Source organism: Ictidomys tridecemlineatus, chromosome 2 (assembly GCF_052094955.1).
Source record: "Ictidomys tridecemlineatus isolate mIctTri1 chromosome 2, mIctTri1.hap1, whole genome shotgun sequence".
Taxonomy (NCBI): domain Eukaryota; kingdom Metazoa; phylum Chordata; class Mammalia; order Rodentia; family Sciuridae; genus Ictidomys; species Ictidomys tridecemlineatus.
Window position 1 is genome coordinate 109,447,194 of NC_135478.1, and position 72,089 is coordinate 109,519,282.

General features: G+C 39.4%; 4 pseudogenes across 1 annotated transcript; 1 reads left to right on the plus strand and 3 right to left on the minus strand.

Moving 5' to 3' along the window:
• Positions 1–27,796: 27,796 nt before the first annotated feature.
• Positions 27,797–28,658, minus strand: LOC144368419 (CCR4-NOT transcription complex subunit 7 pseudogene; annotated as a pseudogene).
• Positions 28,659–28,821: 163 nt separating this feature from the next.
• On the plus strand, positions 28,822–34,833 carry LOC144368420 (heterogeneous nuclear ribonucleoprotein A1-like 2; annotated as a pseudogene).
• Positions 34,834–40,767: 5,934 nt separating this feature from the next.
• LOC144369976 (CCR4-NOT transcription complex subunit 7 pseudogene) lies at positions 40,768–41,373 on the minus strand (annotated as a pseudogene).
• Positions 41,374–58,801: 17,428 nt separating this feature from the next.
• On the minus strand, positions 58,802–59,317 carry LOC144368424 (immunoglobulin lambda variable 9-49 pseudogene; annotated as a pseudogene). The gene is made up of 2 exons (XR_013428181.1): positions 59,241–59,317; positions 58,802–59,118 (listed from the first exon to the last, which is right to left on the minus strand). The product of XR_013428181.1 is annotated as an immunoglobulin lambda variable 9-49 pseudogene (transcript).
• Positions 59,318–72,089: the final 12,772 nt, after the last annotated feature.

Consider the following 72,089-nt stretch of genomic DNA (forward strand, 5'->3'; position numbering starts at 1 on the left):
AGACATTAATTCAAAACTTGAAGGAGTGCTTACTTCCATAGCAGAATGTCTAGCATCCCTACAAAAATAGGTCACTTCGTTGACACAAGTCACCCTTCAGAATTGCAGGGCCCTAGATTTTCTCACTGCCGAAAAGGGTGGAACCTGTTTTTTCATTAAGGAAGAATGTTGTTATTATATCAATAAATTGGGTCTTGTAGAAAACAATATTATTAGGCTCATTGACTTGGCAGATACCTTAAGAACTCCAACAAGTCAAAGCCTTTTCTCTTTCTTAATACCACTGCTCTTCTGGCATGGGTATGGCCTATCCTTGGACAACTACGTGTGGTCTTCTTAATGTGTCTGTTTTTACCATGTATTCTAAAGTTTATTCAAACCCAAGTAGGTAAAATCTCTAACCAAACTTTTAACCAGCTTCTACTTAGAAATTATCAGCTTCTGGCCACAGATGAATCAACTTCCTTCTCCAGAAAACATCCTTCACAATGCTGAGAAACACCCTTCAAGGATTCCTGGGATACCTTCTTGATATCCATATCTGATGATGCCTGGCTTGTACCCCCAATAGAAACTTATACCAATTGGATTAAGGTGATAATGGACCTTTGGCTATGGGGAACATCATCCGACCATATACCGATCTTTGCAGTTCTCCTATGGGGATTCCTAACTTCCCTCCTTCAGATCCTTTCCCTGGTGATGCCCCCACTCTGCAAGAAGTAGCCAGAATGAATTGGTGTCCCTTTTCATATAATAACAAAGAGGGGGGATGTTGAGAGTTCCCCTACGGATTCCCCAGGCTTTTGATATAGTAGTGGGCCCCTAGTGTAACATGGCGGCTGGAAGATTGACAATAGGCAGATAACAAGTTGTTTTGAAAACTTTCCAATTGGTCCATGCGTCTTCCGTGCTCGTGGACAGCTTGTGCCCCACATGAATCTCATACAGGGTGGACGTGTGTGCACCATAGATGATGATCTGACCTTTACTATGATTGGCCCTGGGGGCTTCCTGTTTTAAGATAACTGACTTTGATTTTCTATATAAGCTAGCAGTAACTTGCAATAAATCACCTCATTTTTGCCACTTCTACCTGTGTGTGTATTTTAATCTCCAACGACGAACCTTTGCTCTTCAGGGTGCAGTAAGTGGGGCAGTTTTAATCAAATTGAACTTCACAAACTATTACTTATTAAATATATATTTTTTTTAAATTTTAAGAAGATGCAAGCAGTTCTGAGCATACTTCAGAGATAAAAGAAACAGTGCCCAGAGATCTCCGTACTTTTAGGAACCCAAGAAAATATATTAATTTATTCAATATCAGAAGTAACATGAATGTGATGCAGGTATGATTACAGATAGGTTACATCTATTTGGATGGATCATTAAATAGAATTTTAATACCTATGCGTTATAGGAGAAGGACTGCACAAGCAAAAGTACTCAGGGACTGCAAAGTTCAAGATGTGTCCTTTGTAGGATCACATATAGGTCAGCACAGTGTGTGAAGGTCTCTAAAGTAGTCTTCAGAGGCAATGAAGCCATTAAGACAGGAAGTAACATATACCGTATGATTCTGTTTAAAATCATAGGAAATAAAAGCAGATCCATAGTTATTTAAGGTGCGTGAGTGGTTACCTAGGATTCTACAATTGGCCTGGGTGGAAGGAGGATTCCAAGGAGAAATGAGGAGGATTTGGGGTTCAGTCATGGGTTCAGGGACCTTATTTGGTGATGTTTTAAATGTGTGTAAATATCTCAAAACATAGGAAATGGGGCACTTAAAATATTGTGGGTTTTTTTGTATGTCTATTATCTTTCAATGAGAATTACCTGAAAGGTTGGGTGAAAAATTTGAGTTTCCCAGTGAGAATTAATGACAGAAGGAAACAGTTCTGAATCTCCTGGATACAGGAAAACTGTGGATGGTGGAGATGCAGGAATCTTCTCAGAGTGATGTCTGAGATAGTCATGACTGGACCAATCACCTTAGCCACTGAAAGTCATTGCTAAGGAATTCTGTGATCCAAGCTGGTTGAGATCAGAACTTGTTTCCTTGGAGACCCTTTAATAATGGCTGCTGTGAGTGACTATCATGAAAGAACAAGAGGAGGCACCTCATCCTAGGAATTGTCCATGGATGTGCCCAGGCCCATGGTGGCAAAATCCTCATAGAAAGCCTGAGTGGGAGCTGATATGTGTTCACCTTCTGGCTGATGAGAAATATTCTTGTCTTACTTTTCTGCAGATTTGGAGCTCTGTGGGAGCATTGGGACTGCTGTCATAGGACTGACAGAGATATCAGCTGTCATGTGGGAGCCCAGTAATGGGCAGAGAGGCCGAGTTGTCAGACTTGAAGCCAAACAAATGGTCAGGAATTTATGAAGGTGAAATGTATTCACCATAGATTAGAAGTTTGGGGCTGTTCATGGGAGCTGTTGGACCAGGGCAAATCATAGCCACCAATGTTAGTGCTGCTTCTAGTGCAGGAGATGGTGACCCTCTATCCTGGTGCCAAGAATGAGCACTGGACCCTGGAAGTGGGAGAGACCAAAAAGGTTGATTCTGGGTCTACAAATAAGAGGAGAAATCCTAGCCCCATGCTTTTTCCAGGTCCTTACCCTGCCCTGTATGTTGTCATCCCTTCAACAAGTGAGGAGGGTGAGAAGAGGTGACCAGGCTGTGGTAGAGGTCATCTCTGGAGTCCTGTCTTCTGTGCCTCACATCTGAGCAGAACTTTCCCCAAATATCTTGCTTGCTGACTCCATACTGTGAGAAGAGGAATGGTCTATGCTTGCACCCAAGTTTCCACACGAGACCCTACCTTTCTGATCTTCAAATAGTGCTCAACTCCAAATGAGCCTGATATGTTATAATTATTGAGATCAACCATTCCAAATAGGGGTCTAAGGAAAAATATAATTTATATTTCAGAGTGCTAGCTATGGGGAATGTTTACAATTGAGAGAGGAATTAAAAATTTGCACCAAAATGAACACTCAGTATATAGGAAAACAGAAATCAAAATTTTAGATAAAAATATGTGTGAGTGTATTTGTGTGTATATAGGTCTATATACACACATATACCTTTGTATATATCTTCACATGTGTATTTATTATATATATATTTGTATTTGTACATCTACATATATACATATACTAATATATAAGGATATACATACTAAGGTATGTCTATATATATTTTTACATGTTGTGTAGTTTTATATGTAAGTGGGATTGATGCATCACATAGCAGTTCTACTTTTAGTTATTTACGTTCTATCTATACTGTTTTCCAAAATAGCTGTACTAATTGAAATGAATACCAATACTGTACAAGCATAATTTTTCCACATCTCAACAATATACATTTCTACCATTACACAAATTCCAATCCATACCAGACATGAATCACATTCATAAGCTAAGTCACCTAAAAGTTACTAACTTAAAGTTATTGTTTTAATATTGATATTTTGTTTACATAAACAATGTTTTTTTTCAATTTTTTTGTTTTATTGTATTATAGCCAATTATAATAGTGGGGTTCACTTTGACATATTCTAAATGCACATAAACATAATTGGCTCCATTCCAATCCCTCGTACTTTCTCTTTCCTCCTCTTCTTCATTCCCCTGATTCTTTCCCTCTAGTGTATTCCTCCCTCAATTTATTTATTGTTTCTTAATTGGTGCATTATAGTTATACATAAAAGTGGAATTAATTACAATATATTCATACATGCACATAAAATGATTTGGTTAATTTTATTCTTTAGTTCCTCTCCTTCTCTAGTACAGCACATAGAGGAGACCAGAGAGAAGCCACTTTGGTGGTTCTTGGGATATTCTCCTTGACCTAGGTAAGAACTTTATCACACTGTTCTTCCTGTCTCTGAAGGACCATGTTATGTATGCTGCCCAACCTGGGATACACTGTCAATTATTCCCACAGTAATTCAATAACAAAATGAATGAGAATATAGCACAGAGAACCCAAGGATTTTATTAGGGAGGATGACATATAACTTATTACCTCTTTCTTCATTAAAAATATTAAACAACTTCAAGATACCTGTCAAATATACTATTTTTGAGCCAATTCCTCCCCATCAGTCAAGGGGAATTTTAGCAAAAGAACATGGATTCTATGTGCTACTGTGCAGAAGAATAGTTGAATATTTGGTAAAAATAAGATTGCCCTATATTTTTCATATATAATACTGTTTCTATTGGTTGGTTCTCATTATTTTTCTAGTGTTACAAACAAGTTGGATTTGTGTGCTGTTTTAAGTATTTGAAGTACTTTCTTGCATTTTTGATAGGTCACTTATGATGCCACATGACTCAGACATGTATTTAGATACCTTAGAAACCTAGACACATGACTGGAGGAGGCCTCATAATTTGATGAAGGACACTGAGAATGGGGAAAAATGGAATGACCCATCATTTGTGTATAAATGCCAGCAGGAAGAGGCAGTGAAAGTGTGACCATAAGTATCCTTTAATTTGTCCCCAAAGATAAATATGTGTCCTCCCAAGGGTTTGGATCAAGCATTAGTTGTTTCTGATCCTTATTGATCACTAGTCTGCTAAATACATGATGTATTTTGCAGTACTTAAAGGATCAGATATATCAGCCTAACCTGGACTTTAAGTTTGCTCTTTCTGTGTTCCTGGAGTCATCAATTCAGGATCATAATCACCCAGGTTCAAAGATTAAAATTTCTCCAAAGCATCTGTAGGTTAATAGGTGAGAATAATTCTTCACAGGTTACATTAAGACTTTAACTTCTTGTTGTTTTGAGGTCTTCTGTTAGGCTCCCCCAGCCCCTATGGTACAGGCCCAGGAATTTGATGCTGTGTTTTTAGAATATTAGGAATAATATTAGAAAAAAGTGTCTTTATAATATTAGGAAAATGTGTCTTCCTCACTTGTTTCCCACCCTGAATTTTAATTTGTTACCCTGGAAGTACATTAGGGTATTGTGACTCTCACTTTGATATACTTAATGTGCATTAATCTATTTTTATAATTGTTCTGTGTACATAGATTGATATATGAAAGGATCCCCCACTTGTGGAGGTCTTTTGCTATACTTGGATTAGTGGTTTCCATGGATTATTCTTCTGCATACTGTAAGTCCTGATTCTGTTTATTTCATAAATGCTCTACAGAATGACACTGAAGAAAAACAGAATTTTCTGAAAATATGTATATAGTATTTATGTTTTCTGTATTAATATAGACTAAGAGCATATGCTACATCCCCTAAATGACTGAGTTTTGTCAAATGTCATCCCAAACAGAGAAACATGTTTGAAAAACATTAATGCTCTTAAATTATTCAGATTTTCTCCACTGTGACCAAAATACCTGATAAGAACAATATAGAGGAAGAAAAGTTGATTTTGAGCTCAAGGTTTTACAAGTTTCTTTTCCTGGTTGGCCAATTTCATTGTTGGGTTTGAGGTGAGGAAAAAAAGTGAAGTGAGATACAAGGGATAGATTATAAACTCTGTTAGGATGGCCTTAGGCCTGAATCCAAGCAACTGCATTTTAAAAACTCCAGGTTGAAACCTGCAGTTTCACCAGGCACACCCACAGAGCCTTCCAGTGTATGGTCAAACAAGTTACTTCTCCACACCCTGATAAACAGAGTGAAGCTCCTGGCAGGCTGTCCTCTCCTGATAAGAAGGAAAGGAAAGGCAAGAAGATCAGGGTGGAGACCACCAGACCAGATGTTTCTGACCCCAGGGTAAATGATGTCACTGAGAAGTCTGGTGGCAGCTGATAAGGATGAAAGGGGGGGTCAACCCCCCAAAAATATTTAGTATAAATAATAGAGCAAATGAACAGGGATTTAGCCAGTCGAAACAAGGATGCACTCTAGTTAGAGAGCCTGATGAGAACCTGACATCCCATCATTTGTCATCATTTCCTGATCCTCTGCATGATCTTCGTGAACCGCTCTCAAACTCTGCTGCCTCGACTGAACCCTGGTGAGACCTGCAACTTCTCCCTAAGACTCTCTCCTAAACCGATCACCCATTCCACATCAGGAAAAGCCTGCCTTGGTTCCAGACCTGGTCACAGCAATCTAAGTGAGTGTGCATTTGCTGGACATAAAGCCTAAGGCTTAAGACTTGTGAACTTAGCTTGCAGAGGAAATGTCTGTCATTAGCCTATCATGATTAAATGTATTCTGCAGTGCTTAGAATTAATCTAGAATTGCTTACTGTGAATTGATTATGTCTATTGCAGTGCCTAGCGTTAAGAATTGTCATCTTGTTGATGAAGAACATATAGAGTGAAAAAAATTTGATTGAATAAAGCATTGAAAGAGGCAGAAGCACGTGGACATTCTTTATTTCTCCTGACTTCGTATGTCGCAATTTTGCTCCCTCGAAACAAACCCTAATTATGTGCTTACAGTGATGTGCTTCTTCCAGTCACATCTTACCTGACCTGCATGCAGTTACCACTGAAAAATCCATTTAAATTATTAATCTATCACATGATTAATTTGCCAACTAGCTCTCATATCTAACCATTTCACCTCTGAACATTATCTCACATGAGCTTTTGGGACTCGCCTCATATTGAAACATAGAGATGAAACCGGAGAACATGAGCATGTGATGGTTTGGAGAACTATCTCCTTCACAGGGAAGTTTTATTCTTTACCTGAAAGTTTAGAATATTTTGGGGAGTGTAACACTAGAAGAAATGTAGAAACTCATACCTACTAAGGATTCAGGGGACAGGCAATGCTAGGCAAACCTTAGACAGGAGGAGGGGATATACGAAGATCAGACCTAAGGCACCTGGATCACTGGGTTTCACATATTGAATTCTTTCTTTTCAACACCACCCCCAGGTTATCAAGATCCATCTTATGTGGGCAGCACCTTTTGCTTCTGGAAACAAATGGATTGTTAAGAAAATGAGGTTTTTGTTTTGTTTTGTAGCAGAGATTAAACTCAGGAGCACTCAACATCTGAGCCACATCCCCAGCCCTATTTTGTATTTTATGTAGAGACAGGGTGTCACTGAGTTGCTTAGTGCTTCACCATTGCTGAGGCTGGCTTTGAACTCGAAATCCTCCAGCCTAGCCTCCCAAACCACTGGGATTACAGGTGTGTGCCATGGTTCCTGGCATAAGAAAATGAGTTACATTTGTTAATCAAAATTCTGCTTTAGTATCAGAAGTACTCCAGAAAGCTTCATCAGAATTTGGTCAGAGCAGGCCTGGGAGGAATGGGTCAGACATGAAAAACAAGAAATGATTTTATTTCTTATCTCCCCATGAGCAAGAGCTGTTTGTGATGTGAAGGTTATAGCCAGGTGTGTGTCAGTGATAATCAACCCTGTGCTCAGGGTGGACACCACACGTGGAAAAGGAGGCCTGATTGGCAAACCCAGAGATAGAGAATCAGACTGGGACACCTGTAAGTTGATCTTTGCATGCTAGGTCAGAATGTTCTTTTAGTCCTTAACAATTCATGTAGTTTTCCAGTTGCTATGGTAACCCCCACTCACTCTCCTGCCCCTTGTCCAGAAGTTCACTTTAATATCTGGGTTTTATCAAGTGTTTTAGGTGAGGAGGTCATTGAAGCAATAATTAGGAGTTTTCTGCTCAGTTATATCATTCTGGTCAACCCCTATCAATTGACTTGTTAGAAAACTCAGAGTGAAAGAGGGATGGAGGGCACAGTCGTTGCAAGGTTAAGAAGGCCAACAATAAAAACTTTTAAGGTCCTGAATGATGTCAGCTGTAAGAAAGTCACATACATGGGACCTACTTCATTCAACATTCCTGGAGAGGCGTAAACATTTTCTCAGCAATGGTGCAGCCTTCTCTTCATTATTCACATTGCACAAGGAGGTTTGCTGTCCTCAGCCCCCAACCTCTTATTTGCCTAACTCCTCTTTGACATCACATTCTAAGGTACCAGAATCCAAAAATGATCTCAGCTCATCATAAAATCAGCTCAGCTGTGTGCTTGGTATTCCTTCCAGATCTGTGTCTTCAGACAGTTTTTCATATTTAGTGCTTCATCCTCAGGTCAGAGTAAGCAGGGTGCTGCCCTAAGCAGAGATGACTTGAGAGGAAAAGAGGCTCTGACTCCTCAAACAGCAGAGTCTATGCTGTAGAGAACTGTCCACCTTCTGTGGTGGCCCGGGGATCTGATGAAATCAAGACAAGGCCAATTTGTTTCAGGAAAAAAAGTGGTGAGCTCCATAGACTTTCATTGTTAGCAACTGAGTTTCTGGGCATCTTTCTGATTACAAGAGAGATTTTTTATTGTTTCTCTTTTAATTATCTGAGAGTTAAGGAACATTGAATGGGAAATTAGAAGGAGTGATGCTGTTAATGTGAAGCTGCCTGCAAATGTATTTAGTGAAGGTGCAAGCTATGTTACAATTGAAGAAGAGCCATAGTCCAGAACACTGAGCCGGCTGGGTTTTTGTCCAATATCCCCCTCAACTTGCGTCACAGTGTGAATACCACTGTGTCATATCTGACAGTAATCGTGATGCTCATCTCCTGCCTGCAGGCCAGAGATTAGGAGAAGCTCTGCACTTGATGATATATCTTTCCATCCAGCCAAGTGGCTGGGCACTCCAGAGCCCTTGTCCTTATCTGAGTCTGTATGGTTCTACAGAAGAAACCTATATGATGGCGTCTACCAGCTCCAATCCCTCAAGCAAGAGTGCCCTGAGAGTCTATTTTAGTCATCTTTTAAATGACTATGGCTAAAAGACCTCACCAGAAAAATATAGAGAAGGAATGTTTATTTTGGCTCACAGTTTCAGAGGTCTTGGTTTATATATGTTCAACTCCATAGATTTGAACCAAAAGTGAGGCAGAACATCATGGTGGAAAGCTGATGAACCCAGTCTAATTTCATCTTAAGTTTGGGAGCCATCTCATCACAAAGCTATGAAAAGTTCATTTCTCTTTTACTGTAAAGTAGTAAGAGTTCTATTTACCTGACCACATTTTGATATTTACACTTTTTTTGGAATTTCCTATTGTGCTTTGAACTTACTCATGCGTAATTCTCCCTGAAAGATAAAAATCCTCCCTGAAACTTCAGTGCCACCTTATAAATTCTGATGTTGGAATGTGAATTTACTCCCTGCCTTGAAATATTAAACCACATAGCTCATTAATCTGCTATCTGCTCTTGTATTATGTTTGCCAGAACCCTGTTAGCTGTAAGGTTCCTCTTGGAGAACTTGCCTTTGTAATTTTTTGTAATAATATGTCCTCTTTCCTTAGGCCAGGGCTGTCCTCTGTCTCTGCATTTGGGTGAGGCAGTTGCTGGTCAGCACTCTTGTGTACAAAATACAAGCTTGCTTTAATTTGATTTAAAATTGGGGCAGTGGTCTTTTCTTTGTGTCATGATTTCAACAAAGCCATGGTAGAGGAAAAAGCAGCTCAGTACATGGCATTAGGAAGCAAAGACAGCTTTACTTACCAGGGACAAAATATAAACCCCAAAATCATACCCCTCACACAGGAAATTTCTTCTTCTGGCCACTCTATACCTGCCTAAAATTACCACCCAGTTAATCCATATAAGCAAATTAATGCACTGATTAATTGAGATGCCAATAACCCAATCATTTTACCTCTGAGAATTCTTTCATTGTCTTAAACATGAGCTTTTGAGGCACACCTCATAATAGAGTCCCACTAGGCTTGAGGGAGGTCTAAAAGGACTGAGGCAGATGGGGCATATGCTCTACCAAGAACATGTACTATTAAGCAAAAGCATATTATTACCAGACATTTTTTCCCCCAGTGTTTTGTGTCTCAAAGTAAGAGTTGTTCCTGAGAGTAAATGAATTAAATCACTCAGTATGTGTGCCATTCTAACAGATGAGTGAACAGAAATGATCATTTGACACGTATCTTGTCCATTCAGATTCTAGTAACAATTCAATTTCGTTATCATTTGAAATTGGATTAGCAAAGACTGCAAGTTCATTAGCCATATTTTTCACAAGTAATTAATCAGTACTGAAGGAAATATATGATATCTTTTTTTTCTTTTTTGGTACCAGAAATTGAAGTAAGGGGCACTCAACCACTGAACCACATCCGCAGGCCTACTTTGTATTTTATTTAGAAACAGGGTCTCACTGAGTTTCTTAGTTCCTCACTGTTGCTGAGGCTGCTTTTAAATTTGTTTTAATTAGTTACACATGACATTATAGTGATCTTGACATAATCATACATTTGAATCAGATGGGTTATAATTTCTCATTTTTCTGATTGTACAGGTTGCCGAATCACATTAGTCATACGGTCACGTATATACAACAGCAATAATAATGTCTATTTTATTCTGCTGTCCTTCTATTCCCCCCTTCCCCTCCCCTCCCCTCCCGTCACTTCTCTGTACTCTAGATCCTCCTGTCTCAGCCTCCCAGGATGCTGGGATTTACAGGCATGCTCCACTGCACCTGGCTAATATGTGATATCTTAGAATCATAATTTTTCAGGCAATACCACTTTGTCTTTTACATTTTTTATCTTATTTTAAATTTAAACTTTATAGTTATGCATGGATGTTGGGTTAATTTTGACAAATTCATATATGCATGAAATTGAATTTTAGTTCACTATCCCCCTCCTTCCTCTCTCCTCCCTGGTTCTCCTTCCTCTACTCTACCAGTCTTCCTTTTGCTCATCTATTTATTTATATTTTATTGGTTCTTTTTACTTATACATATAGGTGAAATTTCCTGTGGAATTTTAATTTTGCACATAATATGGTTTTTTAAGTATTCATTCCACATTGTCTGCCCTTTCCAACCCCTCCACTCTGCCTCTGGGTCTCCTTCACCCTCACTGCTGTTCTTTCCTATATATAAATTCTTACCCCCAACTTTTCTTTATTTAACTCTAGCTTTTACAGTGAATAATCTATGATATGTTTCAAAATCATCTCACATTTAATTGAGTTTAGAACTGCAACAAGTCCACTTCACCTTTTGAATATAGCTCTGAGGCTTATTTCTTAAATAAGCAAGTTTTCATATTCCTCTTCTTTCTCTCCTCCTTCCTAACCTGTAGTTGGAGAACAAAATTATCTTGGGTTATCCATGGTCCATAGTAAGGAGATGTCTTCCAGAACATCTAGGAAGTGAATATCTCCCAAATACACAAGTGAATCCTAACACACTGTTGAACGCACAACATAAAGAAAATGCCACTGACTTCAATTTTAATTAAAGCAAGCTTATATTGAGTACACAAGAGAGTTAGCTGGCCAGTGGCTGTCTCACCAAAGCTGGGCTGGAGAACAGCCCAGCTCTCAGAAAAGAAAAGGTTTATATAGCACAGAAAGTTACAAAGGAGCAAGTCTTGGCAACTTACAACTAACAGGGTTCTGACTAACATATTACAAGGTCAGATAGCAGATAAAAGTTCTACATGTTGTGATGTTTCAAGGTCGTGGGTAAATTTAGATCCCCAAATCAGAATTTTTGTGGCACCACTAAGGTTTCAGAGAGGGTTGTTTTCTGGTTAGGAGGAGCCACAATTTATGAGGTGCCACTAAGATTTTAGAGGGAGTTGTTATCTGCTAGTGGAGAGCCAGGTATGGGTGAGTTCAGAGAACAGGCAGGGATGTCAAACAAGTTTAGAAATATCAGTATTTTATAGTAAAACCAAAATAAGCTTTTCATGACTTTGTGCCAAGATGGCTCCCAAACTTCAGATGGAATTAGGCTGGGATTCATCAACATGATCCATCCACCCTGGAACCCCCTATCAAAGCACATCTGGAATGTGGCTTTTGAATTGCTCCTTTAAAAGTACTCTGACTTCCCTGATGGGCATAATCACTCCTCTGGGACAGGAGTCTCCTGTGTTACTTCTTTGGTAGCAAAGAGATAAAACAACTTTTCCTTGATCTCAAAACTGTGTCCTCATTATTAAACTGTCAAATTAATGTTGGCATTGGGAACAAGGACTGAGTTTCACTTATAGTACCACAGTATCAATGTTCACCACAGTGATGTATTTTACATTATAATTGAATTTTCTATGAGAGTAAACTGTTTTTCCCCTGTATATGGCATAATTTAATGTTAAAACTAATTAAATACAAAGCAATGTCATGTTTTTCTAGCATGTATTGTTAGGACAAATAGTACACACATTATGAAGGCAAAGAGAGATGGGAAGATGAGAGATGGGAAGCAAAGCCTTTCTCTATTCAGTATTTTGTAGTGGAGTCATTTGATGGAAATCAGAAGTGGCTCATTTTCAGGGCACAAAATGGAAGTGGGCTAGAGCAAGAGTCTGGTTGTCTAGGCCAAGTTTAGTGTGGGACAGGAATAAAATCACTGGAGTTCATTTTATTGGCATCCTGCTGCTGATTCATTAGAGTGGGACAGGAATATGAATAGGGAAATTCATGGGGCTCATTGTATTGGGTCAGTTGACCCATCAGGGTGGGATTTCTGGTGCCAGTCAGGTTGGAGTTATTTTTCTTTGCTGTGGCTGAGGCCTAGGATTTTAAATGACAAAAGCTTAGAAAAAATGTCCTGGGACTTATTTTTCATGTTCTTCCTGCATAAATGTGTAATTAGAGATTTATGTGCATGTGAACTTTATAATTTGTATTCTTTTAGTCCATATGCAAAACCACACTGGAAGAATCATGAGAGTTGAAGAATAACCTTCTCATAACTTTAGACCCTATTTGGCTATCTAAACTAAAAGATGATAAAACCCAGTTATTTTCACCATCACAGTTTCAGTTGCTTTTTGTTTTTACAACCCATATCCACACTCAAACTAAATGAAAATTCTCGGAATTACAATTTCAGAAGTCTTAGTCAAGTTCTGGCTCTGTTCTTCTCTGAGCTTACAGGAGCTCTTAGGTGGAAGACACTGGTATGCTCACTTGTCCAACAGATATGATACTGAGTTGTATGGTGCCATTGGGACATTACTCTATTTCACATTCAAGTATAATTTAGCAGCATGAATTTCTTTCAGATTATTTTAATAGTGTAACATGTTGCCTTGATAATTTCTTTGGTTGTTTTGTTTTAGATTTAACACTTAATGCTTTGGAGAATAACTGGGAACATTTTTTCTGATCATTTTTCTTTTGTAATAATAGCAGTATAGATATTTCCCACCCCTTGTTTTCTTTTTACTTCTGGGAATTAACCCATGGGTACTTTTCGTCTCAGTTATATTACCACTTCCATACTTTATTTTCTTTTTATTCATTACTTTGAGAAAGGATTTTTCTAGTTTGCCCAGGCAGGCCTCAAAATTGTGATCCTCCTGCTGGACCCCAGTGATATGCAAAAGGGCCAACCCCAAGGCCAGAGTTTCTTTGAGTGAATGGTCCTGAGAACCTATGTAAACACCATATGGCACTCCAAGTGTTACCTGCTGGTTACAGGTAGTAAATCTTACCATGTCCCAGAATCATAGACACCCAGCTGTCCACAGATTCTCAGGTCAGTCTCTATCTACATATACATGGTCTGATTCTTAAATGCTTTTGTTATGTTGCCTTTTGGTGTTTTCCTGAATATCTCAATCCCAGAATGAACCTTAAACTAAGGAAGCTGTTAGTTCTCTTACAAGAGGTTGTACAAGCATTCTTTCATTTCATTGGTACGTTATTTAACACATTCATATATTGTTCTCCTATAATCAATGTTCATTAAACAAATATTTTCTAACTACTGTTACCTGAATGTAATTTTGTTTCAATTTCCCATATTTTCTATGTTGTAATAAATTTTTTTTTTGTTAAAGTGAAGCAGGCATGATAAATCCATGTTAAGTTCTGAAGTTGTGGGGCTCCCTGTGTGCCATATTATATTACAGTCCAACCTGGCACAGACATCCTCAGACACTCATAAATCAGCCTTCAACATCCATTCTCAATGCAGATATGCCTCTCTTTGAGTCAATTATAACTAAAACAAGTGAGGAGAATGTAGATTTTCCATGTGCTCACAGGTGAAATAGTGAAAATTTTCTTGGTAGAGGGAATTTTGGAAGAATTCCAAATCTGTTATTAGGTCACTTCAGTGATAGGTATTAGGTTGATTCTCAAAATTAAAGAGATGGGGATAGAAAATATAAAAAATGATTTACAATTCTCACAGAGACTTAAAATTTGTAAAGCCTTCCAGAATTTTGGATATTTTGGTCAATTTCTACACATCTGAGGACTTTACTCATGTTTTTATTGATATATGGTCGATCAGGTATTCTGAGTTTATCATCTCAGTGTTCCAAACTTGTTTCTGGAGTTGCCATATTTAAAAATCTATGAGAAAGTAGAATCTTGACATTCAACATCAGAGCTGTTATGATGACATTAATGTCTATGCCTTTTAAATCCTTCTAATGAAGATTATTTTATATCAGTTGTCATCTTCATTGTGGTGGTGATTGTTTCTCACCCCCCCAAATCCATGCACTGAATATCTTAGGAAACCTTCAAAAACAACAAAATTGTTTAAAATATTTTTTATTCCTATTCCAAATTTTCATAATCTTATTTCTAATTAGGTAGAGTGTGAATTCTATAATGTTGTTAGACAACCAAAAAATTTTAGATCAGAGTTATCTTCTAAAGTTGATCCTTTAAATCATCCTTAGTGTGGCACAGTGATAGTGCATAGACTCCTGGGGTTTGAATCTAGAAAGGAGAAGGTCATGGTACCTTCATGGAAAAAGTGCACCAGTATAGGGAAGGGATCTGTCATAGTATTTTCCTATTATTGCTGATCTCTGCACTGTATAGGAGTCTCAACAGATGAACTGCTTCCCAGGGAACACTAAGCAAGAATAAAAATGCATCATGGTCTCTTCTTATAAATTTTTAATCAGCATTACAGATTCTTTTGGACACCAGAAACTTTTTGGAAACCATGAGGCAGACTTGCTAGTAGAATAAAAAGAGTTTCTTTTACACTTCTCCATTTACCTGAGTCTCTGGTTTACACAAATGTTACCTGCTGCAGTCTGGCTGGGCAAAATAACTGGAAGGTGATAAGCAACTTGAAGGTTGAAACGGGAACTGCTTTATTGTGGAACAGCAGAGGTATATATACCTAACTGATTACACACAGTTTGACTTAATTAGCATCATCCAGATACAGCAATCAGCCAATAAGGAATCCCCACCATCTTAATGGCTCAGTGGCGTTGCCTCACAAACCACTCCTCCTGCAAACTGCTAGGCGCTATCTTGACTTGATCGAGGCCCCCAACATCTCCCCCCTTTTATTTTATTAAACAACAAGTATGTAGTTTAGGGACCGTGCCTGTTTTAGGTTGTCCAATACTACACATGGTCCTTACCCGTCATTGGATGGTCTGACCTCAAATTGTCAGCCTCCTGGCTTAGGTTAGTACCATTGTAATTGGATCTTACCTGTCTTTGACTACTGGCCCAATATATTTAGCCATACTTGTGGATCTGTGTAATCTATACAAACACCATAAACAACCTGCCACAAGCAGAAGGAGGAAAATACAAAATGCCATGATACCAAGCCATTGACGGCTCCAAGTGAGAAGTCTTTAGAAAAATTGTACCACCAATGACACCATCAGCAAAGATACCTTGGTACTATTAAGAGTTACAATTTGTTGTCTCAATAGATTAGTTAAATTTTGAGAGTTTACATTCCATGTGCCATTAAGCATGGCTTCTAATTGTTTGGAAAAATCAGCTGCTCGAGAATTATTATCATAATGCATAGAAGTGATACACAGTCCAGGTAAGTTCTGTAAGCAGCTTATTTTTCTTTTCTTATCACCTGAACAGTTTTCCGACCATAATGATAATAACTGTAAGCTGATGCAGCTGTGGTGAAATTTGTAAAATACCAAAGCATCTGAAGGTTAAATGCTATCACCATAATTGAAAACTGGAGTTCAGCTGTTATGGATTTGAGATATTGCTAACCCTGTATTTATAAAGCTCAGAAGGCTTGAGAATGGCGGGTTGCCCTCCCCTCACCCCCCCTTTTTTTGTATAGAGCAGGGCCAATCCTGAAGTGGACCCTGGGGGGAATTTCCTTTGGAGGCTCTTTTCCACCCTCTCAAGGTAGGTGGCAAGTTTCTTAGTAGCCCTCTGAGTCCCCGCTGGCTCCTTGCTGGCAAATTTTTATGCTCCCATTTAAAGCTTCAAATTTTTCATTTCATCATTTTGCCAATTTGAAGGAAGCTGTTTTTCTCAGGTGGCACTGGAAGGCCATTCTCTCTCCCTATCACCTTCCCCTGGCAACCTCAGATGGCCCCGGGGAGTGTCCCGGACTCAAACTGCCACGGGCCACTGTCTCCTGACAGTGGCATCCTCCTCCGGGGCGAGGGGTAGGGAAGAGCCAGTGGCAGCAGCGACCAGGTTATGCATGCGGCGGCTGCCTCATGCACCCTCCCATGAAGCAGCCTTTTGTTGTAACTCCTTCCCTGATAGTCCTTCCTCTTCTGAACTTTAATGTATGCCCTAACTGTTCTTGGTTTTACTGGGGTGCCTCCTTCCTTTAGCAATTTACTTAGCACCCTTTCAGTTTGATTTTTACTAACTTCTGAACCCATATTTCCATAACAAAGGCAACACAACACACTAAGATAAAATGAAACAAAAACACACTGTATCAATTTTTTCCATTTTCTTGAAATGGCCATCGATCCTCTTGTCCTATCTGTTCCCCAGCGGTGAGCAGCTTTCCTCCTGTCCTATCTATTTCTAGGGACAGGCAGCTTTCCTCCCACCCTACCTATTTCAAAAAAGCACCCAAAGAAAATATATTTATGGCATGAGTTTGGAAAGCAGTACAGGTCATCTAGGGATCAGGATACTGGGTTGGGGATATAGCTCAGTTAGTAGAGTGCTTGTCTCACATGCCCAAAGCATTGGGTTCCATCATCAGCACCACAAAAATAAATAAATAATTAAATAAACAAACAAATAAATAAATAAAATAAAAGAATGATCTGTGCAATATAGGAGGAAGTGAAGGAAGAGAGGACTGGGGTCCAAGCTGTGGTATAGATGCCCAAGAGTTCTGCTGAAGCAGACATGTCCCAATTCCCTTAATCACCTTCACATCCCAGAGGAAAAAAGAAGATCCATTCATTCAAATTTGTGTCCCTTACATAGGCCAAAAAACCCTCCCTGGATGGCTGCCCATTCTGGGAAGACTGTGCCTGGGCTGAGACTATCTAGTTGCCTAAGAGGCAGTCCTTGCCTGTGCAATAGTGAGCTATGAGCAGAGACCAGAGGGCAGGTATTAAAGTTCTCAATTTAGGGCCCACAACCTGTCAGTGTCGCCCAGATTCAGGTCCATCATATCTGTGTCCAGGTGACAGGAGGTCCTGACAGCCTCCCACAAATCCTTCAGCACTGCTTGACCTCTAATTACAGATAGAATGAGGACCATCCCCAGGGCAATCTTCCTATCTCATCTAAGTTTTTAATTTTCTACTTTCTCCTCAAACCATGGAAAAAGTAAACACATTTCAACCCATTTTCTATAGCATTCTCAGGGAAAGAAGTGTCTTATACACAAGCTCTACATGAAATGAAAAATACATAAGCTGAGAATAAAAAACTCAGATCTGCTCTAAATCCACTTCCCTTGTGAAATCAGAGTTCTCCCTGATTCCTCCCAAAATTGGTGAATATGGGCCTAATGGATTAATCTTTGGGACTTTTAAATTGTATAGTGTGTGATTCACTGGATTCATTAGAAACAAGGGAAACAGGAGATATAATATAAAGTTACTACTGGGTTTGAAAAAGAAAGCATGGTGTCTGTGACTTTTCAGTAGGTTTCAAGAAAGATCAGAGGATGGATTTTCAAGGAAAAATATCAAAAACAGTGCATGACTTTTCTGATTGAAAGATTTTTTATATTGCTATAGTATCATTCCCTCCTGTACATATCACCATCTTATGAATATCCCCACTTTTAACAGTGATCAAAAATAGATGCAAATGGATACATCTCTTGTAATATAATGCACTGCTTGTTCATGAAAATTTGCTGTGGGTGTACACAGCTGCTTAGAGTCATGGCAGAGGGCCCATGGGGGTGGATTTCTTGCTGTGATTGTGCTGATTTCACACCAAAGGTGTGAAAATATCTCAAAATCTGTCAAAAGTTTTACTTATGTGTGTTTTATTATCAGCCAAATGTTCCATGTTAAAAAATGTGTATGGTGGGGGGATAGTAGAGGATAGGAAAAGTAGCAGAATACAACAGGTACTAATATGGCATTATGTAAAAATGTGGATGTGTAACCAATGTGATTCTGCAATCTGTATATGGGGTAAAAATGGGAGTTCATAACCCACTTGAATCTAATGTATGAAATATGATATGTCAAGAGCTTTGTGATGTTTTGAACAACCAATAAAAATAAAATAAAATAAAATAAATGTGTATGAAACTAAGCTAAAACATGAATCAAAGATATATACAATAGGCCCAAAGATGTATACAATAGAAGATGACACAGCTTTAGAATTCCAGGAAACAGGGAACAATGGATGATGGAGTCACAGAATTTCCCATCAGAGGTCAAGTCTGAGATGTCCAGGGTTGCAAGAAGTTCAGGGCAAGAGACCATAGCATCCTACTCAGATGTTCAAGCTAAAGAGGATCAGGATTTTCTTTTTATGAAGAGTCCTTTTCCTAGGAACAGGCTGCTGGGGATGATTCTGAAGTTAGAGAAGAAGATGCTTCTTAACTCAAAATGGTGCCAGTAGATTCAGCTGGGCCCACAATAGTAGTGGCAGAAGGCACTGGCCAGGCCTGAGCAGAGGTATTGAGCATTTGCCCTTCTGAGAGATGGTAAAGGGATTCTTGTCTAACTGTCCTATGAGCCTGGAGCACTGAGATTGCTGTCATAGGACTGATAATATAGCCTCCTCCACAAGCTGGAGCCCAGTAATGTCAGCAAGACTGAGTTTCCTAACTAGGAGACAGAGCAGCAATCAGAAACCCCTGAATGTGGATTGCTATGATCACAGATGAGGAGTTTGGGGACTGTTTCTGAAAGCTACAGATACCAGTGCCCATAATCTTCTTTCTGAAACCTTGGCCATTTTATAACATTAGTTGTGTGCTGCTTGGTCTAGAGAGTTCAAATATTCTGGCTTCACATTTAGAGATAAAATTAAAGTAAGGGATAATTAAAATAAACTCTTTGTGTCTAACCAGAGATCCTGAATGACTATTTACTAAGAGAGTTTAAACTTAAAAATTTTGATAAGGAAATTTAGTACTTTTGAGGTAAATGATTTAAACACCACAAACTGCATCAGATAGTAAACTACATATTCAGAAATTGACCTTCTAGCTTCAAACTCCAAATTTTTGCTATTATCTAGATAAAATTTATTGAATTATGGATTTCTATAAGACCTCAATTCTTAGTGTAGGAATAAAATATTATGAGGATATTAAATTGAAAATATGACTTTATTTCTGAGCACAAATGAACACAAGCATGTTTGTTAATTCCCACCCTTCTCTAAGCAGGGACAAAGGAGACCATGTGTTAGAGAATGCTACCTTAAAATGAATTCTGAAATGTCTCTTCTTGCCATCCTTCCCATCTTCATTCCATCCTGGTGAAACATCCTAGACTTTAGGCCATGTCAGCCATTCAGAGCAAGGATCATGTTTCGTCATGTGTAGCCAAATGTGCTTTAATTAGAGAGAGAGTGTGTGTTCATGAAGAGTTAACATTATGGAAGGAGAAGTCTGGCTTTGTCCTGGCCCATGGTGGGTGACCTCCTCATCTTGGGCATTTCCTCAGGGACTCTGCATGAGTGTTTTCTCAGGAGCTGATTCATGGTCTGTTCGCAGATAGTTTAAGAAAGGAGAATGACTATACTAGAAAGATCAAGTAGATGACTACAAATTTGGAGCTTTGAGTGCATTCTATCAGAACAATCTCCTCATCTTCATGGAGTTGAGGGGGCTGGATATTGATTGAGTTTACTTCAACAAAATTATGTTGATGTGTTTAAGGAAAAAAAAGACCAATAACTAGTCTGGATTCTCATTTCCTGAGTGATCATCTGTGCTGGATAATCCTTCAAAACTATCAGCAGAGCAAGGCATCCTGAGTATAAGAATGCTTCAAATGTATAAACTCCTTGAAATGGACTTCTCTGTCTCTTTAACTGATTTGACATGATTTGAATTCTTTATACTAAAATTGTAATCTTCTAAAGAGTAGAGCTTTCATTTTATTCTCTATCTAGGATCATGAATTTGCAAACCTGAGGTGTTCATAGGAACTTCTCAAGGCGAGGTGAATTGATACTAAGTGTATTTTATCTGGAACCCCTGAATATGACTGGTGTCTCAAGCAAAGTTGATATTAACATGTGAGATCTGCCCTAGATCCAGGTAATTATCAGCATAAACATGCTGCAGAGTGATTTTCCTGCACACGAATAAATTCACTGTATGCATAGCAAAGGGGCAACTCCCAAAGGTGCCTCATTTACATACAGGCTCAAATCCTCATCCTGGGTGCTTTATCAGTTCTCTCTGTTTCTAGAACTGTCTCTCTCTCTCTGACAGTCAGAAACAACTCCCTGAGATCTCTGTGTATATGTCAGTGTACAAATGTGGCAAAATGTGTGAAGCCCAGGAGAACAATGTGCATGTCAGTGTCAAGATCTGGAATTTTAAAGAAAATATTCAAATCCCATTATTGTGTGGAATACTCCTAATTGCTGAATACGGGAAAAAGTAGCACAAGTTGGTGACAAAAGGGTGTACACATTTGTAGACAGCTTTACAGTATCTAAAATAAAATTCCATCAGCAGATTCATGACTGGGAACAAACACCTATGTCCAAATACACTCAATGTTTCAAACACTGCTAAGAGTATATTTGTATATAAAATATATTTAATGTGAATTAAATTCATAAAATATCTGGGGAAGTAGAAATTATTAATCAGGGTTAGGAGGGTCCTTATGACCTGAGCGTCAGTTCACTGGGAAGTGAAGTGTAACAAGGCCCATCAGCCTGGTGGTTTTTGTCTTGCTTCCCCTCTGCCTGTGTCACTGTGAGTTACACATAGCTGCTCCCACTTCCATGGTTTGTCCCACAGTAGTAGACATTGTCATCCTCTTCCTGGATGTTATGGTTGGTCAGGTACTAATCCAGGCCAGAGCCTGAGACTGAGAAGTGATCAGAAATTCCCATGCCCCTTGGATCCCACAATGCCACTACTGCCCACTGGCATCACAAAACGGGGGGCTCTTCCCTGGGTTTTGCTGGTGCCAGTCCACCTCATAATTATTGTAGTCACTGCTCAGGGTGCAGGTGAGTTTGGTGTTTTGTCCCAGAGAGGCAGATGCAGAGGGTGGCTGAGTCAGCACAAGTTGGGAGAGGGACCCTGTAAACACAGATACATCACAGTGGAAGTCAGAGCCAGGCTGCATGTGTTTGGGGATTTGAGCCCATGAGGATAGACTCAGGATAGGGGTCTGCCATGGGGCTCAGAAGTCTGTCCCTACCTGGGCAGTGAGTGAGCATGATAAAGAGGAGAAGAGTCCCAACCATGTTGGACAGTTTCTTGAGTTCCCGTGTTGGTGTGGGCTGCCCTCAGCCTTTCTTATCCTTCCCCACTGGCCTCAAGATGGAGCAGCTCATGCAAATATGTCTCCACCCACTGACCCTCACTTGCTCCACTTCTTCTGGGCCTATAATCATGCAAATCAAAGTGTGGAGGGTGCTGATGCCTAATGGGCAGAACCTGGAAAGAAGCAAGTGCTGGGGCTTTGCAGAAGAACACAGTTGCTGAGTCCACCTTAGTGACGCAGGGTTCAGTTCCTCTGCCCACCCCTGTTCAGAGGTGGAGTTCTCTGGGGACATCTCAATTTGTGAACATACTTCAACGGTTCCCAAAAAGTGTTCCATGATGTCTCCTGAAAATTACTTGTAGAAGTTTAGACTTCTCTTGGGTATGGACTCAACCTTTTTATGTTTTTATGTTTTCATTTGAGTCCTAGAAATACTGATGAAGATATTTCTGTGTCAGGTACTTTGCTCAGATCAATATCACTACTGCATGAGGTATTTATTTTTTCTGCCAAAAATTCACTAGGAATCAATAATCAAATAATAGAAGTGTCAGGAAAAAGAAGCATGGAGCTGAACATTCTCGCTGCTTGGGATCATTTGGGAAAATCAACTCAGATGGTCATAATTAATCTTTCTTTCATATCTTCTCATTATGTCCATCTTTCCAGGATGTGAGTTGGCTGAATTGAGAAAGTCACTTTCCCAAATACAGACCCAACACCCTAAGTTAGAGTTCACATAAACCTGATCAAATGAATGACTTTCGTCATAAATTCTGGTCCATTGGGCTAAGTGGAAATTTCGTGATATCTATGAAATGACTACAAGTTAGGAGACATGAACCAACACAAATTACTTATCTTTCATTTGCAAAGGTCAGTAGAGTGACAAGGATCTCACTGAGCTAACTTCAGGATGGTGTCATGTCTGTGCTATCTTCTGGAGGTTCCAGGGGAAAAATCATCTTTTTTCAGTTTTTAAATTCTAGGGTCACCAGCATTCCTTGGCTGGTTGTCATTATCTCCATCTTCAAAGAAAAAAATCCTGAATGGATGGATACCTTCTTATAACACACCACATAATTGCTTCATCTTTCTCTTCCACTCTTAAGGACCCTCACGATCCCACTGTCTCCAGGTAAATTCCAGGATTATCTTCTGACCCTGATGTGAACTGATTAGTAACATTAATTCCATGACTATTTTACTATCACTTTATCATTCATCCTAGCATATTCATAGAATTCAGGGTTTAGTGTGTACACAACTTTGTGGTCGATTATCAGCTAGCCACACTGCTCTTATCAGGAACTTGTAACCATTTATGCATATTCATTGAAAATATAATAAGGCATCACCCCAAAGTCACAAGCATGTAAAGTTGGGGTTTGTTGTGCTATTATATTGCACATATATGATCTTTATAGAACATTGTGTAATTTCTAATTATATATTATTTATACTATGATTTAATTATTATGTACATTGGAAAGCTACTAAGATTGTCCTGAGAAGAAACATCATGAATTTGACATTCTGGTTTGTATCTTTTTAGCACCATGTATAACACAGTGTGTTATACATTTTCTGTGTGGACTAATAGCACTGAGTAAATCTTAGAACTATCATGCCATGCACTACATAATAATCAGCATATCCTCAGTTTCAGAGATGTGAGAACACATGTGTACTTGTTCAGGCATCTGTGTTCCAGACAAGTGCCTGGGGACCCTACAACCCTGAAACTTTCCATGAAGCTGAGTATCATAGTACCATTGTATGTAGGATTTGATGACACTAAAACTGCTATTCCAGGAATAGGTGAGTCTGGCAGGTGATTCAGGAGATGCAGAGATGGAGTGCAGTTGACTGAATACAACCTTGAAAGGGAACCTGTAAATACAGATAGGAGTAGGGGATGAGGTAAGAGGAGGAGAAAAATTTCTCATTATTCTGAACCTGAGTGGTTGATTTCAACTAAGAATTGAGACTTGAAAAAGACTGATGTTAACCAGAGCAGTAATGAGGAGGTGCAGATGGACTCTAGTTCATAGTGGACACAGTCCTTGATTGTCACATTGGGGCTGGGCTGTTGTAGGTGACATTTAATTTTTCACATTCTGCTAGAGAAGGGCTGTTCATGCAACTCTGTCTCCATCGTGGTTGCCCCAGCTCTCTCTGAGCCCTGGTGCTGGAGTGCAGCACACAGTGCAGAGTGAGAAAGAATGAAATTTCTTTCCTCCTGGAGGAATCCTGGCAGGAAGCACCTGATGAGATGAGAGAAAAGCTTCTGCTCCAGGGGCTCAGTTACGAAAGACAGAACACAGCTGCTGAGTTCCCATCAGAGCACAGAGGGTCCACCAGCAAAATTAAGGCTCCTTTGTGTGAACGGTCCTAACTGAACAGTTGTGTGGGGCAACAAGTCATACAACACCCTCTGGTTGTGACAGAACACATAAGAACACTACTGAAATATAGAAGATACTTAAAAACTGTTTGAAAATTCATACTCCAATAAAATAGAAAATCTTGAAGACATTGACAAATTTCTTGAGACATATAATCTGTCCAAAGTAAATCAGGAGGACATACACAATTTAAATAGATTGATTTTAAGCAATGAATTAGAAGATGCCATTAAGAGGCTACCAAACAATAAAAAGAATCACATGGATTCTCACCTGAGTTCTTCAAGGACTCCAAAGAAGATTTAACACCAGTAATCCTCAAACAATTTCATTAAGTAGAAAAGGAGAGAACCCTTCCAAACTCATTCTGTGAGGCTACTATCACCCTGATACCAACATGAGACAAAGACACAACCAGGAAAGACCAATATAACTGATGAAAATAGATGAAAAGTTCTTAATAAAATTCTGGCAAATCACATACTAAAACAAATTAAAAAGATAGTGTACCATGACAAATTGGTGTTCACCTTAGAGATGCAATTTTGGTTCAAATTATAGAAATCAGTAAATAAATTCAATAACCTTAAGACAAGAATCATATGATCATCTCAGTAGAAAAGCACTTGAGAAAATACAGCACCTTTTCATGTGCAAAACACGAGAAAAGTAGGGATAGTAGAGACATATTTCAACATGATAAAACCTATTTAGCTAAAACAAGAACATCGTCATTCTAAATGGGATACACTGAAAGAATCCTCCATAAAAAGTAGAACAAGGCAAGGATTTGAAAGTCATGGATTTTACATTTAGAAGACCCAAAAAATTTCACCAGAAAAAAATCTAGAATTGACAAATACATTTAGCAAGTAGCAGGGTATAAATATCAACACCCATAACTCAAATGCTTTCCTACACATCAGTGATGAATTTACTGAAAGAGAAATTTTAAAACTACCCCATCCATAATAGCCTTAAAAATATACTTGGGGATCAATCTAAAGAAATAGATGAAATATCTCTATAATAAAAACACTAAAGAAATCGAAGACAACCTTAGAAGATGGAAAAATCTCCCATCAGCATAATTATATATTGTCAAAATGGCCATACTATCAAAAAAAGTTATACAGATTTTGTGCAATTCCTATGAAAATCCCAATGACATTCTTCAAAGAACTACAAAGAGCAATTACAAAATTCATTTGGAACAATAGGAGACCCAGAATATCCAAAGCAATCCTAAGCAAGAAAAGTGAAGCAGAAGTCAACACAATACCAGACCTTAAAGTTTATTACAGAGCCATAGTAACAACAATGGCATGGGTCTGGAAATGTAGCTCAGTTTGTGGAGTTCTTGCCTTGAATGCAGATGGCCCTAGATTCAATCCCCAGCACTACCAAAACCAAACCAAAACAACAACAACAACAACAAAACCCAGCATGGTATTGGCACCAAAACAGATATGTAGACCCATGGTACAGAATAGAGGACACACAATGAAACCCACATAAATACAGTTATCTCATACTAGACAGAATACCAAAAATATTCATTGGAAAAAAGATATCCTCCTCAACAAATGGTGCTGGGCAAAGTGGATATCCTTATGTAACTAAGTGAAATTAAACCCCTATCTCTCACCCTGCAAAAAACTCAACTCAAATTGGATTACAGACTTAAGTATTAGAACAGAGACCCTGCACTTAATAGAAGAAAAAGTAGTCTCAAATCATCATCATGTCACTAATACCTGTCTTTCTTAACAATATTTCTAAAGCACAAGAAATAAAGTCAAGAATCAATAAATAGGATGGATTCAAACTACAAAGATTTTTTTTTTTTTGCAGCAAAAGAAACAATGAATGATGTGAAGAGAGAGCCAAAAGAGCCAAAAGGAGGGTAGAAAGTCTTTACCACATGCAGAACCAATGGAGCATTAATCTCCATTATATGTAAAGAATTAAAAAAATTTAACACCAAACAAACAAACAAACAAACAAACAAATAAATAAATAAACCAAATAACTCAGTCCATAAATGGAATTAGCAAACACCTTTACTGAAAAAGAAATACAATCAATCAACAAATATATGAAAAAATGTTCAACATATCTAGCAATTAGAGAAATGCAAGTCAAAAGTACTCAGGGATTTCATCTCACTCCATTCAGAAGAGTAATTATCAAAAATTCAAGTGCTGGTGGGGAAGTAGGAAAAAAGATACACTGATTCATTGATGTTGGGATTGTAAAATGGTGCAGCCACTTTGGAAAACACTCTGAGATTCCTTAGAAAACCTAGAAGATATCCCCATTTAATCAACCTCTCCCACTCCTCAGTTTATATAAAAACAAATTAAAATCAGTATACTATAGTAGTGAAGTCACCTCAATGTTTATAACACCTCAATTCTCAGTAGCTAAACTGTGGAACCAATCTAGATGCCCTTTGATAGATAAATGGATAAAGAAACTGTAGTATATATACACAATGGAATATTACTCAATCTTAAAGAAGGATGAAATCATGACATTTACAGGTAAATGATGGAACTAGAGAATATCATGCTAAGCAAATTAAGCCAATTCCAAAAAACCAAAGGCCAAATATTTTCTCTAATAAATGGATGCTGATTCATAATGGGGGAGATGAGAGGAAAGATTGGAGGAACTTTGAATTGGGCAAAGGAAAGGGAGGATAAGGGAGGGGTAATAGGGACTGGGAAGATGTTGGACTTTATGGACATTATTTCCCTTGGTACAGGTATAATTGCAAGAATAGTGTAACTGTACATCATGTACAACCACAGAAATAAAAAATCATGTACCATTTGTGTAAAAAATTAAATTAAATTTAAAAAATCAATGAAAAGGATGAATTCAAGCTAAAAAGCTTCAACAAAGGAAACAGTAACACAAAGAGACAGCCTACAGAATTGGAGAAAATCTTTACCACAGGCACCTCAGATGCAGCATTAATCTGCAGGATATATAAAGAACTCAAAAACTCCACATCAAAAAATAACTAAATAAAAGACAAAAACCCCAAACCCCCAAACCCAACAACAACAACCTAAGTTACCCAATCAATAAATAGGCTAAGGATCTATAAAGATATTGTAGTAATTTCTTATGTGTTTTTTTTTTTTTAGTTTTGTGATTCAATAGGTTTTACAAGCATGTGCTATATTCTGTAGGTCAAAAAGAAATGCATACTATATAAATTTGGCAGATGGTCATTTTGTTAGCTAAGATCAAGATAAAACACAATTTCTGAATACAAAGGACTGGGGCCACTAAAGTACAAAATTGATGGTCCACAATCTTAAATAGCTAAAACTCCTGCAGAATAGAAGGGAGAGACATGAAACTGGGAAATAAATTACAGTCAGTGCTAGTTAATTTAGGAAAGGGGGAAAAATCCCAAACTCAAGTAGGTCTCAAATTGTCCAATTATTATTATTATTTTCAAAGTATTCCATGTAACATAGCTTTAGCCATTTTGTCACACATGCTTGCATGTATATTAGAAAAAATTCAAATTTAATCTGGATATACTTCTGTTATTAAGGCCTGAGAAAGGAATGATCATACTAAGTAATCAAAGTCCAAAAACAAGGTGGGCCAAAATTCAGGCAGTGAGGTGAGAATGTGTGTATTGTTCAAGGGATTCAAGCAGAGATAAAACATATATACAAGCATATGTGTAGCTCAAGTAAAATAAAAAGACTATTTCTTGTCATGACTGCTTGTTGGCTTCCTCTTCCTATGCATTCCCTATGCCACTCTGTACTAGGATGAACTAGAATCATGGCCACAGAATTGACCATAATATTTGACATCATTGACATAATCTTCAAAGAACATTTCTCTCTTTTTTAATAAAGCCATTGCTGAAAACAACAAATTTGATCTTGCCTGATGCTATGTCCTATTTTTTTTTTCATCTCTAGCTGTTCAGAAACTCGTTGTAATCCACTGTTAAGATTTTTTCAGCTCTTCTTGAGGTATTAACATCATAAACGGCAGGAGAAGAATAATCGAAAGACTCTCAAAGAAGCCAAGTTCTTCTTTGGGCAAATTATAGTTGGTTGGGATTTTGATTAAATTGCCAAAGTCCTAACCACTGAGAAATGATTATCATTTGACCCCTTCATAGAGGACCACTCTGAAAGTCACAAGAAGTTCTGAAAAGTACTGGGTCTGTATTCTTTCCTCCTTGTGTTTTTTCAACTGGATACCAGATGATGTTAGCAGCTGTACAGATTTTTCTGTATACATGTCCTCCATCAAATTAAATGTATAATGAAACTCAGAGTGAAGTTCTTGAAAAGCATTCTACTTGTTCATTCATAAATTCAGTCCTAGCTCAATTATCAAGTTTACATGACACTGAAATAGTTGGTATTGATGTTTGGCATTATATCTGAAAGCTTCAATGGGTCTTGTACGCACACCTGAAATCTTGGTTTCCACAGCAACATAATTACATTTTTGAATAATGGTGAATCTTCTCATCTCTTCATCCAGTTACAAGCCTAAACTTCTCAAATTCTTTGGTTCTGATCTACAGTTGCTGCTAGCACAGTGAAGGCACCAGGGAATCAATTTAAACCTTATTTGTTTGTTTCTCTAAGCTCAGGCTCCTCCTTCTCAGAGGAAACACCCAATGGCTCCAGCAGATTCCCCATAGACACTCTGTTCAGTAACTGCGAAAAGGGAGCCAGAGCTTGGCCTCACCATGCTGCACCATAGCTTTTCACCATGATTGTGCTTGTAGATGAGAGAATATTGCTGAAAAATATGATTGGCAAGATGGAAAAGTAATGGAAAACTCATGTTTGCTGCTGTATAGTTCCATGTAATGTATTATCTTTTTCTAAAAGAACTTTAAGTTTTTGTGTCAGATATAATGAATCTAGACATATACATAGGAAAGCAGTGATAGGTGTCCAGGGAAATTCAGGAAGGCCTTCTTTCTTGAAGTTCAGAATCATCTTCTTTATGAAATTCAGAACCCAGATAATAGAGGTCATTACATAGTGGAAACAAACCTACATTTAACATCAAATCTGAAGATAGCTGACTACAAATATGAGTAGAAAGAATATGGACTGACCACCTTGATAGGACAGAGAGACCTTCCAGGACTGAGCCATTTTGGGGTCAGACTAATTTCTGGGGTAGGCTCAGATGCATCCCCTTCTCCTCTTTCTTGCCACTGCAAGATAAAGAAGATGTCCTTTGTGCCACCAGTGAATGGAAGAATAATGTATCATCATACTAAGGCCAAGTGGATCCTGAGATTTCTTCCAAATGAGAAAGGGTGCATGTGTTTGGGGATCTGAGCCCTTGAAGATAGACTCAGGACAGGGGTCTGCCATGGGGCACAGAAGTATGTCCCTACCTGGGCAGTGAGTGAGCATAATAAGGAGAAGAAGAGTTCCAACCATGTTGGACAGTTTCCTGAGTCCAGAGCTGGTGTGGGCTGCCTCCAGCCTTTCTTATCCCTCCCCATTGGCCTCAAGGTGGAGCAGCTCATGCAAATGTCCCTCCACCCACTGACCCTCACTGGCTGTTCTTTTTCTGGGCCTGGAATAATCCAAGACAAAGTGTGGAGGGTGGCGATACTTTTATTTGCCTGATGGGCAGAACCTGGGATGAAGCAGGTTCTGGCACACTGCAGAAGAGCACAGTTATAAGCCCACCTTAGTGACACAAGGTTCACTCCTCTGCCCACCCCTGTTATGATGAAGTTTAGAATTCTCTTGGGTAGTGACTCTGCCTTTTTACCTTTTCATTTGAATCTTAGAAATACTGGTGCAGATATTTCTGTGTCAAGTACTGTGCTCAGATCAATCTCACTAACAAAGTAATATTGATGTGGTAATTTGGGTGTTTGTTTTTTCCACCAAAAATTTACCAGGCATCAATCATTGTATATGAAAAGTGCCATGAAAAAGAACACAGAGCTGGGCATTCTCAGTGTTTGAGATCATTTAGGAAACCCAACTCAGAGGATCATAATAAATGTTTCTTTCATGTCCTCTCATTATGTCCATATTTCCAGGATGTAGGTTGGCTGAGTTGGTTAAGTCACTTGACCTAAGATCAACCCAGCACCCCAAGTTAGAGTTTACATAAATATGATCAAATGAATGACTTTTCTCCAAATTGTGGTCCATTGAGCTATGGGAGAAAATTGGGGATATATATCCATAATTGAAATGACTATAAGATAGGAGGCATGAACCAACAAAAAATATTTACTTTACATTTGCAGAGGTAAGTAGAGTGACAGGGATCTCACTGGGCTAACTTCAGTGTGGTGCCAGGGTTGTGCTACTTTCTGGAGGCTCCAGGGGAAAATCTGTCTTATTTAATTTTCCAAATTCTAGGGTCACCCACATTTCTTGGCTAGTAGTCACTGCCTCCATCTTCAAAGCCAGAAATCCTGAATGGATACCTTCTCATAACATACCACACTAGTTGCTTCATCTTTCTCTTCCACTCCTAAGGACTCTCATGACCTCAAGGTAAATTCCAGGATTATCTTATGACCCTAATGTGAGATTATTAGTAACATTAATTCCATGGCTGATTCATTATTACTTTATCATACATCCTTGCATATTCATAGAATTCAGAGTTTAGTGTGTGGACAACTTTGTGGTCCATTATCAGCAAACCACACTGTTCTTGCCATGGGAACTTGGAACCATTTATATATACTCATTGAAAATATAACAAGGAATCACTTTAAAGTCATAAGCATATCAAGTTGGGGTTGGTTGTACTTTTACATTGCACACATATGATCTTCATAGAACCTTGGGTAATTTACAATTATATATGTCTTATACTATGATTTCATTATTATATATATCAGAAACCCACTTAAAATAGTCCACTGAACATACATCATGCATTTGATATTCTAGTTTGTGACTTTTAGCACCATGTATAACACAGAATAGGGTTATCTCTCTTTTCTTTGTGGGCTAATAACACTGAGTGAATCTTAGAGCTGTCATGCCATGCACTGCATAATAATCAGCTTATCCTCAGGTTGCAGCTCAGAGATGTGCAGAACACTTGTACTTTTTCAGGCATCTGTGTTCCAGGCAAGTGCCTGGGGACCCCAGAACCCTGATACATTTCATGAGGTTGAGTAGCATGGTACCATTTTATGTAGCATCTGCTGACACTAAAGCTGCTAATACTGGAGTAGGTGAGTGTAGCAGGTGATTCAGGAGTTGCAGAGATGGAGTAGAGTTGACTCAATACAACCTTGAAAGGGAAACTGCAAACAGATAGGAGTAGGGGATAAGGTAAGGGGGAGGAGAAAAATTTCTCATTATTCTGTGACTGAATGGTTGATTTCAACTAAGAATTGAGACTTGGTAAAGACTGACGTCAACCAGAGCAGTAATGAGGAGGTGCAGGAGGACTCCAGTTTAGAGTGGACACAGTTCTTGAGTGTCGCATTGGGGCTGGGCTGCTGGCCTTTAATTGTTTACCCTCTGCTATAGGAGGGCTATTCATGCAATTCTTTCTCCATCACAGTTGCCCACAGTTGCACTCTGAGCCCTGGTGCTGGAGGGCAGCACACAATGCAGAGTGAGAAAGAATGAAGTTGCTTTCCTCCTTGCAGGACCCTGGCAGAAAGCACCTGATGAGGTGAAAGAAAAGCCTCTGCTCCAGGTACTCAGCCAAGCCAGACAGTACACAGCTGCTGGATCCTTATCAGGGAACACAGCATCCACCAACAAGATTAAGTCTCCTTTGAGTGAATAGTCCTAACTGAACAGTAGTGTGGGGCAACAAGGCAGTCCCACAGCACCCTCTGGTGGTGACAGAGTACATCAGGACACCACTGAAATACAGAAGATAATAAGAAACTATTTTTAAAATTTATACTCCAATAAAATAGAAAATCTCAAAGACATCGAAAAATTTCTTGAGAGGTAATATCTACCCAAAGTGAATCAGGAGGATATACACAATTTAAATAGATCAATTTTAAGCAATGAATTAGAAGGTGCCATTAAGAGCCTACCAACCAATAAAACCCCAGAACACATGGATTCTACCTGAGTTCCTCAAGGCCTCCAAAGAAGATTTAACCCCCAGAACACATGGATTCTACCTGAGTTCCTCAAGGCCCCCAAAGAAGATTTAACAGCAGTACTCCTCAAATAATTCCATTAAATAGAAAAGAAGGGAACCCTTCTAAACTCATTCTATGAGGCTATTATCACCCTGATACCAACATGAGACAAAGACACAACAAGGAAATACCAATATCACTGATGAATATAAATCAAAAGTTGTTAATAAAATTTTGGCAAATCACATACTAAAACAAATTAAAGAGATAGTGTACATTGATCAAGTGGAGTTCACCACAAGGATGCAATTTTGGTTCAACCTACAGAAATCAGTAAATAATTTCAATAGACTTAAAGACAAGAATCATATGAACATCTCAATAGATGCAGAAAAAGCAGGACAAAGTACAGCACCTCTTCAAGTTCAAAACATGACAAAAACTAGCAATAGTAGAAACATACTTCAACATGGTAAAACCAATTTATATTATTCCAAGGACAACATCATTCTAAATGGGAAATACTGAAAGAATCCCAGCTAAAACTAGAACAAGTCAATGATGCCTTTTATCATCACTTCTATTCAACATATTCCTGGAAACTGTAGCCAGAGCATTTAGGCAGATGAAAGAAATTAAAGGGATACAAATAGAAAAAGAACAACTCAACCTATCACTATTTGCCAAAGTCATGATTCTATATTTAGAAGATCCACAAAATTCTACCAGTTAACAAATAAATTCAGCAAAGTAGCAGGATATAAAATCAACATTCATAAATCAAACTTATTCCTGTACATCAGTGATGAATCCACTGAAATAGAAATTAGGAAAACTACCCATTCATAATAGCTTAAAAAATCAAATACTTGGGGATCAATCTAAAGAAAGAGGTGAAAGACTTCTATAATGAAAACACTAAATAATTCGACCTTAGAAGCTGGAGAAATCTCCCATAGGCATAATTAAATATTTTCAAACTGGCCATACTATAAGAATGTTCTGTGAACCTACATCATGCATTTGATATTCTAGTTTGTGACTTTTCAGCACCATCTCTAATACAGAGTAGGGTTATCTCTCTTTTCTGTGTGGGCTAATAGCACTGAGTGAATCTTAGAGCTGTCATGCCATGCACTACACAATGACTAGTTTATCCTCAGTTTCAGAAATGTGCAGAACATATGTGTACTTGTTCAGGCATTTGCGTTCTAGGTAAATGCCTGAAGACCCAAGAACCCTGATATTTTTCATGAGGCTGAGTTGCATAGTACCATTGAATGTAGGATCTACTGGACTAAAGCTGCTAATCCTGGAGTAGATGAGTCTGGGAGATGGTTCAGGAGATGCAGAGATAGAGTGCAGTTGACTCTGGATACATTTGTTAGCTTACTCCTTTCTGCCCATGGATGCCACAGAGAAAGCATCATTAAAGTCTGTCTTCCTGCTGCTGTCTGTCTAAATCAGAGTCCCCTAAAGAGTCTGAACAGCTGCGGAAGCTATTCATTGGAGGGCTGAGCTTTGAAACAACTGCTGAGAGTCTGAGAAGCCATTTTGAGCAATGGGAAACACTCACAGACTCTGTGGTAATCCAAGCACTCCAGAGACTTTGAGTTTGTCACTTATGCCACTGTGGAGGAAGTGGATGCAGCCATGAATGCAAGACCACACAAAGTGGATGGAAGAGTTGTGGAACCCAAAAGAGCTCTCTCACGAGAAGATTATCAAAGAACAGGGGCCCACTTAACTGTGAAAAAGATCTTTGTTGGTGGCATTAAAGAAGACAATGAAGAACATCACCTAAGAGATTATTTTGAACAGTATGGGAAAATTGAAGTTATTGAAATCATGACTGACCAAGGCAGTGGAAAGAAAAGGGGCTTTGCTTTTGTAACTTTTGATGACCATGACTCTGTGGATAAGATTGTCATTCAGAAATACCATACTGTGAATGGCCACAACTGTGAAGTGAGGAAAGCCCTGTCAAAGCAAGAGATGGCCTGTGCCTCATCTAGCCAAAGAGGTCGAAGTGGTTCTGGAAACTTGGGTGGTGGTCGTGAAGGTGGTTTTGGTGGAAATGACAATTTTGCTCATGGAGGGAACTTCAGTGGTCGTGGTGACTTTGGTGGTAGTCGTGGTGGTGGTGGATATGGTGACAGCAGGGATGGCTACAATTTGGTAATGATGGAAGCAATTTTGGAGGTGGTCGAAGCTACAATGATTTTGGCAGTTACAACAATCAGTCATCAAATTTGGGACCCATGAAGGGTGGAAACTTTGGAGGCAGAAGCTCTGGACCTTTACGGTGGTGGAGGCCAATATTTTGCCAAACCACGAAACCAAGGTGGCTATGGCGGTTCCAGCAGAAGCAGTAGCTATGGCAGTAGCAGAAGGTTTTAATACTGCCAGGAAACAAAGCTTAGCAAGAGAGGAGAGCCAGAGAACTGACAGGGAAGCTACAGGTTACAACATATTTGTAAACTCAGCCAAGCACAGTGGTGGCAGGGCCTAGCTGCTACAAAGAAGACATGGTTTATACAATACTCATGTGTATGGGCAAAAAAACTTGAGGACTGTATTTGTGACTAATTGTATAACAGGTTATTTTAGTTTCTGTTCTGTGGAAAGTGTAAAGCATTCCAACAAAGGGTTTAATGTAGACTTTTTTTTTTGCACCCATGCTGTTGATTGCTAAATGTAATAGTCTGAACATGATGCTGAATAAATGTGTCTTTAAAAAAAAGGGTGCAGTTGACTCAATACAACCTTGAAAGGAAATATCCAAACACACTTAGGAATAGGGGATGAGGTAAGGGGAGGAGAAAAATTTCTCTTTATTCTGAGACTGAGTGGTTGATTTCAACTAAGAATTGAGACTTGCTAAAGACTTATATCAACCAGAGCAGTAATGAGGAGCTGCAGGAAGACTTCTGTTCATGGTGGACACAGTCTTTGATTGTCAAATTGGGGCTGGGCTGCTGTAGGTATCCTTTAATTGTTCACCCTATGCTAGAGAACTGTTCATGTAGCTGTGTCTCCATAATGGTTGCCCCAGCCTCTTCTGAGCCCTGATGTTGGAGTGTAGCACACAGTGCAGAGTAAGAAAGAATGAACTTGCTTTCCTCCTGGGTTAACCCTGGCAGGAAGCATTTGATGAGATGAGACAAAATCCTCTGCTCCAGGGACTCAGTCAAACCAGACAGAACACAACTGCTGAGTCCCCATCAGTGAACAGAGGGCCTATAAGCAAAATTAAGACTCCTTTGAGTCAATGGTCTTAACTGAACAGTTGTGTCAGGCAACAAGGAAGTCCTACAAGACTCTCTAGTGGTGACAGAACACTACTAAAATACAGAAGATAATTAGAAACTATTTTGAAAATTCGTGCTCCAATAAAATAGAAAATCTCAAAGATATTCACAAATTTCTAGAGACATATAATCTATCCAAACTGTACCAGAAGGTCAGACACACTTATTTATTTATTTATTTATTTATTTATTTATTTATTTATTTAAACATCAGAAATTTATTAGTTGCTCAAAACATTACATTGATCTTGACATATCATATATTGTTGAGGGCCACAGCCGAGTCGGGATGACACATGGCATTTTTTGCCAGAAGTAGTGGTTGAGAGGTGATGCTAGTGAGCCATTAAGATGATTACTTTTGAGTTCTGGCGGAGTTCCTGTTGAGTTCTTCTTGAGCTCTTGCGGGGATTCCCAGAGAGTTCCCATTGGTTGGGGAGGTGCCAGAGGGGGGATATTTCTGGTTCTTGGAGGAGGCGCCGTGTGTTCAGGGGAGTTCCCAGGAGTGTGTGTGGAGTGTGCTGGTGGAGTTCAGAAATAAAGTTTGTTCTTACTTCAGTGGCTCATGATTGTGCCCATCCAGACTGCGGCAATATATCATACATTTACTTCAAATGAGGTATGAATTCTTATTATTCCCACATGTACAGATTGCAGGATCACATTGATTATACAGCCACGTTTATACATACTGCCATACTAGTGTCTGTTGTATTCTGCTGCCCTTCCTATGCCTTTCCTATCCCCACTCCCTTCCTCTCCTCTCCCCTCCTCTCCCCTCCCCTCCCTCTACTCCATCTACCATAACTCATTTCCCTCTCTCTTATTTTTTTTTCCTCCCCTTCACCTCACATCCTCTTATATGTATTTTCGTATAACAATGCGGGTCTCCTTCCATCTTCCATGCAATTCCCCCTCTCTCGCCCATTCCCTCCCACCTCTTGTTCCTGTTTGATGGTAATCTTCTTCTCATGCTCTTCCTCCCTGCTCTGTTTTGAGTCACCCCCCTTAAATCAAAGAAGACATTCAGCATTTGTTTTTAAGGGATTGGCTGACTTCACTTAGCATAACCTGCTCTAATGCCATCCATTTCCCTGCAAATGCCATGATTTTGTTATTTTTTAGTGCTGAGTAATATTCCATTGTGTATATATGCCACATTTTTTTTATCCATTCATCTATTGCAGGGCATCTAGGTTGGTTCCACCGTCTAGCTATTGTGTATTGTGCTGCTATGAACATTGATGACCCGGTATCCCTGTAGTATGCACTTTTTAGGTCTTTTGGGAATAGTCTGAGAAGGGAATAGCTGGGTCGAATGGTGATTTCATTACCAGCTTTCCAAAGAATCTCCATACTGATTTCCAAATTGGCCACACCAATTTGCAGTCCCACCAGCAATGTACAAGTGTACCCTTTTCCCCACATCCTCGCCAGCACTTGTAGTTTGACTTCATAATGGCTGCCTTTCTTACTGGGGTGAGATGGTACCTTAGAGTGGTTTTAATTTGCATTTCTCTGATTGCTAGAGATGGTGAGCATTTTTTCATGTATTTGTTGATTGATTGTATATCTTTCTCTGGACAGACACAATTTAAATAGATCAATTTTAAGTAATGAATTAGAAGATGCCATTAAGAGCCTACCAAAAATAAAAAGCCCAGAACACATGGATTATCACCTGAGTTCTTCAAGGACTCCAAAGAAGATTTAGCACAAGTACTCCTCAAACAATTCTATTAAGTAGAAAAGGAGAGAACCCTTCCAAACTAATTCTGTGAGGCTAGGCTCACCTGAAACCAACAGGAGACAAAGATACAACAAGAAATACCAATATCACTGATGAACATAGATCAAAAGTTCTCCACAAAATTCTGGCAAATCACATACTCAAACAAATTAAAAAGATAGTGTACCATGATCAATTGGGGTTCACCATAGGGATGCAATTTTGGTTCAACCTACAGAAATGAGTAAATAAATTCAATAACCTTAAGACAAGAATCATATGATCATCTCAATAGATGTAGAAAAAGCATTTGAAAAATACAATACATTTTTTTGAAACTGATAACATTATATTTTTATTGAATATGAATTAAACATTAAAACATCTTTAAAATACAGATATCTTGAATTTGGTCAGCATGTTTTAATGTGGACCATGTGATTTTTTTACAGCACCTTTTTATGTGCAAAACATGAGAATAGGTAGAGATAGTAAAAACATACTTCAACATGGTAAAACCTATTTATGCTAAATCAAGAAAAACATCATTTTAAATGGGAAATACTGAAAGAATCCCTTCTAAACTCTTGAACAAGATAAGGATGCCCTGTACCATCACTTCTATTCAGCATATTCATGGAAACTGTAGCCAGAGCAATTAGACAATTGAAAGAAATTAAAGGGATACAAATAGGAAATAGGACTACTCAAGTTATCACTATTTGACATGGTCATGGATTTTATATTTAGAAGATCCAAAAAAATTCCACCGAGATAAATTCTAGAATTAACTAATGTATTCAGCAAAGTAGCAGAGTATAAAAATCAAATGTATTCCTACACATCAGTGATGAATACACTGAAAGAGAAATTAAGTTTTCTTAATTTCTCTTTCTTAATACGCTATTAATTGTAGCATTAAAAAATACTTGGGGAATCAATCTAAGAAAGAGGTAAAATACCTCTATAATGAAAACACTAAATAAAGGTTCTCTTCAATAAATTGAAGAGAACCTTAGAATCTGGAAAAATCTCCCATATGCATGATTATATATTGTCAAAATGGCCATACTATCAAATGGTTATATAGATTTTGTGATATTCCTATGAAAATCCATTGACATTCTTCAAAGAACTACAAAGAGCTATTGTGAAATTCATTTGGAACAAGAGGAGACTCAGAATAGCCAAAGAAATCCTTAGCAAGAAGAGTAAAGCAGAAAGCAAAACAATACCAGACCTTAAACTATACTGCAGAGCCCTTGTAACATAAATGGCATGGGGACTGGGGATGTAGCCCAGTTGGTAGCATGCTTGCCTTGCATGCACAAGGGCCTGGGTTTAATCCTCAGCATTACTAAAAACAAAACAAAACAAAAAAAACCCCAAAAAACAATACAAAACAAAACAACAACAACAACAACAACAAAACCCAGCATGGTATTGGCACCAAAACACACCTGTGGACCCATGGTACAGAATAGAAGACACAGAATCAAACCCACATAAATACAGTTATCTCATACTAGACAAAACACCAAAAGTATGCATTGGAGAAAAGATATCCTCTACAATAAATGGTGTTAGGAAAAGTAGAAATCCTTATGTAGCAAAGTGATATTAAACTTCTATTAAACTCCTATCTCTCACCCTGCAAAATACTCAACTCAAATTGGATTACAGACTTAGGCACTAGAACAGAGACCGTGCACCTAATAGAAGAAAAAGTAGGCCCAAATCTTCATCATGTCAGCTAATACCCGACTTCCTTAACAATATTTCTAAAACACAATAAATAAAGTCAAGAATCAATAAATGGCAATTGATTCAAAATAATTTTTTGTAGCAAAAGAAACAATGAATGACGTGAAGAGAGAGCCAAAAGAGTCAAAAGGATGAGAGAAAATCTTTACCACATGCAGAACAGATGGAGCATTAATCTCCATGATATATAATGAACTCAAAAAATTTAACACCAAAAACAACACCACCAACAACAAATAACTCAGTTGATAAATGGAATTAGCAGACACCTTCACTGAAGAAGAAATACAATCTATCAACAAATATATGAAAAATGTTCAATATATCTAGCAATTAGAGCAATACAAATCAAAATTTCTCTGAGATTTCATCTCACTCCAGTCAGAAGAGCAATTATCAAAAATTCAACTGCTGGTGAGTAAGTGCTGGGGAAAAAGATATATTGATTCATTGCTGGTGGGATTGTAAAATCATGCAGCCACTTTGAAAAGCAGTATGAGATTCTTTAGAAAACCTAGAATAAAACCACCAATTAATCCACCTATCCCACTCCTCAGGTGATACACAAATGACTTAACATCAGTATACAATAGGAATGAAGTCACCTCAATGTTTATAGTAGCTCAATTCTCAGTAGCTGAACAGTGGAACCAACCCAGATTCTCTTGGATTGATGAGTGAATAAAGAAACTGTGGTATATATACACAATGGAATATTACTCAACCTTAAAGAAGAAAGAAATCATGGCATTTACAGGTAAATGAATGGAACTAGAGAATATCTTGCTAAGCAAAGTAAGCCAATTCCAAAAAACCAAAGGCCAAATATTTTCTCAGATAAATGGATGTTGGACTTATATGAACATTATTACCCTAGTACAGATCTAATTGTAAAAATGGTGAGAGTCTACATCATGTATAACCACAGAACTAAAAAGTCATGTTCCATTTGTGTAAAAAATAAAATTAAATTTAAAAAAATTAATGAAATGGACGAATTCAAACTAAAAAGCTTCAGCAAAGGAAACAATAACAATAACATGAAGAGAGAACCTACAGAATAGGACAGAACAGCATTAATCTACAGGATATATATAGAACTCAAAAACTCCACATCAAAAAAAGACAAAAACAAAAAACTCCAAATCCAACAACAACACAACCCAAATTACCCAACCAATAAATGGGCCTAGGATCTATAAAGACATTGCAGTAATTCTTATATGTTTTTTGTTAGTTTTGTGATTCAACAGGTTTCACAATGCATGTATGTGCTTCTGTAGGTCATAAAGGCAGGTGATCTTTTTGTTAGGTAAGAGCGAGAAAAAACACAATTTCTGAAAAAACAAAGACTGGTGTCACTAATGTGAAAAATTGGTGGTCCATAATCTTAAACAGTAAAAACTCCTGCAGAATGGAAGGGAGAGACATGAAACTGGGAAATAAATTACAGTCAATGCTAGTTAATTTAGGAAAGGGGGGAAAATTCCAATTTCAAGTACTTTGTCCAATTGTTATTATTTTCAAAGTATTCCATATGATGCAGCTTTAGCCATTTTGTCACACATGCTTACTAACATATATTAGAATTAGTTCAATTTAATCTGGATATACTTCTGTTATTAAGGTCTGAGAAAGGAATCATCATATTAAATAATTAAAGTCCAAATACAAGGTGGGCCAAAATACAGGCAGTGGGGCAGGAATATGTGTATTGTTCAAGGGATTCAAGCAGAGATAAAACCTATATACAAGCACGTGTGTAGCTCAAATAAAATACAAAGGACTATTTCTTGTCATGACTGCTTGTTGGCTTCCTCCTCCTATGCATTCCCTGTGCCACTTTGTACATGGAATGAACTAGGATCACGGCCACACAAATGACCATAATATCTGTCTCACTGATATGATCTTCAAAGAACATTTCTCTCTTTTTGAAAAAGACCATTGCTGAAAACAACAAATTTGATCCTGCCTGATGTTATGTCCTACCTGTTTTAGCTCTAGCTGTTCAGAACTCTTGTAATCCACTGTTAAGATTTTTCTCAGCTCTCCTTGAAGTATTCACATCATAAATAACAGGAGAAGTACAATTGAAAGAATCTCAAAGAAGTCATGTTCTTCTTTGGGCAAATTATAGTTGGTCAGGATTTTTATTAAATTACCAAAGTCCTAACCACTGAGAAATGATTATCAATTGACGCCTTCATAGAGAACCACTCTGGAAGTCACAAGAAGTTCTGCAAAGTACTGAGTCTTTCCTCCTTATGTTTTTTGAACTGGATACTAGATGATGTTAGCAGCTGTGCAGATTTTGGTGCATACATGTCCTCCATCAAATTAAATGTAAAATGAAACTGTCAGAGTGAAGTTCCAGGAAAACATTCTCCTTGTTCATTCATAAATTCAGCCCTAGCTCAATTATCAAGTTTACATGATGCTGTAATAGTTGGTTTACTTTGGAATTATATCTGAAAACTTCTGTCGGTCTTGCACCCACACCTGAAAACTTTATTTCCACAGCAACATAATTATATTTTTGAATAATGATGAATCTTCTCATTTCTTTACCCAGTTACAAGCCTAAACTTCTCAAATTCTTTGGCTCTGATCTACTGTTGCTGCTGGCACAGTTAAGGTATCAGGGAATCTAGATACTGATTATCAAAATGTTATATTTCATTGAACATTTGTTTCAGAAAAAATTTAAACCTTATTTGTTTATTTGTTTCTCTGAGCTCAGGCTCCTCCTCCTTACCACAGAGGCAGCACCCAATACCTCCAGCAGGTGCCCCATAGACACTCTGTTCAGTAACTGCGAAAAGGGAGCCAGAGCTTGGCCTCACCATGCTGCACCACAGCTTTTCACCATGATTATGCTTCTGGATGAGAGAATATTGGTGTAAAATATGATTGGCAAGATGGAAAAGTAATGGAAAAACTCATGTCTGCTGCTGTATAGTTCCATGTAACATATTATCTTTTTCCAAAAGAACAAGTTTTTGTGTCAGATATAATGGATCTAGACATGTACAAAGGAAAGCAGTGATGTGTGTCCAGGGAAATTCAGGAGGGCCTCCTTTCTATGACTTCAGAATCATCTTCTTCATGGAATTCAAAACCCAGATGGTAGAGGTCATTACATAGTGGGAAAAAATCTACATTTAAAAACAAATCTGAAGATAGCTGACTACAAATTTGAGTAGGAAGAATGTGGATTGACCAGCCTGATAGGACAGAAAGACCATCCAGGACTCAGCCATTTTGGGGTCTCACTGATCTCTGGGGTGGGCACAGATGCAGCCCCTTCTCCTCTCTCTTGCCACTTCAGGATGGAGAAGATTGTCACGACCCCCTTGCCAGCAAGGAAGACACGACTCAGGAATCTTCTTTCAGTAGTTTATTCAGGCCCTTGACATTTTTCTAATAATCCTCGGAATAATCCTCGGATGCCCCTCCCAGCCTTAATAAAGCACCGCGAACCCCAATGCGAAGCTGCCACGTGGACCCTTCTCACAGGGTGCTAGAAAACAACACGCCAACTCTCTCTGATAAGGAGTTGTCCTTCACAGACCACAGCGGAGCCAGCGCCATCATGTAATGGCGACCACAGTCCGCAGGAACGGCTCACCACAGCTCCCCCTTTTTGTTTTACTAAGACAATACAGGCGAGAGTAGAGGTCCTATCCCACTGTGCAGAAGTGGCTGCATAGTATGGTCCAGCCCTAGGGGGCGCCTTCCCCAGATCTGACACCATATCAGCCGACGCCTTTTTTTGTGGGGCGGGGCGTAGACACGTCAAACCCGCATGCAATAGGACATGCTCCCCTTGAGGTCCCTCTTCTCAATGGATCACTCAAGTGCAGTGCCTTGCCTCGCATCCTGTATCGTGACGATGGTGAGTAAGAGGGAATAGCTGAGGTTGAACTGTGGCTGTCTAGAAGTACAACTACAAACAAGTTGGCAGCACCCTGAAAGAAAGGCACGGACTTTAAGGTGATAGAGAAGCACTAGCGTGGAAACCCATCTGCGTGCAATGGCAGCAAGACCGGCAGAGTGCAAAGGCTTTCCAACACTAGAAGGATGACAAAAGAAGGACATGTCGAACTTAGTGCAATGTTATAAGAACTTGGGGTGCAACGACCATGTCAAAGGGTGTGGAAACCCATCTGCGTGCAATGGCAGCAAGGCCTGCAGAGTGCAAGGGCTTTTCAACACTAAGAGAATAACGAGGAAAGACATGTCAAAAGTTTATTGCTTAAGATGCGCAAGCCAGACCTGTGGCGAGTTACCATTTTCTAAAGCTGTAAGAGCTTGTATGATCATAGCCTTATCTTGAGCACTACGAGCTTTAAGGAGACAGAGAAACCACAAACAGAGGAACATACCAAAACAACACAGTGCACCAAAAATGCCTACTCCCACCTTCTCCTTAAAAAAGAAAAAGGCAGAAGATATCCAATTGGTGAATTGACCTAGAGTCACGGGATCGACACGGGTACTATTCAAGACAGCTATCTGGGTTAGTTGAGACTGGATCATGTCTTCCGCTTCCATGGACCAATTCCCAGCCAAATATCCACCAATGATGTGGGAAGCATTCCTGGAATCATTAAATCTGACAGAGGTTATACATAAATGTGCACGTTGGTCAATGCAGCCTAAAAGTACTAGGTCAGCCAATTCCTCTACCTGAGCTTGAAGAAAATCTATTCTTTGGTTGGCAGCTAAAATCCCTGACAAAATATGTTGATTAATCGCATTTTGCGATTCAAGTATAGTGGACGTTTGTTGAACAACTTGATTAATGGTGGCAGCAGTTTGTACTTGACTGGCCATGGCTACTCCAGCCGTAACTGCTGCAGCAGCAGATGCCGCCACGGCTGTCACTATAGCTGCTGTGATTCCAAAATCTCTGCGGACTCTAAGTAGCTCTACAATAGGAAATTTATCTGGATCCGCAGTGACTGGGATTGGGACAAAAGTTGGAATTTTCATAATCACTGCTACAGTCCAAGAACCATTCCAACACTCAGATAAGAAACAGGTAATATTAGAACAATCCAGCATCCCCGATGAGGTGTCATTAGCTAAAAGGAACAGGAACGGGGATTGGATACAGACCATAGCAGGAGGCAATGTGGCATAATGTAACAGAGAGTTGAACGAAACAGATGTAAGCCTATTACCTCGTTCACTCTCCTTAGTAGTGCCAGAAACATTAGCCAGCCAACTTTTGGCTCCTAGTAATTGAGCCAATTCAGAAATATCGGCTGAAGCCCCCTTCTCATTGGAAATGAGCCATTGAAACCAGGACCAACCTGTTCCTGTAGAGGAGTTGGCATTGTTGTTAAAGTTATAAACATATCTCTTAAGAGGGGGGGGGGGAAGGAGAAACCTTTAGCAACTTGATGTTTCTCCCAAGAATGATCCTGACAAGGCATAAATGTTGGGGAAAAACCAAAATTAGGGGTACAGTAAGGAGAGGCCTTGAAATGAGTGGCATTGCAAGTACTATTAGAAGAAGGAGGCATTGGGATTAGTACCTCGGAGATAATAGCTAAAGTAGTTATGTTTAAAACAGAGCTAGTTGCGGGGGTCCCTGAGCCTGATTGCTTCCCTGAAACTACTTGGCTCAATACAGCACTGAGAATGCTCCCTGAGACTCGACTGGACCGCAATGGGTCCTCCCAGTTAGTCAAATTTTTGGTCTTAAGGCTAATACAATTAGTGTTCCCAAGGCTGAAACAAAAAACTCCTGTGAGATTAACTTGAGACTGATTAAAAATATTTTCCATGTCCCCTCTAGGAGAGGTACAAGGAGTAGACATCTCACATGAGGTAGAAAAAAGAGTGGGGAGGACACTAGAATTACTATGAACTGGCATTGGCATTGGCCATGCCCGTGCCACTGCCCACCACTGCATTAGTGTCATCTGTACCGTTGGCACCAGCATCAGAGCCAGAGCACTCATCAGAATGAAGCTCCTCATCATGGGACTGTTGTGGCACCTCCTGCTGCTGGTTAGTAGATCTCGAGACTCTTCTTGTCAGGCGTTCAGGGATCCACAGCGGCTCCGTGCGATCCTGGGGAAAAACACATACAGATCCTCGTGCCCATGTCAGCACGGGGTCAGGGCCATTCCATTGGCCCGTAAGAACATCCTTCCACTTAACATAGCCAATCACAGAGGGCTGAGGGGACACATGTCTATCGGCCGCAGAGCGGCCATGAATATCCAAATTCAAAAAATTAATGGTAAAAAGAGCTAAGGACAGGCGTTCTTTAGGAGTGTGGTCAACTCCTATTCCCCCGTTTTGTTTTTCTAAGGTTTCTTTTAAGGTGCGGTGGGCACGTTCAACAATGCCTTGCCCTTGAGGATTGTAAGGCAACCCATGAGCAAGTTGTACTCCCATAGTAGAACAAAAAGATGTAAACTGTCTGCCAGTATAAGCAGGTCCATTATCAGTCTTAAGGGATGCAGGTGCACCCCATGCTGCTCATGCCTCTAAGCAATGAGTAATGACATTAGGTGCCTTTTCTCCCGACAAAGCAGAAGTATGAACAATTCCAGAGTATGTGTCAATAGAAACATGTACATATTTGAGGTTACCAAAGTCAGGCACGTGAGTTATGTCCATTTGCCAGACAACCAATGGCTTCAATCCTCGTGGGTTTACACCATAAGTAGGAGGATGAAGAAATGTGACACAATGGGGACATTGTAATACTATCTGACGAGCATCTGCTCTTGAGATGGAAAAACGTCTGCGTAGTGTCATAGCATTGACATGAAAGTTGTGATGAAACAATTTAGCTTCTTCTAAGGAGGAGGCCAAACATACCAACTGGCTTCTAGTTGCCGAGTCAGCACAGGCATTACCCTGTAATAACGGGCCAGGATGAGAGGTGTGAGCCCGAATGTGCATTAAATAGAAAGGGGCAGTGTGGCTACGGATAAGCTGTTGAAGCTGATTAAAGTAAGCAGATACATTATGGGTGTCACTAATAGCTCCTACAGCCTCCAGAATTTTGAGCGCCTGCACCACATAGATGGAGTCCGAAATGAGATTGAAAGGAAAAGAACACTGTTTAAAAACTTCAATGACAATTTGTAGTTCTACCCATTGTGGATTTCCAGGAGCAAATTGATGCTGGACAGGGGGAGAGTCATTAATCACATAAGCTCCCATTCCAGACTTAGAGCCATCAGTAAAAATGTTAACAGCCCCCGGAATTGGAGTGGGTGAAGTTACTTTAGGGAAAATGATGGGATGTTCTTCAACAAAACGGAGTAATGGATGAGAAGGGTAATGATTATCAATATCCCCTTGAAACGAGCAACATAGAATGGCCCAGTTGTCTAGAGTAGCACACAAAACATTAATTTGAACTTTAGAATAGGGTATGATAAGAGAAGAAGGTGCTTGTCCGAAAAAATTGAATGCTCTGTTGAATCCCTCTAAGTGCTAACGCTGCAACAGCATCAGGATAGTATTCTAAAGATTTTCCTGGGGATACACGTGGGTGGATCCATAGTAAAGGCCCATCTTGCCACAGTACTCCAGTAGGCTGCCGCATAGTGGCAAGCACACATAACTGGAAAGGTTTATCACTCTGGAGCCTGCATAGAGTAGCATGTTGTATAGCTTCTTCTACTTTTATAAGGGCCGCTCTGGCCTCTTTAGTGAGGGTACGAGGGGAAGTAAGATCTGGATCACCCTTAAGAATAGCATACAAAGGCTGTAGCACGATATTAGGAATATGTAAATAACCTCTTATCCAATTAATATCTCCCAACAGTTTTTGAAAATCTTTTAGAGTTTGGAGATCCTGAGTTCTTATAGTAACTTTTTGTGGTTTTAATATGTCATATCCAATCGTCGCTCCCAAATACTTAATAGAATCCCCTGTTTGAACCTTTTCAGGTGCAATATGTAATCCATATTGAGCTAACAACTTCACCAGGTCTTTATAGGCCTCATTAACTGACTGTTGTAATTTGGCTGCCAATAATACATCATCCATATAATGAATAATCTTGATGGAAGGATATTTTTGTCTGAGAGGTGCGAGTGCCTTCCCTACATACATCTGACAAATCGTGGGACTGTTAGACATTCCCTGTGGTAAAACAACTCACTCAAATCTTTGATCTGGTTCCTCATGATTACACGAGGGAAGGGTGAAGGCAAAACGCTGTGAGTCTTTAGGATGCAAAGGAATAGAAAAGGAACAGTCCTTAATGTCAAGAGCAATGATATGCCAGCCCTGAGGAACAGAGGAAAGCAGCGGCAGCCCTCTTTGAATGGGCCCCATAAGTTGCATTTGACATTAACTGCTCGTAAATCATGCAGTAGGCGCCACTTCCCTGATTTTGTCTTAATGACAAATATGGGAGTATTCCATGGAGAAGTAGAATGTTGAATGTGGCCCAAGTCAAGTTGTTCTTTAACTAGGTCATGGGCTGCTGCCAGTTTAGCCGAGGGAAGGGGCCACTGAGGCACCCAAACAGGCTCCTCGGTGAGCCACGTTATGGGTATTTGAGCCCCAGCGGCCCCTATGAAAAACCCAGACCGAATCTGTCAAGTTTTTGACGACCTTGAACAGGGTGTTTACGCCCCTGTAGATGTTTTCCTAGTCCTAGACCTGGCCTGTACCCCATATTTTGCATAATCTGTTGAGACATTAGGGAATAGTCATTACTAAGGGTGAACCCCATGTCTTTCATCAGATCACGGCCCCATAAAGAAATAGGTAAATCAAGCACATAAGGTTGAAAGGCACCACTGTGTCCCTCTGGGTCTTTCCAGGATAGATGTCTGAAGCTAATTTGAGGAGCTTGGGCATATCCAAGTCCTCTTAAGGATTGATCAGAAGTCTGTACTGGCCATCCCTTAGACCAGTCTTTAAGGGCTATAATGCTACGATCTGCTCCTGTATCCAGCAGTCCTACAATAGATTTACCCTCTATGATTAATTCCAAAGTGGGGCGGTTGCTCATACCCAGTGACAAATAGACACAATTCCCTCCAGTGCTACCAATCTCACTTCCCATCCGTGACTGTGAGTCAGCTGGGAAGTGGTTATGTAAACTAGGCAAAATTAGTAATTGAGCAATCCGATCCCCTGGGGAGATAGACACAATGCCTCTTGGAGCTTCCACCATGACTTTTACTGTCCCCACAGTATCAGGGCTTATGACTCCGGGAAAAACACGAAGACCTTGTAAAATAGAGGAAGCACGTCCAATCAACAAGCCCACAGTGCCAGGTGGTAAAGGCCCTTTGAACTCAGTTTCTACCAATTGGACTCCCATCTTAGGTGTTAATACGAGTCTGGAGGTGGAACAGAGGTCCAATCCCGCTGCACCTGTAGTGGCTCTCCGCGTCTCATGGGATGGCGTAGAGATGGCCATGTCTCGGGTTCAGGTGTGACATTCTCCATTGCCCCATATATTTGTGGGCCCTGGGGTCGAGGGCCCCTTCGGCTGTTTTTTGACCCAGTTAAAATAGGCTGACCATGGATGTCCCTCACTGATCTACACTCTTTTGCCCAATGCTTCCCCTTTTTACATCTTGGACACAACCCCGGTAAATGAGGGCCATTGGAAAAGCCACCATGGGGAGGTCCATTGAAATTGTCTTTTTTGGGACATTCATGCTTGAGATGACCAGGCTGACCACAACGAAAGCATGTTCCGGCACCAGAACCACCCCTTTTTGTAATCCGAAGGACAGCAGCTGCAAGACCTGCATTAGTTAAAGGTCCTCCAAGCTCTCTACACACCTTCATCCATGCTTCTATGTCTTTATTTTTATAAGGAGTAATCGCTGCTTTACATTCTTTGGTGCATTGCTCAAAAACCAATTGCTTGATAAGGGGCATGGCTCTATCAGGATCTCCAAAAATCTTTCCAGCGGCATCCACCATCCTTGCTACAAAATCTGAAAAGGGTTCTGTAGGGCCTTGTATAATTTTAGTCAGGTTACCAGACACCTCTCCTCTATTTGGAAGTGATTTCCATGCCCGAATGCAAATATTATTAATCTGGTCATATGCTTCAAGAGGAATTCCTGTCGGTTGATTAGCAAATCTCCCTTGTCCCAAAAGCATGTCTTTGTCCCAATGGGGGTGTCCCGCTGCATGATTTTGGGCGGCCTGCTCTGCTGCGCCCTCTAGCACAAATGCTCTCCAGTCCAAATATTTGCCTGGGGAGACACAAGCCCGAACGAGGCTAGCCCAATCAGAGGGAGTCATGCAGTATCTAGACAGATTCTCCACCTGAGTTAGTGTAAAAGCGGCATCGACCCCATAAGTGCGCACAGACTCCGCCAGGGTCTTTACCATTTTGAAATCCAAAGGCTCATGAAATCTTTCCCTATTATCATCCTGAAAAACTGGATAAGCAAGACCCATCTCAGCGTTAACAGCCCTCCATGTTTGGGCGTGGAAACTTCGTCCCGAACCACCCCCGCCATACGGAGGCGGATCGGGAGGTCATCCTTTCTTGAGCCCTTGCATATCTCTGTTCCCTTTAGCTAGACTCCCTAGCTGCCGAGACAGCGTCCCCAGCTCCTCCTCCTCATTGTCTTCTACCTCTGACCCACTTTCGCATGGGGGTGTGCGCAGCACACTGAGATCTGGATACAGTCGTCTCTTCCCGTTCTCCACGCCCCGCACACTCCCCTCCTCCTGAGACACTTCGCTCTCTGTCGTTTCTGACTTTTCCTCATGCAATTGTTCTAAAACTTCCTGCCCTTTAGCAAGCGCTTCTTGGCATCTGCCATCTGTAAGGCAACTACGGACCATCTTCCAGAGGGGTATCACCCCACCCTCTAGTATGCCCTGCTCATGAGCAAAATCAAGATCTTTGCCTAATTTATCCCAGCTGGGTGTAGTGAGACTTCCCAAAAATGCGAACCACGGTGCAGCAGTATCCACCCTCTGTAAAAATTTCTCTAAAGTACTATGTTTCACCTCCAGTCCCTTGGAACGTAAAAGGCCATCTAGGGCCAGAAGAAGTGGACTTGAAGTCATGGCACCCATGACGCAACACAAGAAAACACAGAAAACGAAAGTGAAAATACACAAAAAACAAAACAAAAATACACAGAAAACAAAAACGAAAATACAGAGTGCAATTGCTATGAGATGTAACGCCCTCTCTTTATTTACAGAGGAGCAATTACCTTTTAATGCTCCCTCTTTATTTACAGAGGAGCTTCCGCTTTTTAACAGCGGGTCCCACTTTACCTGGCACTTACCGGCGCGCCTCCCTGGCTGCTGAAAGTTCTGGTTCCTGGTTTTTTCTCCCGGGTTTCGGCACCACTTGTCACGACCCCCTTGCCCGCAAGGAAGACGCGACTCAGGAATCTTCTTTCAGCAGTTTATTCAGGCCCTTGATATTTTTCTAATAATCCTCGGAATAATCCTCGGATGCCCCTCCCAGCCTTAATAAAGCACCGCGAACCCCAATGCGAAGCTGCCACGTGGACCCTTCTCACAGGGTGCTAGAAAACAACACGCCAACTTTCTCTGATAAGGAGTTGACAATACGCCAACTCTCTGATATGGAGTTGTCCTTCACAGACCACAGCGGAGCCAGCGCCATCATGTAATGGCGACCGCAGTCCGCAGGAACGGCTCACCACAGAAGATGTCCTTTGTGCCACCTGTGAATGGAAGAATAAAGTATAATCACACTAAGAAGAAGTGGATCCTGAGATTTCTTTCAAAGGAGCCACATCTGAAAAAAGGCTGCATTCTGGTTTTATGGGGATGTGGGCCTGGATAGGACAGAGAACCCAGAATCCAAAGTGTCCAGAGTAGTTTAAACCTAGAAGAAAGTGTGTGTGTGTGTGTGTGTGTGTGTGTGTGTGTGTGTGTGTGTGCGTGCGTGTGATAGAAACACAGAGAATGAATAAATATGTCTGTGTTCCCTCAGGAAGTCAATTTCACACTCTGAGCAAGAATATGTGTTCCAGTGACCCTGGTCCTTCTCAAAACTCTGCACACTCTGAGATTTGGCTGTCCTTGCAAAGAAGTCCCTGGTGATGATGCTCTGTAAAATCCTCCAGGCTTCTAGAACCTGCAGCTAAAGATGATTCAGTGTTTAGAAGCCTGTTTCCTTTGGAGCAGGGTTTATTTTAAGGGTAGACTAGATCTTTGGACCCAGATAGCCATATGCTATAAATTCCACTTAGAAAACACACCTTGTGGAATGAGGGATAACTTTCCTCATCCTCAAGTGCAGGTGTGGGATGCAGGTACAAAACCTAGAGGTGCAGGATCCTCAGGGCTTAGAAGCTCAGGACAGGTGTTCAACATAGATTCTTTATATTCCTATACCCTGCCTGAAATTTAAAAACCATGACCTACTATAGCCCTGGAGTCCTCAGATGTATCTTGGGAGTAAGAGAGAGATTTTTTACTTTTATTCTGCAAGATCTCAGAGACCTCAGGAAAAAGAATTTCAGTGGCTGGGATTCTGTTCTGGGAGGTCTTAGCAAACATAGATTTGGGGGCTGGAGAAGAATAATGGCATAGATAAGAGATGCTTCCCTGTTGATAGGATTAAGACTCAATTTACTCCTTTGAGTTAATTGTTCTTACCAAGCAGCTGTATAGGCCTTGTATAGGCCATTAGTGCACACAGAGGGAGAAAATAGGAAAATTACAAAAAAGGGACAAGGATTAAAAGAAAAAAAAATGAATAGCTTCTACATGTATACCATCAATAGCTGAATTAAAATACCATTTGTAGGAAAGAATTTAATTATATTGCCATATTAAAGAAAATATTGAGGTTAGAGGTAAGAGAAATTCAGGGATGTGACAACAATTAGAATAAGATTTTAAGGTTTCCATAGTGGTCTGAATCTTAGTGACCCTGTGCCCTAGAGATTGACATTGGAGGATGGAAACTGCACCAGAAACATTTTATGTGTCTCTAATACCTAGTGGTGAAATTGACGTAGACCTGACACTGCTAGAGAGAGGCCTGATGGAGGAAAGGGCAGAGGAGAGACAGGAGAAGGTCTGAGGAGGTCAGTGAGATATAATGAGGTGTGTCCACTGGACTGGTGAGTTGGTTCAGAGAGTGGAAAATGTGTGACTAGGGTAAGGGTCACTGCATTAGGCTTTGATAGAATACTAGTAGGACAAGGTTCTCACTTTATGTATTATGCTGATGAGACTACTTTATGAATGAACATATAGGTACTAATTTGTGTTTTTAGTTGCTGACTATATATCTATTATTGTTTCTTCATTGCAGAGCCTATAGTGATATGCCTTTAGGATCTGTTTGCTCATTCATTTTGTCCTTCCTGAGATGTCCTGTTGTGTGTTAGGTTACAGGTATAACCTATATATTTCTATCTGATGTTCTTGGATGTTTCCTACTACAGAGGAGTCTATGCTACAGGCACCTCCACAGAAGCTTCTCACTGAAGAGAGAAAGGGTAAAAGTCTGGGGACCCATGGGTTTTGAATCATTTACTCATTATCTGAAACACTATGAGAAAGGATAGCTCCTTCTGCTGTCATGAGCTATGGCACGGTAACAATCAGCCCCATTCTCTGGCTACAGCCCCCAAATGAGCAAATTCCATGCCTTGGGTATTGTATTTTTGAATTCAGAGAAGCAGCTGGAAAAATCAGATCCCTAATTCTTAACTGAGTCTGAATAGTAGCTGGGAAGATACTGGGGAGAGTTCCCAGGTTTCTGCTGGTACCAGGCATTCCAGTAGTCTTCAACAATGAAGTCAAGGCTCAGGGAGCAGGTGAGTCTGACAGATGCTCTTGGAGTCCAGTGGGTAAGAGGGGCTGCTAAGTCAGCACAGGCTGGGAGAGAGAGCCTGCCAACAAAGATAAAATTGGTGTTAGACCAGAGCCCAGATTTAAGTTATTTGGAGTCTGAACTAGACAGATGGAACTAACAGAGAAGCTGATTGAGGACTAAGAAGCATGCCCCCATCTGAGCAGTGAAAAAGCAGCAACAGGAAAAGAGGAGTCCAGGCCATGGTGGAATAGACCCCTGAGTTCTATATTGGAACCTGTGAGCCCCAAATCTTCTTCTTTTTTCCCCACTCTCTGGAGAGGAAAAGTTGTTCATGCAAATGTGTTTCCATCATGACTTCTACAGCCTTACCATGTGCCACAGTGCTAGAGCTCAGCTCACATTGTAGACTCAGGAAGATGCCCCTTGGAGGAATCCTGGGAGGAATCATCAGCTAAAAACATGCCAAGGTTCGTATTCAGGGACTCTGCCAGAATTTCCAACTGTGAGGGCTCCTTTGAGTAAATTGTCCTTACCAAGCAGCTGTATAGAGACAACTAAGCACTTCCAAGGTGTACCCTGAAGGTCACAGGACTCAAAGCTTCCCTTGGCCCAGAGACTTCAGAGCCTAGCTGGTCTCTGCAGCTCACCAGGTCTGTACACACAAGTGTGGTCTAAGTCTTGGATAATTTGTTACCAATTAATTGAGTGTAAATACTGTAGTTTGTCATTTCAAGAAGTTATCCATCATGAGGATGTATAATCATACAATTAAGTGACAAAATAAAGTGTTAGCAACTTATTGAAGATGTTGTAAAAATTATATTTACTTATTGATAAATAATTTAGAAGAAGTACACATACTTGATTCTTCACCTATTCAGAATTAGTAGTTGGATTCTCACTATTAAAATGTAAAATGATGTGTACTTTGAAGTATATTTTAATAAGTTTAATTATATTACAATTATAATTATATTATAATTAAACTGTACTAAGTAGTTTAATTTAATGTAATAGTGTTAGTATTTCATAAACTGACAGAAGCATAAGAGAACAGAATGGTTATAGTTGGTGTGCTCTTCCCATGCCATATTGTACAGAATGAGTTCCAGTCTAGCACACACCTTTTCTGGCCATCAATAATTTCCTTCCTTTAAGCACTTCATTTACTGCAGAAGCAGCTCTTCATTTGCAACAAGCCCCAAAGTCCCTCATTCTGTATGCAAAAGTTCTCACCTCAGAATCATTTGTGGAAGTGTGGGTTGAGGTCTTGAATGTTGCAGTTTTGGGAAGTCCCATGATGGATTTTGACCTGTGGATTTGACATTTTGTTAATGAATATCTCACCAGCTCTTAGTTCATATAGATGGTGCTAGAAAGTTATACAACTCACCCTGCTATTCAATGTATTTGCCCAAGGAGTCAATCTTCTGTGCTCAGAATTTTTACCACCTGCTTCTGTGTTGTTTTTTTTTTAATTCAGGAATTCGTGAGTGATCATGTGCTTCTGTATTGTCTTCTCATAAACCCATGGAATCCAGTCCATCCTAATAGGTCAATTTCCCCTCACTCAAGGCCATGTTTCTTACCTCTTGCTAAACCTAAGATCAAGTTTCTCATTTGACCTTTTGTCTTTAATCAATTTAGTCTCTCAACTGTAAATATCTAGAAATGAGCATCAATCATAATCTTTGCCTAAGTCCTCCTTTTTTTTTTCTGTGTTTCCGCCTCTGGTGAATTCAAAAGGTCAATCTGAGGACACAGAGAGAAACCCACATGAATCTGGTTATCTCATACTAGACAAGGGTGCCAAAATCATTCACTGAGGAAAAGATAGCCTATTCAACAGATGGTGCTGGCAAAACTGAAAATCCATATATAGCAAAATGAAATTAAATCTCTAAGTCTCACCCTGCACAAAAATCACCTCAAAGTGGATCAAAGATTTAGGCATTAGAATAGAGACCCTTCACTTACTAGAAGGAAAAATAGGCCCAAATCTTTACCACATCAGCTTAGGATCTGACTTCCTTAACAAGGCTCCTAAAGCTCAAGAAGGAAAATCAAGAATCAGTAAATGTAATGGATTCAAATTCAAAAGCTTCTTCTCAGAAAAGGAAACAATTAATAATGTGAGGAGAGAGCCTACATACTGGGAGAAAATCTTTACCACATGCACTTCTGATAAAGCATTAATCTCTAAGATATATAAAGAGATCAAAAACTTAACACCATAATAACAAATAACCCAATCAATAAATGGGCTAAGAAACTGTACAGACACTTCACAGAAGAAATATAATTGATCAATAAATATATGAAAAGGTGTTCAATGTCTCTAGCAATTAAAGAAATCAAATCAAATTTCATCTCACTCCTATCAGAATGGTAATAATAAAGAATACAGGCAACAGTAAATATTGGCTAGGATGCTGGTGGGAATGCCAATTAGTGCAACCACTATGGAAAGCAGTATGATGATTCCTCAGAAAGCTGGGAATGGAACCATCATTTTACCCTGCTATCCCACTCCTTGGTTTACACCCAAAGGACTTAAAGTCAGTATACATAGTAACAGCCACATCAATGTTTATAGCAGCTCAATTCACAATAGCTAGACTATAGAACCAACCTAGGTATCCCTCAATAGATGAATGGATGAAGAAAGCATGGTATATATATTCAATGGAATATTACTCAGCTCTAAATAAGAGTGAAATTATGGCAGTTGCCAGTAAAGGGTTGGAGTTGGAGAATATCATGCTAAGTGAAATAAGCCAATCTCACAAACCAAAGGTCGAATGTTTTCTCTAATATGCAGATGATAATTCACAATAAGGTGTGTGTGGGGGCAGTACGAAAGAATAATGTTAGATTAGGTAGAGGGAAGTGGTGGGACAGGAGGGGAGAGGATGTGGGGATAGGAAAGATAGTAGAAGTAAACAGACATTATTACTATATGTATATATGTGATAACATGACCAATATGATTCTGAACATGTACACTCAGGAAAATGAAATTATATCCCATCTATGTATGACATATCAAAATGCATAAACATATTCTACTGTCATATATAACTAATTTAAACAACATCAACAAAAAACTAAAACAAAATGATCAATCTGGATACTCGTGCAGTTTTTGCTTGTTGTTAGGCTGTATTCTGGGGTCTGTATATACAGAAGTGCCAAAACAAAACAAAATTTCTCTTCTGAACAAACAGAGTTCCTAGTGGAGAAACACATAGTGAGCAGAGTCCTGGTGATTTGTCCTCATATGACTGATAACACCTGACCATGCTCATCCTGGGCTTCTGGAGCCCACTTCTGACTGCTGAGGGCCCTTTTTCTTCCACAAGACATCAGGACTGAACATCTCCACATACTGTGCATAAGCTTTCCTCATGAGTACCTCCCTGTACTGTAAAGGTGCACTGCCCACCTGAGTCTTGCAGACACCCTGGCTAGCTGTTCTCTACTCTCTTTCTTCTTCTCTCTCTCTCTCTCTCTCTCTCTCTCTCTTTTAAAATTGCATACACAGTATTCAGAAGGATATTTTTTTACATGTGTATGATAAAATCATTTTCTACCTAAATAAACTCCTTTAGATTCTTTTCTACATCAAGATAAAATAAACATTAATTTCCCATTTAAAATCTCATTGTGTTTCTTCCCAGCCACCCTACCTCAACTCCTCCTCCTATACCCTGAACACAACCACTAGTAGATTCTACTTGCACAGAGGATTCTTATTCCTGGACCACAGGTCCATGTTGTCTCTGAGTCCTTCTGGTCCTTCTGGTCCTTTTGCTCCTACCTCACTATCTTTACTGATGACCAAGCTCCATATCATCTACTAGAAGAGTTCTTACCATCATGAGTTGGGTGGACTTTTGCTTTCATGATAATACTGTATAAGGAAATTTTTAAACCTAAAACTTTAACTAGTTTTTTCAATATTTACATAACTAAAATTTAAACATAGAAATTCATAGCAAAAAATAAGGGGATGATTCTACCTATTATTTTCATATTCAATTGACTGTAAAAATTTATAATTGATGTGACGATTGCATATTTTATCATTTTCTTTAACTGTCTAATATTCTAAAATTGAAAGAGAAGAGTATTACTTTGATTGTGATCAATTACCAGAATCAACAATACAGATTTTAATGCATTTTAGTACGACATACACTTGTATCATGAACAACATTGAGAATTATCTCACCAGATATCCTGAAAAACTATTTATTAAGAGAGATTAACTTAAAATTTTGATAAGGAAAGTTAGTTCTTCTCAGGTGATTTAAACATCACAGTCAACCTCCTTAGGTTAAACCAGATAGCAAAGTACATAATCAAAAATTGACTTTCTGAGTCAAAACTCCAAATTTTTGCCATTAACAAGATAAACTTTATTGTCCTATAAATTTCTATAAGACCTTAGATCTTTGTATAGGAATAAAAGATTATGAGGAAATTAAATTTAATATATGACTCTATGTCTGAGCACAAATGAACACATACATATTTGCTCACTCATGGTCTCCTCTGAGCAGCGAGAGAGAGGCATCCTTCACTTGCCATCTTCTTTTCATCCTGGTGAATCTTCACAGATCATGGATCATGACAGCTATTCAGAGCAAGGGTCATGTTCTGTCATGTGTGGCCAAATGTGGTTTAATTAGAGAGAAAATGTGTACATGAAGTGTTAACATAATGAAAAGTGAAGTTTGGCTTTTTCCTGTCTCTCATCTTAGGAATTCCCTCAGGGACCCCACATGAGTTTATGCTCAGGAACTGATTCATGGTCTGTCCTCAAATAGGTTAAGAAAGAAGAATGACAATTCTAGAAAGACCAAGTAGATTACTACAAATTTGGAGCTTTGAATGCACTCTATCAGAACAATCCTTATCTTCATGAAGTGGAGGGGGATGGATGTTGAGTTTACTTCAACAGAATTATGTTTAAGGAATAAAGACTCAATAACTATTCTAGATCTTCATTTCCTGAGTGATCATCTATGATGGGTAATTTTATAAATCTATTAGCAGAGTGAGGCAACCTGAATATAAGAATGCTTCAAGCTGTGAACTACCAGAAGTGGACTTCTCTGTCCCTTTATCTGACTTGATATGGTTTGCTTTCTGTATAATAAGACTGTGATCTTCTAAAGAACAGAGCTTTCATTTTGTTCTGTAATTAATTGTTATGAATTTGCAAAGCTGAGGTGTTTATGGGAACTCCTCAAGTTGGGGTGAATTGATACTAAGTGCAGTTTGTCTGGAACTCCTGGATGTGACTGGTATCTCAGAAAAGTCAGTATTAACCTGTGATATCTACCTTGATCTAGGTGATTAGCAGCATAAACCTGCTGCAGAGTAATTTTTCTGCATGCAAATAAATTCACTGTATGAAGAACAAAGGGGCATCTTCCAAAGGTGCCTCAGTTACAGGGCAGGCTCAAATCCACATCCTGGGTGTTGCACACTTTCTCTCTGTTTCTGGCACTTTCTCCCTCTGACAGAAGCAAACACTCTGAGAACTCTGTGTATATGTAAATGTACGAAGGTGGCAAAGTGGGTGAAGCCCAGATGAACCATGTGTGACTATGTTACCCATGTCGGGGTCAAGATCTGGAATTTCAAGGGAAATATTCAAATCCCATCACTATGTGGAATACTCCTAACTGCTGAATATGGACAAAACTAACATAAAACAGTGACAAAAGGAATGTATGATATACACATCTGTAAACAGCTTTACAATCTCCAAATAAAATCCATCAGCAGATTCATGACTGGGAACAAACACACATGTCCAAATACACTTAATATTCCAAACACTAATAAGATCATATTTGTATATGGGGGATATTTAATGTGAATTAAATTTATAAAATATCTGGGAAGGTAGAAATTATTAATCAGGGTCAGGAGGCTCCTTCTGAGTCAGGACACTGGGAAGTGAAGTATAACAGGGCCCATCAGTCTGGAGGTTTTTGTCTTACTTCCCCTCTGCCTGTGTCACTGTGAGTTACACGTAGCTGCCATGGCCTGTCCCACAGTGGTAGACACTCTCATCCTCTTCCTGGATGCTCTGGATGGTCAGGTACCGATCCAGGCCAGAGCCTGAGCCCGAGAAGCGATCAGGAATCCCATCCCCCTTGGATCCCACAATGCCACTAGTGCCCACTCTCATCACAAACCTGGGGCTCTTCCCTGGGCTTTGCTGGAACCAGTCCACCACATAAGTATTGTAGCCACTGCTCAGGGTGCAGGTGAGTTTGGTGGTTTGTCCCAGGGAGGCAGATGCAGAGGGTGGCTGAGTCAGCACAGGTTGGGAGAGGGACCCTGTAAACACAAGACACATCATAGTGGAAGTCAGAGCCAGGCTGCATGTGTTTGGGGATCTGAGTCCATGAGGAGAGACTCAGGACAGGGGTCTGCCATGGGGCTCAGAAGTCTATCCCTACCTGGGCAGTGAGTGAGCATGATAAAGAGGAGAAGAGTCCCAACCATGTTGGACAGTTTCCTGAGTTCCAGAGCTGATGTGGGCTGCCCCCAGCCTTTCTTATCCCTCCCCACTGGCCTCAAGTTGGAGCAGCTCATGCAAATGTGCCTCCACCCACTGCCCTTCACTGGCTGATCTTCTTCTGGGCCTGGAATGATGTAAGACAAAGTGTGGAGGGTGGGGCTGCTTTTATTTGACTGATGGGCAGAACCTGGGAGGAAGCAGGTGCTGGGGCTCTGCAGAAGAGCACAATTGTTGAGTCCACCTTAGTGATACAGGGTTCACTCCTCTGCTCACCCCTGTTCAAATGTGGAATCCTCTGGGTACATCTCAATCTGTGAACATGCTTCAAGGGTCCCCAAAATGTGTTCCATGATGTCTCCTAAAAATTACTTGTGGAAGTTTAGATTTGTCTTGGGTATGGACTCTGCCTTTTTACCTTTTCATTTGAATCGTAGAAATACTGATGGAGATATTTTTGTGTCAAATACTGTGCTCAGATAAATATCACTACTGCATGTGGTAACTAGGGTGTTTGTTTTTTCTGCCAAAAATTCACCAGAAATCAATAATCAAATATGAAAAGTGTCATGAAAAATAACATGGAGCTGAACATTTCCACTGCTTGGGATCAGTTAGGAAAATCAACTCAGATGTTCATAATTAGTGTTTCTTTCATGTTGTCTCATTATGTCCATCATTCCAGGATGCAAGTTGGCTGAATTGGGTAAGTCACTTGCCCAAATACAGACCCAGCACCCCAAGTTAGAGTTTACATAAATCTGATCAAATGAATGACTTTTCTCATAAATAGTGGTCCATTAGGCTAATGGGAAATTTGGAAATATGTATCTACAATTGAAATGATTACAAGTTAGGAGGCAAGGACTCACACAAATTATTTATCTTTCATTTGCAGAGGTCAGTAGAGTGACAGGGGTCTCCCTGGGCTAACTTCAGGATGGTAGCAGGGCTGTGCTACCTTCTGGAGGCTCTAGGGGAAAAACTGTCTTCTTTCATTTTCCAAATTCTAGGTCACCCACATTCCTTGGCTGGTGGTGACTGCTTCCATCTTAAAAGCCAGAAATCCTGAATGGATGCTTTCTCATAATGCATCACACAAGTTGCTTCATGTTTCTTTTCCACCCTAAGAACCCTCATAATCCCACTGTCTCCAGGTAAATTCCAGGAGTATCTCCTTACCCTAATGTGAACTGATTAGTAACATTAATTCCATGACTAATTTTTTATCATTTTATCATGCATCCTAGGATATTCATAGAATTTAGAGATTAGTGTGTGCACAACTTTGTGATCTATTATCAGCTAGCCACACGGCTTTTGTCACAGGAACTTGTAAGCCTTTATGCATATTCATTGAAAATATAATAAGGCATCACCCAAAAGTCACAAGCATGTGAAGTTGGGATTTGTTGTGCTTTTACATTTCGAATATATGATATTCATAGAACATTGAGTAATTTATAATTATATATGTTTTATACTATGATTTAATTATTATGTGTATCAGAAATCCACTAACATCGTCTTGTGAACACACATCATTCATTTGATATTCTGGTTTGTGACTTTTTAGCACCATATATAACACAGAGCAAACCTTAGAGCTGTCATGTCATGCACTAAATAATAATCAGCTTATCATAAGGTTGCAGCTCAGAGATGTGCAGAACACATGTGTACTTGTTCAGGCATCTGTGTTCCAGGCAAGTGCCTCGGGACCCCAGAACCCTGATGTTTTTTTTGAAGCTGAGTAGCATACATAGTACCATTGTATGTAGGATCTGTTGACACTAAAGCTGCTATTCCAGGAGTAGGTGAAACTGGCAGATGATTCAGGAGATGCACAGATGGAGTGCAGTTTACTCAATATAACCTTGAAAGGGAACATGCAAACACAAATAGGAGTAGTGGATGAGATAAGAGGAAGGAGAAAAAATTCTTATGGGTCTGTGATGGAGTGATTGATGTGAACTAAGAATTGAGACCCGCTGAAGACTGATGTTAACAAAAGCAACACTGAAGAGGTGCAGGAGGACTCCAGTTCATAGTGGACACAGACTTTGATTGTCACATTGGTGCTGGGATGCTGCAGGGGTCATTTAATTTTTCACCCTCTGTTAGAGTAGGACTGTTCATACAGCTCTGTCTCCATCATGGTTGCCCCAGTCTCTCTCTCAGCCCTGGTGCTTGAGGACAGCACTCAGTGCAGAGTGAGAAAAAATGAATTGCTTTCCTCCTGGGGGAACACTGGCAGGAAGCACCTGATAAGATGAGACAACATCTTCTGCTCCAGGGACTCAGTCCAACCAGACAGAACACAGCTGGTGAGTTCTCATCAGAGCACAAAGGTTCCACCAGCAAGATTAAAGCTCCTTTGAGTGAATGATCCTAACTGAACAGTTGTGTGGGGACAACAAGGCAATCCTACACCACCATCTGGTGGTGACCGAACACATAAGGACACTATTGAAATTCAGAAGATAATTAGAAACTAATTTCAAAATTCATACTCCAAAAAATGTTGAAGACATTCAGAAATTTCTCAAGACATATAATATATCCAAACAGAATCAGGAGGACACACACAATTTAAATAGATAAATTTTAAGCAATGAATTAGAAGATTAGAAGCCATTAAGTGCCTACCAACCAATAAAAGGCCAGAACACATGGATTCTCACCTAAGTTCTACAGGACCTTCAAAGAAGAATTAACACCAATACTCCTCAAGTTATTTTATGAAATCAAAAAGGAGTGAATCCTTTCAAATTCATCTGTGGGGCTAGTATCACCCTGATACCAATACCAAAGACACAACAAGAAAATACCAATATTTCTGATGAATATAGATGCAAAAATTCTCAATAAACTTCTGGAAAACCACATAGTAAAACAAATCTAAAAAGACAGTGTTCAAGTGGGGTTCATCATCACAGGGTTGCCATTTTGGTTCAATTTACAGAAACCAATAAATAAATTCAATAAACCTAAAGATAAGAATCATATAATTATTTTAATAGATGTAGAATAAGTCGGGATAGCAGAAACATACCTCAATATGATATAAGCTGTTTATGTTAAATCCAGGGACAACATCATTATAAATGGGAAATACTGAAAGAGTTCACCCTAAAAAACTAGAACAGGACAGGGATCACTTTGATTCTGCATATTCTTGAAAAATGTAGCAAAGCAAATTAGACAGATGAAAGAAATTAAAGGGATATGAATAGCAAAAAAACAACTCAACCTATCACTATTTTCCAAGGTCATGATTCTATATTTAGAAAACCCAAAAAATTCTACCAGGAAAAATTCTAGAATTAACAAATGAATTCAGCAAAGTAGTAGGATATAAAATCAACACCCATAATCAAATGTGTTCCTATACATCAGTGATGAATCCACTAAAAGAAAAATTAGAAAAACTACCTCATTCATAATAGCCTCAAAATAAAAAAATATAACTGGGGATCAATCTTAAGAAAGAGGTGAAAGACCTTTATAATGAAAACACTAAAGAAACTGAAGACAACCTTAGAAGATGGAAAAATCTTCCATAGGCGTAATTAAATATTATCAAAATGGCCATACTATCAAAAGTGTTATACATATTTTGTGCAATTCCCATGAAAATTCCAATGACATTCTGCATAAAACTACAAAAAGTAATCATGAAATTCATTTGGAACAACAGGAGACCCAGAATAGCCAAGCAATCCTTAGCAAGAGGAGTGAAGAAGGAGGCAACACAATACCAGACCTTAAACTATACTACAGAGCCATAGTAACAAAAATGGCATAGGGGCTTTGGATGTAACTTAGTTGGTAGAGTGCTTGCCTTGCATGCACAAGGCCTTGTATTTAATCCAAGGACCATCAAACAAAACAAAAGAAAAGAAAAAAATGGCATGATATTGGCACCAAAACAGAAATGTAAACTCATGGTACAAAATAGAAGACACAGAGACAAACCCACATAAATGCAATTATTTCATACTAGACAAATCTCCAAAAATATTCATTGGAGAAAAGATAGCCTCTTCAACAAATGGTGTTGAGCAAAGTAGAAATCTTTATGTAACAAAGTGTAATTAAACCTCTATCTCTAACCCTGCAAAAAACTCAACTCAAAGTGGATAAAAGACTTAGGCACTAGAACAGAGAATCTGCACCTAATAGAACAAAAAGTAGGCTCAAGCCTTCATTATGTCAGCTAATATCTGACTTCCTTAACAATACTCCTAAATCACAAGAAATAGAGTCAAGAATCAGTAAATGGGATGGATTCAAACTAATTTTTTTTTTTTTGCAGCAAAGGAAACAATGAGTGATGTGAAGAGAGAGCCAAAAGAGCCAAAAGAATAGGAGAAAACCTTTACCACATGTACAACAGATAGAGCAGTAATCTCCAGGATATATAAAGAACTAAAAAAAAGTAACACCACCACCACCAACAACAACAACAACAAATAAATCAATAAATGGAATGAGCAGAAACTTCACAGAAGAAGAAATTTAATCGATAAACAAATATATGAAAAATATTCAACATTTCTAGCAATTAGAGAAATGCAAATCAAAACTACTCTGAGATTTCATCTCACTCCAGTCAGAATAGCAATTATCAAGAATTCAGTGAACAATAAGTACTGGAAAACAAGTGGGGAATAGGTGTGCTGATTTATTGTTGGTGGGACAGCAAAATGGTGAAGCCACTTTGGAAATCAGTATGGAGATTCCTTAGAAAATTTGAAATGGAGACACAGTTTGATTCATCTATCCCACTCCTCTGTCAATACACAAACAACTTAAAATCAGCATACTACAGTGGTGCAGCCATCTCAATGTTTATAGCAGCTCAATCCACAATAGCTCAACTGTGGAGCCAACCTATATGCCCTTCAATATATGAATGGATAAAGAAACTGTGGTATATATACATAATGGAATATTACTCAAACTTAATGAAGAACGAAATTATGGCATTTACAGGTAAATGGATGGAACTAGAGAATATCATGCTAAGCAAAGCAAGCCAATTAAAAAAAAGGCCAAATGTTTTCTCTGATGAATGGATGCTGATCCATAATATTGTTGGGGAGGGAAGAATGGAGGAACATTGGATTGGGCAGAGGGAAGGGAGAGAAGTGGAGGGGGAATAGGGTCCCAGAAGATGTTGAACGAATATGGACATTATTACCCTATATAAGGGTATAATTGCAAGATGGTATGACTCTACTTCATGTAGAAGCAGAGAAATAAAAAGTCATGCTCCATTTGTGTAAAAAATAAAAGTTAAAAAAAGAATCAATGAAAGGAATGAATTCAAACTAAAAAGCTTCAGCAAAGGAAACAATTACATGAAGAGAGAGCCTACAGAATGGGAGAAAATCTTTACCACAGGGACCTCAGATGCTGCATTAATCTACAGGATATATAAAGAACTCCAAAAGCAAAAGCAAAACAGAACAAAGAACCTCAAAACCTGAAAAACAACAACAACCCAAATAACCATATCAATAAACAGGCTAAGGATCTATAAAGACACTGCAGCAATTTCTTATGTGATTTTTTTTGTTAGTTTTGTGATTCATCAGGTTTGTCAATGTATGTGCTATTTTCTGTAGGTCAAAAAGAAACACATACTCTATAAAATTGGCAGATGGTCATTTTTCTAGCTGAGAGTAAGAAAAAACACAATTTCGGATAAAACAGAGGACTAGGGCAACTTAAGTGCAAAATTGATGGTCCACAATCTTAAATAGCTAAAACTCCTGCCAAATGGAAGGGAGAGACATGAAACTAGGAAATATATTAGTCAACTCTAGTTAATTTATGAAAAAGGGAAACAAAACACCCAAGCTCAAGTAGATATAAAATTGTCCAATTATTATTATTATCAAAGTATTCAATATGACGTAGACTTAGCTATTCTGTCACACATGCTTGATAGCGTTTATATTAGAATAATTTCAAATTTAACCTGGATATACTTCTGTTATTAAGTTCTAAGAAAGGGATGATCATATTAAGTAATGAAAGCCCCAAAACAAGATGATGAAAAGGTTGCCAAAACTTTTAATTTTGTATAGCACATGGGTCTAGACATAATTAAATAAAATCTCAAAAACAACAAAAAAGTATTGAATATTAACAATAACAACAAACAGAGCTTGTTAAAAACATAAGCAAAACTACCATACTTTGTGGTAAAAAAGTGAAAGACAATTTTATTATTGCTAAATGTTGGACATTAGCCATCAAATTAGATTTACAACTGTTTTCTTTTTAAAATGAATTGAATAGAGCCATTCTATACTTGAGTTATTGGGTGTTTAATTTGCAATGAAGCTCATGGAATATATTAAACTATTATAGGGCAGATAGCTTGTTCTTGTTTATTTGGATTTTTTCTGGTTTCAGCACAGAATATTCAAGAAAACCCTTAGTTGTGAGCCACCCAAGGTAGAGGATCATCTGAAGTTAATGTTGTGGAAGAACTGGGAACCCTAATGTAATGGTCCTCTTAATGGAGACACATTTTGGCCATATTTATACCAATTGAAGATGCATAATCTTGGCAGTTCTAGTCTTTTTCAGTGAAATCCTAATTATTCTGAGTAATAACACAAATTCAGTGACTTAAATCCATAGAAGCTAAATTCTTAGCCTGATATATTTTTCACTGCGTGTGTGGGCAATTACTCTGTAGGTGCTCAGTGTCATTCCCGTCCTAAAGTCAAGAAAAGTTTACCCTTTTGTATAAATCTGGTTAGGATGGCAGAATGAAAGTTGAGGGGGTCAAAGTGAGTGTTGGATCTTAACCATACTCCATGGAAGTACAGAAGGCATCCAGAAATTATATTTCATTGGGCAAAAAAAAAAAAGACAGCTGTCTTAAGCACACTTCAGGGGACGAAATATTATAATCATCACTGAACAGGACTTGGATATGGGGAAACAGTGATATAATCTGCACACATTCCAGGTGAAGAGGCCTTTATCAACATATAACACATCCAACCTGGACACCTTTATGGTGGTTCATCCCATCAATGTTGCTAATCACCAATAATTGAAAATGACTTCAATTTTCAGAGACCAGATTAAGAATTATTTGTGATTCATGATACAAATGACCCTGTCTGTTTATTTCACACAACCACCCCAGGCTAGTGGTTCTAATGGGCAGGATATAAGGCTTTTCCAGTGTGCTTTTCTCCGAAGTGTTCAGCATGAGACTCAGAGGGAAAAAATAACATGCACAAAATCTGTTTTCACAGGTGGTGGGCATGCAGAGTGTTTTAGTCAACTTTTCATTACTGTGACCAAATACATGACATGGCCTGAGGTGAGGTAGAACATCATGGCAGATAGGTGTGGTGTGGAGGAAGGCTGCTCATCTTATGATATGAAAGAAGCAGAAAGATAGTGTGTGCATAAAGAGCCAGGATCAAGGCAGAAGTGAATTACTTCCTCCTGCCACACCTCATCTCTCCCTGTTACCACTTAGTAGTCTCCTCAAATTATCAATCCAAAATTGGGTGTCATCCATTTTTATAATATAATTATGAAATTGATATAAATTCACCCTGAGAATTCCTACATTGTCTGACATGTGAACATTTGAGAAGACACTCCTATTGCCTCATTCAGGACAGTTCCTGCTTAGAGCTCAGTATGCTTTTATGTTCTTCAAGCATCTGTCCAGACTGCCTCAAGTCCACAGTGGAACAGGGAATAGTCTGACTTCTATGAATGTCCCTTGAATACATTTTAGTAGGTTGTAGAATAAAGGGAACCTCCATGTGGGGTGGAGTAGCACTTAGAGCTCTTGATGAGTATTCCCAAAATATGCTTTTTATCTTACCTGCTTTAGCCTTAACCCATTTTGTGCTCCTAAGTATATATAACAGGAGAGATCTCAGCCTAGTTCTTGATATCTGTGCATTTTTTCTTACATGTATAGTTGTTTCCTTTGAAGATGGAGCATGTGCCACGTGTTAAGACATAACCACTGGTAACTTCAGCTGAAACAAGATTGGGAAGGACATATCAAGTTGAAGTCACTGATTTAACTTATTGAACTCATTGATTCTCAGAGTACTGATTTGGAGTCACAGGCAGAACACAGTGAAATGCTTTCTCAGACATGTTTCCAAGAAGTTCCCATAGTTCCACAGGCAAAGACACAATGCCACACCTTCCCCACCTGTCACATCAGTGAGTACCCTGCAGGGACAGCAATTAATCTCAGCAGATGAATCTTCCAACATTCTTTCCAAATGTTTCTTGACATTGACTGAGTTGAGAGATTTGCTGGAGGTAGAAGAGTACTGGCCACAGATGAAAAGAAAGGGTCAGGAGAAAAGATGTAGGAGAAATAGGAGGTACATTTTTACTAATATATTTTTTTTGCATCTCACTATTAATGTACATTTATTTTATAAAATTTAATAAAATTATCTGGACTGATTAAATAGAGTATATGATAATATAAGATGCAGGTATGGCTGAGCATCCCTCAGAGACAGAAGGCTCAGGCCTTTGAGGATGCAAGATATTAAGAGGCCAAATGAAATATATTGATTTCTTTTAGAATAAGAGGTAAAATCAATGGAATTCATGTGGGATAATATTTCTGTTTATTTTGAAGGAGTCAGAAAATAAAAATTTAATACTTATGTATTGTAGCTTAAGAGCTCACAAAGCAGGAATGCCCAGGGTCACAAAGGTCAAGATGCCTACTCTATAAGAAAAAGTACAATTCAACACAGCCTGAAACGGTCTCAGAGGGAGTCTTCAGTGGAAATGAAACTAGACCCATACTGTGTTTTTTCTTCATAAATCTTAGGAAAGGTAAACTGATGAATAGTCACTGAGAGTAGATCAGCCATTACCTGGGAAGTGTTCTGAACAGGGATGTCAGGAGTATTTTCAAGGGTCAGGAGGAGGCTTGCAGGTTGGTAGATGGGTTCACTGATCTGATTGTGGTGTTGTTGTCATAGGTGTATAAATATCTTAAAACTGTAAATGTAAATGGGATTCTTCAAATACAGGTGGTTTATTGTATATCAATTATTCAACATTAAGATGATTTATGTAAGAAATAGATTGCAAGAAAGTGAACAAGGATTCACAGTGAGAACCTAGGAAAGGATGACAAAGCTCTGGAGCTCTGGAAATAGGAAAATAATGAATGATGAAGACCCAGAAATCCCCAGTTATGTAGGAGAAGAACACAGTTGCATTTGCCTCTCCATCAGTGACAGTTCAGAGAAAAGGGATAGCAGAATCCTCTTAACCTGTTGAAATTTAGAAAGAGTAGGAATTTCCATTTGCTTGAGATCCTTTTTCCTAGGTACCAGTTGCTACTCCTAGGATACTCCTAGGAACCAGGAGTATCTTCTCTTCCAGGTGGTGCCTATGGTTGCTGCTGGTTCACAGTGGCAGCAGCCCCAGATGCTGCAGGTGAGGCCTGAGCAGGAGCTACTGGACATTCATTCTCCTGGCAGACAGGGAAGGAGTCCTTTTCTCACTTCCACAGGGTCTGCTGTCAATGGGAAAGCACTGAGGCTACTGTCATAACCCTGACAGAGATTATCTGTCGGATCATAGACTGAGTTGTCAGACTCAGAGCCAGAGAAGCGATCAGGGACACCTAAGGGGCAGATGTTATCATCACAGACGAGGAGTTTGGTGGCTGTTCCTGGGAGCTATTGACACCAGTTCACATAATAGCTACCAATGTTCATGCTGCTTCCAGTGAAGATGGTGGCCCCCTGTCCCATCATTCTAGACACTGAAGGTGGCTGAGTCAGCACAGATTAAACCCAGATTCTGGAAGCAGGAGATGACAATTGTGAGTATATAGATAGCAGGAAAAAGCAGGTCCCATGTTCTTCCAGGCTCTTTCATTATCCCTTATGTAGACATCTGTGTGATGAGTAGGGAAGGTAAGAAGAGGGGGCCAAGCCATGGTGCATGTCATCCTTGAGTTCAGTTTAATGTGCCACAAAGCTGAGCAGAGCTTCCCTGAAGTCTCTCCCTTGCCTTGTTCATAATCTCAGAGGGCTTGGCCTATGCATGCATATGAGAATCCTTCTACTTTCTGATGCTACCCTGGACACTCCATTGCCCCCTGTGACTGAGGACATCAGGGATGTGACAGGGATATGGCTGGGTGAGCTCAGGTAAGGTCACAGCTGCAAGCCCTGAGCATAGGCCACTAGGGTGGGCCAGGTATTCATCCAAGCTCTAATCACCCCCAGACCCTCATGGACCACCCCCTGATCTTCACCACCCCCTGGCATATAGGACCAAAAACACCATCATGTGACATGGTGATCAGTGTCCCTCACACACAGCCCTGTATACCTACTGCTCTGTCCACTGCTCCCATGTAAGACGAGGCTGGTCACACCCTTCTGTGGCCTCCTTATTACTCAGGGCATTGTTTATGACTCCTCAGAGGCAACCTTTGCATGGCTTCCTTTATTGCTCATTGGTTAGAACTGATGTGGTTTCTCTTATATAAATTTTCATACATTAGAACCAATGGTATGAAAATTAAAATAAAGTTTGTTGTTTTAATAATATGAGGGACAGAATCCTACCAGCACAGAAATCGGATTCAAATGTTTCTTGCACTTGGACTGCATATACTGATTTTAAAAAGAATACTTGTCCTTGATTTATCATTTTATTTTTTTCTCACAACATATCAGTTGAATAACATATTTAATACCTGTTATTTATATATTTAACAAAAACAATTTGCTTACTTTTGGAAAAAAAAACCCTCCCCCTTCTATCTTATTGACCGAAATGATCCGGAGAGATACACAAGACATTCTACTGCTTTTGAGGAAATAATGTCAGAGATTCATTTTGGGGGTTTTAGAACAGATGCTACACGTGTAAAATTTTGGCCCCAAGATTATCTAAAGAGCCTTTCCAAGAATAAGACCACGACACATGAATAAATATTAGAGACAGTGTAAAGGAGCCAGGAAAGTGGGTGAGAACCTAATGGGGAGATATTTTGAAAATTGAAGTTTCTATGTCTCAATATATGACACCTTTCTAGCTAATGACAGAGCAATTTAGGTAGGAACTGAGAAGGGAAGTGCCAGGCAGAGAAGTCAGGGGGAGTTTATTCAGGACTCTCAGTAGCTGGTGATGCCAAGTCACAAAAGACCCAGAGTCAGGCTCACTGTATCTCAGCTCCTAGCACACCTGGAGGAGGTGACTAAGACAGCACCTGTGACCAAGGCCCCTGAGATGGAGAATCTAAGAAGCGACCCTGGGAGCAATTATGATGGAATTGGAGAAAAAAAATGTCACATGGAAGGCATGGCCAAAGGAAAGACATGCTGAGCCCTGATATGCTGGGTTTGACCTTCCCCTAAGGGAAGTGGAGAAGAGGCACCAGGATGTGGTGGAAAGGGAGTCAATGTTAAGTTTCTTGATTTGTCTGTACCTTTCTTACTTCTGGAAACTGGTGGGGCATTTAGCAGTATTTATTTTCATGGTTTTGCTGTTTTCCCTCTATTGAGTCTAATGAATTTAGATTAATGTCAATCGATGAGAGCTAGTGTGGCTTGTTATGGGGGAATACAGCAGTTTATGGAGAAGGTACATCTCAAATAAGGCTTAGAATAAGATTCCTCCCAATAATCTTTAAATCTATTAACCGATTATACTATATCTTTCCTCTACCCATCCCCATGTAACCAGTGAACAATGGATTTATAAACTGGATATGGCAGAAGAATGCAAGGTTTCAGGAGCCTATTGCCATGAGAGAAGAAGCAGAGAGGTAGCTTGGGAGATGTGCTTGACCAGGTGAGAGCTTCCTTTGGGGTATGATTTTTATTCCTCGAGTCCAAAAAGATCTGTGATGCATCTCAACATCATCTCAAGCAACAAGTAGGGCAGGATGATTCATGGGATTAACCTGGTAAACTTATCAGGTTTAGAGAACATGAGGCATAATATAATCAGTAGGTGGGTTTCTCCTGGAAATCTAGGAGCTTCTCTAGAGTGCATTATTCTGAAATAAATGACCATCTTATGCAGTAAGGGAGGACTAGGTCATAAGGGATGGAATACCCTTTGTAAGAAATGAAAGTTGGATTTCTATCTCAATAAATTTGTAAGAAATTTGTAGTTCAAATATTTAAAATTGTTTGGCAGAGTATATCAAAACTATTCTCTTCTACAATATCTTTAATGTCTTCTTTTATAATTTCAAACATAACTTTGAGTTCTTTTTTGTTATATTTTTATTGGTGCATTATAGTTGTGCACAATAGCGGGATTTGTTGTTCCATATTCATATATGCACACAATATAACAATATACTTTGAGCAATATCATTCCCCAGCATTTCATCTTTCCCTTTCACCTCCTCGCTCTCTCTCCTGGTTCTATTCTTCTACTGTAGTGATCTCCCTTTGATTCTCATGAGGTCCCCTACCTTTGAATTTTTTTTAGAGAAATTTTTGGAGAGAAGAAAAAAGATAATTCACATGGAAAGTAGGATTGTCTTCAAGAGGCATGAGCCTTGTCCCCTAACAGCCCTCCCCTGCAGACCCTTGTTCTGTGACATGAAGTCAACCTGCCATTCCAAGCCTGTGCTACAGAGCCCTCAGCACACACTGCAGGGATCTGTGGAGTCTCCGTGGAGAGCATTCACTACAGGCACAGGAGCCCGAGTTTTATCTCAATGTTTTAACCCAGGTTTTCCTCTTTCACACAGGGAGGATGAGTTTTGGTAAAT